This window comes from Amia ocellicauda, chromosome 14 (genome assembly GCF_036373705.1).
Source record: "Amia ocellicauda isolate fAmiCal2 chromosome 14, fAmiCal2.hap1, whole genome shotgun sequence".
NCBI lineage: Eukaryota > Metazoa > Chordata > Actinopteri > Amiiformes > Amiidae > Amia > Amia ocellicauda.
The window spans coordinates 18,597,952-18,658,899 of record NC_089863.1 but is presented as its reverse complement, the minus strand read 5'-3'; the positions used below and the strand labels follow the sequence as shown (position 1 = coordinate 18,658,899).

The window sequence follows — 60,948 nt, the reverse complement described above, 5'->3', positions numbered from 1 at the left end:
ACTCCCCTCTCCAAGTTTCCTGCTCACGAGCCGCTGGAAGAACTGGAGGGCTTTAGGGGCCGGGTCAAAAAGTCACTTACTCCCAACACTTCCCCCTGACACTCCCTCCCTCCCTTTCTCTCTCTCTCTCTCTCTCTCTCTCTCTCTCTCACACACACACTATCTCTCTCTCATGCAAAGAGAGGGTATGAAAATTGTTATAAAACCCTGAGCACAATAAAACAGAAATAAGAGCAGGTAATGCCAATGCAGGGCTGTTTATTAGATCAGTGGCGGCTGAGGGAGGGCTATCACTGAGAGACTGGGATCAGGGGACAACAGTGTAAGCGGTGCAGGGCTCTGGTTAATGGTTACAGGAGCTCTGCAGTGTATACAACAGCCCTGATGCCAGTCTTCCTGTGCACATGTGCAGTGGGCCGACAGGGCAGTCCAGTGAAGAATAGTCCCAGTGCTATATAGTCCAGTACAGTGTTATCTAGTACAGTGCAATATAATCAGTACAGACTAGCTCAGTCCAGTGCAAAGCAGTTAGTTATCAAATTATAGGAATTGAAGTTTCAAATGTAGATGTCATAATGGAAACTAGTCTCTCAATCCGGGCATTTTGGGAATTGTAGTTTTGAATGTAGAGGTCATAATGGAAACTAGTCTCTCAATCAGGGAATTATGAGAATTGTAGTTTCGAATGTAAGGGTCACAATGGGAACTGTAGTCTCTCAATTGGGGAATTATGGGAATTGTAGACTCACAGTTGAGGGTCTACTTGGGAACTAATCTTCATTGAATCACAGGAAATGTAGTCTCAAATTAAAGTTGTGTTGTGTTGTGAGAGCTGCGCTGGAGTCCCACTGGATAGCAAGGTGTATGTATTGAAGGGCCTCTCGGGGTCTGTAGTGTCTGGAGCTGCGGTGCCTTGTGGGAGGTGTAGTTTCTTCTATGAGGACTCTGGTCTTATCCCTGTGAGTGGCTTCCCCTCCAATAGGAAGACTCTGCTCCCCGATGATGCTGCGATAAGCCCCGCCCTTTCCCCTACGGGACACACACAGCAACTGAACACTGCCGATGGCAACCCGACCAACCGAGAGACGGACTGAGTGAGAGAGAGGGAGAGGGAGAGAGAGAGGGAGATGAATGAAGATAGAGGGAGGTGAAGAGGGGGGAGACAGATAAAGATATGGAGGGAGAAAGAGGGTTAATACAGTCACACTCACTTAATGGACATTTAAATATATTAACACTGCAATCAAGATATTGCAGTGACACAGAGAGAAATGGAAACACTTGTCCATCTCCTACAAAAGCCTGCCCCTCCACCTAAACTGACCAATAGGGTCCTCCGATCGATCACTCTCAGCATGTTTGATTGGCTGCCTCCGGCCATGATGTGATCCGGTCCCAGCCAGTGACAGCTGTAGATCTGTGTGAACACCAGACACTATTCAGCACAGAAGAAGATGCACAGAGACACAGAGACATACAGAGAGAGACACACAGAGACACACAGAGACACAGAGACACAAATACATACAGAGAGACACACACAGACACACAGAGAGAGACACACAGAGACACAGAGAGAGACACACAGACACACACAGAGACACAAATACATACAGAGAGACACACAGAGAGAGACACACAGAGACACACAGAGAGACACACAGAGACACAGACACACACACAGAGACACAAATACACACAGAGAGACACACACAGAGAGACACACAGACACACACAGAGAGACACACAGAGACACAGAGAGACACACACAGACACACAGAGAGAGACACACAGAGACACAGACACACAGAGAGAGACACACAGAGACACAGACACACACAGAGACACAGAGACACACAGACACACAGAGACACAAATACATACAGAGAGACACACAGAGACACACAGAGAGAGACACACAGAGAGACACACAGAGACACACAGAGAGAGACACAGAGAGACACACACAGAGACACAAATACACACAGAGAGAGACACACAGAGACACAGACACACAGAGAGACACACAAAGACAGACACACACAGAGACACAGACACACACAGACACAGAAACAGAGAGACACACAGAGACACACAGAGACACAGACACACACATACACAGACACACAGAGACACAGACACACACACACACAGACACACAGAGAGACACACAAAGACACAGACACACACAGAGACACAGACACACACAGACACAGAAACAGAGAGACACACAGAGACACAGACACACACATACACAGACACACAGAGACACAGACACACACACACACAGACACACAGAGAGACACACAAAGACACAGACACACACAGAGACACAGACACACACAGACACAGAAACAGAGAAACACACAGAGACAGACACAGACACACAGACACACACAGCGACACACAGAGAGACAGACACAGACACACATACACAGAGACACACACACAGATGCAGAGACCAGAGGAGAGACACACACGGATACTGACTCTGCTTTTTCCCCGAGGGTCTTCAGGAATGTCAGCAATTTTCCCCCCAGAACCGTAATCCCAGATCTGAGAGAGGTAGGGAGGGAGCGAGAGAGATGTCTAAATTACACTACCTATTTCTCAGTCTATCTGTCTGTCATGATTTGACCTGCGGCTACCCTAACCTCTAGAGCACTCTCCTTCCTCCAGGAGCCAGAGAGGATCTGATTGCCAGAGGGGTCGATCTGGAGAGCTTCGCCACAGACATGAGGGCCTGAGAGCATCCTGATAGAGAGGGGGCGGTTAATACTATACAGACACTCTGACTGGACACTCTGTAGTACACTGACACTGAGAGAGAGAGAGAGAGAGAGAGAGAGAGAGAGAGAGAGAGAGAGAGAAGAGAGAGACAGAGTCATACCTGACTGCGTGTGGGAGCCTGGAGTCCCAGAACTGTAGGAGAGAGACACAGTCAAAGACAGTGTGACAGTGTGTGTCTACAGGTGTCTGTACAGTGGGTATCTACAGGAACCCACACAGTCTGTGTCTATAGGTACCTGTACAGTGTTGTCCCAGCCTCCGGAGATGAACTCAGTCTCTTTCTCGGGGTGAAAGGTCACGGCGAAAACCCTAGAAAGGTGCCCGTCCATCACTGACATTGCGGAGCTGACAGACAGAGAGACAGACACACAGATCAGTGGCGTCATGCCATTGGGGCACGGGCACATACTTTTTATGTCAAACCTGTGTAGAAACATTTCAGTTAATATGATTTCTCTTAGATGATCCCTCGCTACTTCAGCTACAGTATTAAATTTAGGGACAGCCCCTTAATAAGCGCATGCGCGTCACCGACTGTGTACCTGGTGCCGCCGGTGTTTCTGTTGTATGTTGTGTATGGCAGCAAGGTCCATTATATCATGATCAGTGAACAACACTGATTATTACAACAAGCCCTTCAAAATCACTTTGTTAAGGCATTTTAGTTTATCACATTTATTTGGAGGCAGTTTGAAGCATATATATTGTGCCGTCTGTTTTGTTAATATTAAGTAGCCTACAGGCCTAATATGGTTTTTAACCCAAAATGTATTTATTTGGTAATGTTCTGTTTTGAATCAGTATACAATCTCTTTAAAACAATACTTAAGCAAACACAAAATATCAGCGTTGTTTTATCTCTCATACCATTGTTATATAAGGTGTGTCTATGAACGTGTTTTAAAAAAATAGTCAAGTTATTCAAAGTTTTTGCGTAACTGGGATGTACAGCACACAATCATTTTGTGACTTTTTGTTACATTGACTCTAAATACATACATCTAGAGGGCACTGTTGTACATTTACAATTGGTAAAATGTGATCTGCTACTCTGTGGAGATGCAGAAGTATATGTAGATGTGACTAAACTTTATTATTATTATTATGGTTTGTTTTAGATAATTTCCTATTAAAAAAAAAGAAAATACAAAATAATATGTTGAGCAAGGATGCAGAGCAGCATATTACATTTTGTTTTTAAGGCCCCTGTATCTGAAGTCTCCCTTGAAGCCAGCTGTACTGTCAGTAGGAGCAGCACCAGTGAGGTTCAGACAGGCAGGAGGTGGTGATTATTGTTTAGAGTGACACAGAGCAATACTATTGAATAAATATTAGAGCAGCACATTAAAGTACACTTACATTTAAAATGCAGATAATTGCATAAACAGACACATCAAGACGCTACACATGCAGACACACAATGATGGCCACACAGAGCGACACAGTATACTGCTATTCTGTCTGTGTAAGTCTGCCTGTCTATCTGAACTGCTGTGTCTGTCTGTCTGACTATGTGTGACAGCAGACAAGACCAGCATGCATGGGTGGCACCTCCTAATTTCCAGGACTGAACATATTTGGTATAACTTTCACAATACTGTCAATACATACTGCATCTTAAATAATGCTCTTAGTAGTAGCGGACATGCATTGTTTTTCCTGTAAAACAGAACTAGAACATTATGAAATCTAATTGGTCACTAAAAGGAAAACAGTACATAGTATTTTGGCTGGAGTTTAATTACTCTGAGGTGCAGGCCTTTTTCAAAGGTATGGTCTTTTCTGCGTTTAAACATAAGGTGCTTTCTTTCCAGGTTTTGCAGTCACATGACCCAAGGAGTCGTGTCCATTATTTAAACGGTCTAGTAACTTTACCGCGAAGCTGTCAACGCTACTAAGTTCAGTGCAAACATGAATTTAAAATAATCGAAATAAACAAGGCAAGTTTAGTACAAGTATGACGTCTCGGGAAACAATTGTACAAACCTAACATACCAGGCACTTTATGGAACTGATCCTTAAACAGTGGAAAATGCTGAAAAACTACCAAGTTTACAGTTTGGTGACATATGTACTTTGTTTTCATCACCCCATCGAGTCCGTTTGGACATTAAAGAAGCCTATTGCAGGAACACAAATAATAATAATTTAAAAATCCATCATACAAGATTTGCACACAAAAAAAAATCAAAAGGTATCTCTCCTGATTCCACTAGTAACAAAAGTTTTTAGTTTTTAGACACAACTGAATAATGTAAAAAATTAAAAGTAGTCAGTTATCATATTTAATAGATACAACTCTCAGTCCCCCGGCAGAAAAATACAACTGGTTTCAGTCATAACAACTAGCCTAACTTACAGGTTTTGTTACATTATTTATGCTCTTCCAGAACAAGCATGCACTTCTTTAACCCTAAAGATAAACATTTGTTTTAGGGGGAAATACTTAACAAAATAAACAATGTGAACAATAAATGTTGGATTTGAATTGTACAGAAAAAAGCATTTCCTGCTAGTAATCTTCTGCAGCCTGCCTGCTTCTGCCACCGGACAATACACAATTCCTGGGGAAAACAGTGAGCCTACGAAATTATATTTCCAGTAGATGCTTTTAAATAGGACATTCATTAGCACTAGCACTGCCATAGCCGCTTTTTGGCTGGCTGGTGTAGTGTTTATTAGACTGCTGTTGGCACTACAATTCAGTGTCTATACAGGACTGTAGGTGCCCCTGACCCTTCAGCCAGCTGCCCATGGGCACACGGAAGAAAGACACTGCCACGTTGCTAAATGCAACACAAACAGACCTGTTGATGTCTGTGAAAAGGCAGTCTGTGGAAATGCACTGTAGTGTTGAAAAGTGCATTTTCTGCATTGATATATGCAGATGTAATAGATAGATAGCCATTTCAAAGCGCTTCCTCATTGCATAAGATGTAATATTTTAGTTTTATTCCATTTTTATAACTGGTTATTTATGTTTTATAATTGTATAAATTTGCTAAGATATGCATACCGATTTCTACACCAGTTTACACAGTTTATTATTAGTTTTTCATGCTTATGTATATTAGCTCATTTTGTAAGTAACAAAAATACTTTAATATGCAATGTAAATGCATTGTTTCTGCTGATAAAAAAGATAAAAAACAGAAATTAAGTTCTGAAGCTTTAGTTATGAATCAATTGCCAACGAAAATCAAACGTTACAAATGATTTTAAAAATCGAGGTTTATCTGGGCTACAAGACTGAACATTGATCTGTTCTAGTTAATTGCCAAATGTTGTATTAAACATATTTTTTGTATAATTTCTTTCTTATTTGTATAACCACTGCTTGAAGTGAAAGTGATGGCTTTCTGTCATGAGAAGTGCATTTGACTGAGTAAACACTTGTACACTTTGTGGTCTTGAGGCTTCAGGAGTGAATAATGACGCCTTCCCTTTCCACAGAGGCTTGTGCGATCTTCAGAACATGCTGGTGGAGTCAGATGTTCTAGAAGGCTATTTGAGGGCATTCCGCTGACAGAAGACAAGTGTTGAAAAACATGAAAAATGGATTACCCATGTAGCAATTCAAGCCCTGACAAAAATCTCACAGGGATGCTTCCAAGGCATGCTGGGATGTGTAGTTCATTTCTCCCCTCACAGCTGACACCCATGAGCAAGTTGTAAGGGGAGAAATTAACTACACATCCCAGCATGCCCTGGTGGCAGCCCTGTTATCACCCTGGGCTGCGGTGAGCCGGGGATTGCGGGAGGTGGCGTTTACCTGGCGGTGCAGGTCTGTACCCTCTGGTGGGTCTGCAGGTCGTACAGGTGCAGCCGGCAGTCTGTCCCTGCCGTGACGACTCGCTCGCTCGAGGGGCTGAGGGAGAGAGAGAGGGTCTGCCGCCTCGGACTTTCGTCCTCGCCCCACCCCTCCTCCTTCACCAACCACAGACACTGGCCCCCTGACACATACCAGCTCCGCACAACACCACTGGCATCTACAGAGGGGGAGAGAGAGTGTGGGAGGACGAGGAGGAGGAAGAGGGAGGGGTGTGGTAGAGAGGGAGGGAGGGAGAGAGGTGGAGGAGAGAAAGACAGGGAGAGAGAGAGAGAGAGGGGAGAGGGGTGGATGGTTAGAGAATTATTGCAAACACATAGCTGATGTAGTGACTGGACACAAGACAGAGAGAGAGAGAAGGAGAGAGGGAGTGGGAGAGAGGGGAGTGGGGAGTTCAGCGGAGACACTGAGTGGGGGAAGGGATTAGTACATAATAACAGACTGACTGGACACGAGTACATTTAAAACTGTCCTGAGGGAGAGGGACAGAGAGGGACAAGACAGACAGACAGAAAAGAAGAGCGAGAAACAGACAGAGAGATGCAGAGAATCACAGATCGAGAGAGCTACAGAAGTACAGTCAGAGAGAAAGAGCTGACAGGGACATACAGAGGAACAGAGATGGGGAGAGAGACAGCGAGCAGCCGCGTAGGGGTGTGTTACCCACAGGTGGCCAGCAGGAGGCAGTGTGAGGAGGAGTGTGTGAAGCGCAGGGCAGTGACGGGCAGAGCAGACTGCACACTGAGACTGTCTCTCAGAGTGTAGACCGGACTGGCATCGCCCACCTTGTACACCTGACAGAGAGAAAGAGGGGGGGGAGGGGGTTAATACAGTACAGACACACTGACTGACTGACTGGATGCATCTGCACACTGACACTGTGCTGAGAGAGGGAGCACTTACCTGGATGGTACCATTGATCAGACCGACAGCCAATAGAGTTCCCTCACTGTTGAACTGACAGGCCATGACCACAGATCCACATTCACTGAGAGAGAAAGAGAGACAGACAGAGACAGAGAGAGGGGGTGAGGCTTAATACAGTACAGACACACTGAATGACTGACTGACTGACTGCAAACTGCATGGAGAGAGAGAAAGAGAGAGAAAGAGAGAGAGAGCAGACTTACAGCACAGTGCTAATGCCCAGGTCCCCATCAGTGCTCGGGTGGGTGTTGGGGGGCTCTGCTGACAGGTCTTGGTCAGATTCTGTCAAAACCGGGCGAACCATGGACCAGAGCCTGTGGGGGGCAGAGAACACACCCACTGACATCTGAGAGAGTTAGAGAGAGAGAGAGAGAGAGAGAGAGGGGTTAATACAGTAGAGACTATTGAATGACACTACACTGAGACACACAGACACACACACACAGAGTGATGTAATGTTCAACTGCTTTGGCAACACTGCGAATATTGTTAGTCATGCCAATAAAGCTCCTTAAATTTAAAATTTAAACTGATTTGAGAGAGAGGGTTAAATAATACTATATACCAAATTGTGATGGCTAGACGACTGGGTCAGAGCATCTCCAAAACTGCAGCTCTTGTGGGGTGTTCCCGGTCTGCAGTGGTCAGTACCTATCAAAAGTGGTCCAAGGATGGAAAAGCGGTGAACCGGCGACAGGGTCATGGGCGGCCAAGGCTCACTGATGCACGTGGGGAGCGAAGGCTGGCCCGTGTGGTCCGATCCAACAGACGAGCTACTGTAGCTCAAATTGCTGAAAAAGTTAACGCTGGTTCTGATAGAAAGGTGTCAGAACACACAGTGCGTCGCAGTTTGTTGCGTATGGGGCTGCGTAGCCACAGACCAGTCAGGGTGCCCATGCTGACCCCTGTCCACTGCCGAAAGCGCCTACAATGGGCACGTGAGCATCAGAACTGGACCACGGAGCAATGGAAGAAGGTGGCCTGGTCTGATGAATCACGAGTTCAAGGTGTTGACTTGGCCTCCAAATTCCCCAGATCTCAATCCAATCGAGCATCTGTGGGATGTGCTGGACAAACAAGTCCGATCCATGGAGGCCCCACCTCGCAACTTACAGGACTTAAAGGATCTGCTGCTAATGTCTTGGTGCCAGATACCACAGCACACCTTCAGAGGTCTAGTGGAGTCCATGCCTCGACAGGTCAGGGCTGTTTTGGTGGCTAAAGGGGGACCTACACAATATTAGGCAGGCGGTCATAATGTTATGGCTGATCGGTGTATTTGGACGTTGCAATACAAGCTTTCCTCCACCAGGCGGCCCCCTTATAAAACAGGTGGCATTGCACTGTGTTTCAGTCGGGTTTAAAAATCACAAAACACTTCTTCACATGGGTAGTGGTGTCCTCTCCTCCCACTCATCCCTGGGAGGATAATCCCTTCTGCATAATCATACTTCTGAGTAACACTTATTACACAGAAACGCATCGTGCTTCAGTACAGTCCTGCTCATTTCAATGATGCGTCTTAACAGCGATTTGGGATGTGAGAGAAACACCATACTTTCTTCACAAACAACCAACTCTCTTCACTCATTAGTGTTACATTTATTACTCAAGGCGTCTTACACACATTGTGGTGCACACATACACAAATGCAATAACAATAACAATAATACAATAATAAACAGTGTAAAATATCGGCAACGGAAAAACAAACCCTGAAACAATCCCATAAAACTAAATACAGTATTACAAACCAGCTGCCCGAAAGTCCGCAATAACTTACCTTTTATACGTGTTTTTCTCTCTCTTTCAGGGCAGAAAAAGTTGGTGTTTTTCACTTCCTTACTGTCCACAAACCGCAGCTCCCGCCGTCTCCTAGCAACTCGGAGTCCTCCACCGCAGAGGGCACTGGGCGCCATGTTGGTGAGGTCAAAGCAAACAGCAGCGCAGTGCTCTGTATTGGTATTACGTTGTTATTGGTCATTTACCCTTTTTAATGCAATAAGATAGGTGTTGGCTTTACAGTCCATAATGTTAGTGGTCCACGATACTTATACCACAGGGAAAAAGTTGGGGACTGCTAGAGAGAGAGAGAGAGAGAGAGAGGCAGGTCTACACTGTACTGTATGGATAAGAATCAGGTCTATACTATACTATACCATACTATAGAGCCAGGTCTACACTATACTGTACTAAAGACATGTCTAAACCTAACTGTATCAATAGAGTTAGGTCTATACTTACTGTATCTATAGAGACAGATCTACACTCACCTAAAGGATTATTAGGAACACCTGTTCAATTTCTTATTAATGCAATTATCTAACCAACCAATCACATGGCAGTTGCTTCAATGCATTTAGGGGTGTGGTCCTGGTCAAGACAATCTCCTGAACTCCAAACTGAATGTCTGAATGGGAAAGAAAGGTGATTTAAGCAATTTTGAGCGTGGCATGGTTGTTGGTGCCAGACGGGCCGGTCTGAGTATTTCACAATCTGCTCAGTTACTGGGATTTTCAGGCACAACCATTTCTAGAGTTTACAAAGAATGGTGTGAAAAGGGAAAAACATCCAGTATGCGGCAGTCCTGTGGGCGAAAATGCCTTGTTGATGCTAGAGGTCAGAGGAGAATGGGCCGACTGATTCAAGCTGATAGAAGAGCAACTTTGACTGAAATAACCACTCGTTACAACCGAGGTATGCAGCAAAGCATTTGTGAAGCCACAACACGTACAGCCTTGAGGCGGATGGGCTACAACAGCAGAAGACCCCACCGGGTACCACTCATCTCCACTACAAATAGGAAAAAGAGGCTACAATTTGCACAAGCTCACCAAAATTGGACAGTTGAAGACTGGAAAAATGTTGCCTGGTCTGATGAGTCTCGATTTCTGTTGAGACATTCAGATGGTAGAGTCAGAATTTGGCGTAAACAGAATGAGAACATGGATCCATCATGCCTTGTTACCACTGTGCAGGCTGGTGGTGGTGGTGTAATGGTGTGGGGGATGTTTTCTTGGCACACTTTAGGCCCCTTAGTGCCAATTGGGCATCGTTTAAATGCCACGGCCTACCTGAGCATTGTTTCTGACCATGTCCATCCCTTTATGACCACCATGTACCCATCCTCTGATGGCTACTTCCAGCAGGATAATGCACCATGTCACAAAGGTCGAATCATTTCAAATTGGTTTCTTGAACATGACAATGAGTTCACTGTACTAAACTGGCCCCCACAGTCACCAGATCTCAACCCAATAGAGCATCTTTGGGATGTGGTGGAACGGGAGCTTCGTGCCCTGGATGCGCATCCCACAAATCTCCATCAACTGCAAGATGCTATCCTATCAATATGGGCCAACATTTCTAAAGAATGCTTTCAGCACCTTGTTGAATCAATGCCACGTAGAATTAAGGCAGTTCTGAAGGCGAAAGGGGGTCAAACACAGTATTAGTATGGTGTTCCTAATAATCCTTTAGGTGAGTGTATACTATACTATACTATACTATACTATACTATACTATACTATACTGTATCAATAGAGACAGGTCTATACTATACTATACTATACTATACTATACTATACTATACTATACTATACTGTATCAATAGAGACAGGACTATACTATACTATAATATACTATACTACAGTATATTATACTATACTGTATCAATAGAGACAGGACTATACTATACTATACTATACTATACTATACTATACTATACTGTATCAATAGAGACAGGTCTATACTATACTATACTGTATCAATAGAAACAGGTATACACTATATTGCCAGATGGCACTATACCACTAATAATAAAGCACGCACACACACACACATGATTAGAATGATCACAATCTGTAGCATTCAAAATGTTTATTGTAAGTTTGTTTGTAAACAGCCAACAGAACCAAATTTGAACAGGAAATGACACAAGATCCCCAGCACAGGCCCAGCACAGCCACTGCCACAGTCAGCAGGCATTACCGGCCTCTACTCCTCAATTAATCAATTCAGCATCAATTAGTCAAGTATGCCAAGCGATCCATTAAGAATGCCATAGAAGTGCATATTCACACAGCCCATCATGCGAGGCTCTTGTACAAAGCATAGAAACATATAATATTATTATTATTATTATTATTATTATTGTTATTATTTTTATTATTATGATCATTATTATTACTGGCCGGAACAAAATGTACAAAGTGCCTTTCACAGTCTTTTATTATTTTTATCTCCCACTGCTATTTTAATTTTTTCACCCCTCTTTCATCTCATAGTTTTCTCTTATTCTGTTTCTTCTGTGTTTTCAGTTTTCATTACTTTTTCTTCTTGCTTTTTCTTTTTCTTTCTTTCTTGCATTATTCCCTTCTCCTCACCTTTCCTTCCTGGGATCCATCACATTTTTGTACCATTCATTTTTATTTATTTATTTAATTAATTCACTCATCTTAGTTGAGTATTAAGAAGTCCTAGAAAAGACTCAATAATAATAATAATAATAATAATAATAATAATAATAATAATAATAATAATAATAATAATAATAATAGTTCAGGAGTTGGGACAACCCCAATAGACAAGTTTATCTTGGGCAGAGACTCGCTGGACTAAGGGAACGATGACCCTTAGTCGATGACGATGACCCCCCAAACTAGATGGAGCCAAGGAGCTGCTGCAGGGGCGGGGTTTGAGGTGGAGAAAGGAGGGAGAGCAGGGAATGCTGGGAAGGTGGCAGTCAGGCATGAGATTGGGGTTGTCCCACCCGACTTCAGTTTAAAACTCCATTAAGACATTAGTAAAGAATTATAAATATAAATATATGTCCATATAAATATATAATCAACACAACACCCACAGGATGCAGCACTTCACTGAATAGAAAAAAGGGAGAGAGGGAGGGAGAGAGAGGGAGGGAGAATCTGAAAAGATGGCGGGAGATAGAGAGACGGAAATAGAGAGAAGAGGGGGGAGGAGAGGGGGAGAGAGGATTAGAAAAGAGAGAGGGAGTAGAGAGAGAGGTAAGGAGGGAGGGAGCAGAGAGGGAATGAGGGGGAGTATGCAGGAGTAGGGAGAGAAGGAGAGAGGGAGGAGGGAGGCAGTTCTTGGGAAGATATTTGCAGCATTAGCAGTACATGCAGAATTATTCAGATTTCACACAAAACATCAACATTGGAAGAACCAACTGTTTTTTTACATTATTATAATTATTATTATTTGCTTATTTGTATTATTATTACTACTAGTAGCAGTAGTAGCAGTTGTTGTATAGTGACACTAAGATAACATTCCACATTATCTTAGTTTTAATAATAATAATAGTTATCAATTTAAGACCACTTTTAACAGTTTTTTCGGAAGCATACTTTTTGAGTCATCATTGCGTCCTGTATTGAGACAGAGAGAGAAAGAGGGATGGGAAAGAGAAAGTGACAATGATATATATATAGAGAGAGACATAAGAAATGTCAAAAGTTTGAAAGAGAGATGGACAGAGAGAGAGAGAGGGAGGAAGAGGCGGAGAGAGACAGATTGAGATGGAAAGACAGAGAGACAGAGCGAGAAAGAGAGAGAGACAGAGACAGTGAGACAAAACCAGAGAAAGAGAGACAGATGGAGACAGGGAGAGATCCACTGCACAATGCAGTCTCTCTCAGTTTACAATCCTCCACTCCCAGTCGCTCTGGGAAAGAGACCCGCCCACGTCATCGTGGCGATCCGCATGCCGTGAAAGGACCACCCCCTGGCTGGCGCAGGCAAACCAATAGCAGAGAAGAGAGGGTGAGGCCCCTCAGTCGTTGTAGGTGGATCCCGGCAGCTCATTGGTCAGCGTGTGCCACCGTTCCACCCTCTTCCCTTTGTCTTTCAGGCAGTCGAACCAATGCCTGAGGCAGTCCCCCTTGGCGTGACAGCTCAGAGAGATCCCGCCTACAACACAGACATGTGTGCACACTCAGTACACGCCTACTGATTATAATAATAATTATTATTATTATTATGATTACTATACTGCAGACTTTGTACACAGTGCCTTTTCACTCACTCTTTCTTTCAAACTTCTCCCTGCTTTTCTCTCCTCCTTTTTTCATCCCACTTTCATCTCATCAGTTGCATGTATTCTGTTTTTTCCATTCAACTGTTTTATTATTATTATTATTATTATTATTATTATTATTATTATTAAAAGTGTTATTATTATTCTCACCAATGAAGTCGTTGGACTTGCCCAGGTCATAGTCCCACACTGTCACCTCTAAGACTTTACTGGACAGCTCAGAGAGGGAGATCTCATAAAAGAACTCCTGACAGACAGCGAGAGAGAGAGAGAGAAAGGGAGGAGGGTTAATAGAGTACAGACACACTAACACTGAGAGAGAGAGAGAGAGAGAGAGAGAGAGAGAGAGAGAGAGAGAGAGGAAGGCCACAGAGATATACTCACACACAGACACAAATACTGATACACAAACACTAAGACACACACCTCGTTGAATTCAGGGTTTAGGGTTTTCTTTATGACTGCAGTCTTGTGTTTTGATTTCTTGTGAACATCTGGTTTCAGGTACCTGAGAGAGAGAGAGAGAGAGAGAGAGAGAGAGAGAGAGAGAGAGAGAGAGAGAGAGAGAAACCTTACATTTTAAAGTGCTCGAGGAAACCCGATAATTTTGCCTTGTCATTAAAGCCCTTAAGAACTTGACATTGATTTTGAACTGAGAGTGAGAGCAACATTACACTGACACACACCCCCCTCCCCCACACACACACTAAAACTGACACACACACATACCACACACACACACACTAGCACTGACACCAACCACAGACACACACTGAAACACTCACACACTGACACATGCACTGACTCAGACACAGACTAATACACTGGCACAAGGAGAAGCACGCACATACCCTTCCACACACAGACACGGACAGAGACACACACACATAGCACACACACCGACACACATAAACTCCAAAAGATGGACTGTACAGGGTCTGGGAGGGAGAGAGAGAGAGGGGAACAGAGGGAGAGGAGGGGAGAGGGAGAGAGCGCTGTCTGTTTATTTACTGTCAGTGTGTCTGCCTTGGGCACTATAGCTGGTGCCTAGCACTTGTGTTAAAAATGTCAAGAGAGAGAGGGGGAGGGAGAGGGTGAGAGAGGGAGGTTGGGGAGAGAGAGATTGCACTATGTCATATTGCCAAAGTGTCTTGGTGAAAGAGAGACAGAGATTATGATCAGAGGGGATACTGGCTGTCTGGTTCGCTTTGCTGTGTTCTGTCAGTCGGTGTGGGTGTGCGTGTCACTCTCTCTCTCTCTCTCTCTCTCTCTCTCTCTCTCCCTCCGTGACTCGCCACCCTCCTCTCTCTTTCTCTCTCTTGACATTTTTAACACAAGTGCTGGGTCCTCTCTCTCACAATCTCATTTTATATCTTTGTTCTTTCTTTTTCAATCGAGTCTCTACACCTGTTTTATGGTGGTGGGGTGGGGGGTGTTGTGTTTTATTGATGTTTTAACATTGTTTGTTTTATAACTTGTCCTTTTGTAATGGGGGAAGGGGTAGGGAGGGTCCTGTCTCTGTGTTGTTTTTATCGCTGTGTGATTTTGAACAGTCTCTCGCTCTCTCTCCCTCTATCTCTCAGTCAGTCAAAGCATCTATACTGTAATCATCCTTTCTCTCCCTCTCCCCTCCCCTTCCTCTCCCTTTCTCTCTCCCCCCCTCTTCCACTCCTCCCTTTTTCCCCCCGAACCCCACCTTCCCATCCCTCCCTCCCTCCCCTCTATCTTGCTCCCTCTCTCTCTCACGTTTTGACGTAGGGATCGGAGAAGCCGTTGACATCCATGGCGGCCAGGTGAGCACAGCGCACGACCCCAACGATGAGCCCCCCCCGCTGGGTACAGAACTGCAAGGACAGCAGCAAACGGCCCCTCTCTTCCAGCTCCGCCCGCTCCTCGCACTGCCACTGAGAGGAAGAGAGAGAGAGACATCTAATCCAGGAAGGGGTCACAGTCTGTGGTAAGACCCTGACAGATGCAGCCCTGAAGACCCCAGACGTTGGATTTATTAGATATTCTAGTTAGATGTGACGGTACCATGCTCACACACTGCCCCCCAGTGTACAGGGAGGTAATAGCCCCCTCAATTTAACTCTGCACAGTCCGGGGATGCAGGGGTGATTATAGTGTGGTCCAGAGAGGAGCTGGTCAACTACATCAGCTCAGTTAAACAGGGTGAAGCAACCACACAGCTTCAAATTAACAAGGGAATATCCCACTGTGAAAACCATATAAACCCCTCTATACCTCACCCCCCGCCACAATCCAAAGGAACACCCCTGACTGTGCTGTGAACAAGGATGGGAGAGAGTTAGAGCATCTCTGTCACTCAGTCTTGAACAGCAGGATCAGAGGGGACTCTTTAAGGAGGTTCAAGTACTGCTGAGCTCATGGGACTGTCTGGATCCCTTCTCTCTAAAGCCCCATTCACACTGAAACAAATGCTGGCTTTTTGGTGGCATTTTGTTGCTGGCAAGGCCTGTGTGAATGGGTTTATGCCTGCATTTCAACAACAGCAATTATCCACCTTGGGACCTAGTCTTAAGGCCAATTTTCCGGCAACAGGTCTGTGTGAATGGAGCAGGAAAACAAATGTGGGCAAATGACGCGTCATGTCCTTGCGTTGTCGAAGCAGTGTGTCAGCTGACTGGCGTAACCAACCAATCATGTTTTCGTATTTTGACCACAACACAACTACATTGAGTCACCATTGATCAATTAATTGTGACTGTACCGAAAAATGGACCGAGGTTGGAAATAATGTAGTTGCAGCAATTCTGAATGTTATTGCTGAACCAACAGGTAGGTGATGTATGTAATGCTAACTATTGTCACATATATGTCAGAAGGTATATACCAATAAGAGCCTTCACTGTCAGCCAACAAACCCCTCTGTCAGACCACAGCCACATCACTGTGTTCCTGAAGGAAACAGGTCAGGCCAGCCACACACGATCACAGCCCAGTGAGCTGCACTGCCTTCATCAAACATGCAGATGGGCTCATAACAGCACTGAGGAATTTAACGAAGTAATCAGTTCTACTGAAATGACTGACCTCTTTAACACTTTCCTCAACTCACAGTACCAGTCTAATGAGACAAGTCCAAATCTGTCCATTAATGACATTAATCAAATATTCGAAAACGCACCGTAATGGCAAATCTTAAAAAAAAAAAAAAAAAGATAAACCAGACCACAAAACACACACAGACATGGTTTGATGATGAATGTAAATCAATATGAACTAATTTAATTGAACTAATTTAATCTAATCAAAAACTCCATCAACCACAAGACAAAGATTTATGTCGGTGGCATTGTGAGACCCTAAAAGACTACAAACACACCCTCACGCAGAATAAACAGAAACTCTCAGACAAAACTCTCACAGACACAGAGAAATCTGTCCCACCAAAACCAGTTCTGAGAACTTGTGGAAAAATATAAACTCCACAAATAAGAATTGTCAAAACAAAATGGAACAATTTGGGAAAAAATATTTTGAAAACCTCTTGTGGCAGGTCAGCCCTGTCACGGCACTATTGGTGGGTTGTCTCTCAGCAACAGCTGAGTTGTCAACAGCTGCGTCTCTTTCAGGTGCTTGGCTCCAGGTATTTAGATGCAGCTGATGTAGACAGAAATCAGTGCCTCACCACAGCTGTGCCTCCCCTTATTTAACCTCCCTGTCCTCTCTCCCAGAGAGAAATCCCACACCACCTCAGCCAGTGATCTGCCTTGGAGCGTGACAGAGACATCCCCAGTGCCAGCTTGGTTCCTTTGCTAGTTTGTTGTGTGTTTATTTTTTTTGTGACCTCTCCTGGGAGTTCGAAGGCTGCTCCTCGAGGAGGATACCATTCATTTCCTTTCGCTTGTGTATATGTGCTGCATAAAAAATAGGCTAATACTGAATACCCTCTGTGTCCTCCACTCCCTGTTACACCTATAATGATATTCAACAAAAAGATCCAGCAGACGAATACATTGAAATGAGACATTACTTGTCTGGGAAATGACTTGAACAATCAATTACAGATAACCAGAACACAACTGATGCTCCAGTCACCCTACAGGAATAGACTAGGAAGTTCCAGACACTTAAACCCAGAAAAGCCTGCGGCCCAGACAGCATCAGTACTGAGACGCTCAGACACAGCAGCCCTGAATTACAAGAGGAAATACTTAAATTGTTCAACATGTACTCAGAAGAATTTTACAAGAATGGAGACAAATTCGACCTCAACAACTACCATCTGTGTGAGCAGTAACCGGGGGCAGGTGTTCTGCAGTATCGTCAACGCCTGGATACTGGCCTTCCTTACCGAGTACAGTGTCCCAAGAAAGAGTCAGATTGGCTTCCTCCCAAAACACTGCACTACAGATCATATTTGCACCTCAATAGACAAACACATCCACCAAAAAAGTAAAGGCAAAATCTTTGCCTGTTTCATTGACTTTAAAAAAGCATTTGATTCTATTTGGCATGAGGGTTTTTTATTATTGAATTTGTCAAAGCGGTGTAAGGGGTAGAGTCTGGGATATTATAAAATCAATGTACACAGGAAACAAATGTGCATTAAAAATTGGCAATAAAAGAGTTTTTTGCTCATGGGCGGGGAGTGAAACAGGGCTGCAGTCTGAGGCCAACACTGTTCAATATTGATACAATGAGTTGGCTATGGTGTTGGAGTGGTCTGCAGCCCCGGGCTTCAATCTACATGACACTGTATGTTTTTTATTTACTGGACTAGTGTTTGTTTGATCATTTGTTTTGTAGAAAATATTTCAAAGAAATGAAAAGCCAGTGCACTCTATTCAAATTGAACTACATTGAATTGAATTGATAGAGAGAGGGGGTTAATACAATACAGTATGGACTGACTGACTGTTTCAAGGCCACTGCTGGCTCTCTCTCCTCAATAACACATCTGTTACAATAACAATATGCATCCCCCCCCTCTCTCTCTCTCTCTCTGTACTCTGATGTTTTTTCTCTTCCCACATTTTATCCCTCTCCCCCTCCCTACCACTCTCTCCCTCGCCCTGAAAGAAAATATGTTCCTATTCACTTCTACACAAAAACATTGATACTGATCTTGTATAAATGCCGTCTGAATACTGATCTCTCTCTCTCTTCCCCTTCCCCTCTGACTTTCATGCTCCATTCCTCTCAGTGTCCTTTATAACCCACTCTCCCCTCTCTCCCTGCATCCTCCTCTCCCCCACTCTCTCCATCTCTCCCTCCCTCCCTCTTTCTCCCTGGCCCTCCGTGCCCACTTCCCTTTCTCCCGCCTCCTGTAGCTCTGTTTGTTCCCTCTCTCTCTACCCCCTCCTCTCCCCCCGCTCTCTCTTCCTTGCCCTCTTGAACATTACACTGATACTGATCTTATTCTGACTAAACTGCATGAATACTAATCTCTCTCTGTCTCTCTCCATCGTATCACACCTCTCTGTCTTTCTCTCTCCCCATCTCTCTCCATGCCATGTCTCTGTCCTCCTCTCTCTTCCTCTCTATCTTTCTCTGTCTCCCCTCTCAGAGTTGTCAATCTCAGTTCAGTTTTGCCTGTCAGTCGCAATACAACCACACTGTCAGGGGCTCAGTATCTCAACAGTTAAGTACTGCATAGTCAACTCAGCACTGTGTCAGTCAGTCAGTCAATCAGTTTATCAATCAGTCAGTCAATCAGTTGATCAATCACTCAGTTAGCATGTCACTCAGTGTGTCAGTGTGTCAGTGTGTTGGTGGCTCAGTGTGTCAGTATATCGGTGTGTCGGTGAATCAGTACCTCTCTCAGGTAGCAGGATATTCCTCTGAGAGCCGCACTCATCGCTGAGGGAGATGGCAACTGAGAGAGAGATGGAGTGAGGGGTTAATGCAGTATAGACACATTAGACCCATAAACATTCACCCCTTCCTCCCCCTCTCCTCCTCTCTACCCCTCCCTCTCTCTCTCTCACAGGTGGGGGGTGCTCCAGGCAGATGTTGTAGTGAGCACGCAGTCCAGGCTTTAGTCTGCGCAGGGCCACGCGAGACTCCCCAATGAACTCGTTGTGGGTCAGCTTGTCCTCATCACACACTGACACCCTAAGAGAGGGAGAGAGAGAGAGATTGCGGTCTGCCTTTATTGTTCCCATTACTCTGTTCTTGAGCACTGGAACTGTGCATTGGCAGCACTGGTGTCAATCGGTCATGCCAATAAAGTTTTATTGAATTGAATTAAGTTGAGAGAGGGGTTAATACAGTATAGACACACTGCCCTGAGAGAGAGGGGGATTGAAAGAGGGGAGGGGGGGCTCAGCGGGGACGCCTGTGGGCTGTAATTGAATTAGTGGAGATATCACAGCTCGTTAGCGCACAAACGAGGGGATTCACAGTAATTCATATTCATCACGACCCTCTCAGTATCCATTACACTATGACACTGCAGTGTGAAGAGAGAGAGAGAGAGAGAGAGAGAGAGAGGGAGAGGGAGTGGGAGTGGGAGAGGGAGGAGAGAGTGAGAGGTAAAAGAAGAGAGGGAGAGGGAGAGGGACTGGGGGGAGAGAGTGAGAGAGGGAGCGGGAGAGACAGGGTAGAGGGTAAATACATGATCTTATTATTAATTTAACATCAGCAGACTCACAGCACCAGCCAGCACTCAAGTGTGGTGTGATACAGTACAATATAAAATAGTATAGTATAGTACAGTACAGTTAAGTATAGTATTTATTCAAATAGTTCTGTATAGTGTAGTGCAGTACAGAATAGTAAAGTGTAGTGTAGTATAGTGGAGGACATTACAGCACAATACAGAACAGTATATTACAGTAGGGTGTAGTACAAGACAGTTTAGCATTGTATAGTGCTATACAGTTTAGTACAGTGTAGTAAAGTACAGGACAGTTTAGTACAGTCTAGTGTGGTACAGTGAAGTATAGTACAGTCTAGTCTGAATATATTTCCTGTGAGAGGTGCAGAGAGTTAGGGAGGGAGTCATGGAGACATAGAAAGAGAGAGTTGTGGGAGAAAACAACTGAGTAGGAGATGGAGAAAGAAAGAGAGATGGAGAGTGCGATGGAGACTGGGTGAGGGAGAGAGCTGGGGAGAGAGAGGGAGAGAGGCAGGCACACAGATGCAAAAACACACTTTCAACCCCCCCCCAGGGCAACAGGCCTCAGCACAGCCCCCGGACTTGACTGTAACCTCAATCTGTCACTCATTGAGAGGGAGGGAGGGAGGGAGAGAGAGGAAGAGAGGGAGAGAGAGAGAAGAAGAGTCACATGTGTGTCAGTGTATGAGTGTAACTGAGTATGTGTATTAGTGCCACAGTGTGTCAGTGTGCCAGGACCTCAGTGCGTCTGGCAGCTTGTGAGTGACAGTGTGTCAGTGTCTGTGTGTCGGTACCTCAGTGTGCGGCGGCTCATGTCCTCATCCGTGATGCCGCAGTAGGTCAGCGTCTCGTTCCACACGGGGTTCAGAGAGTTCCGCACCGTCCGCGTCTTCAGCTTGTTGGCCTGGACACAATCACCATGGACACCACCCACATCAGCACGGTCATCAGGGTCACCAAGGCCATCACGTTCTGAGTCACACGCTGCTGGTACTGCTAGTACTACTTACACTACTGCTACTGATACTGGCACAGAAACTATCACTACTGCTAATATTACCACTTTTACTGTTATTAATACTACTTTTGTTGTAATTAATAGTAATTTTACTGTAATTACTACTGTTGTCATATTTAATACTACTGCTGCTGTAATTAATACTACTGTTACTGTAATTAATACTACTGCTGCTGTAATTAATACCACTTTTACTGTTATTAATACTACTTTTGTTGTAATTCATACTAATGCTACTATAATTAATACTGCTGTTGTTGTATTTAATACTACTGCTGCTGTAATTAATACCACTTTTACTGTTATTAATACTACTTTTGTTGTAATTCATACTAATGCTACTATAATTAATACTGCTGTTGTTGTATTTAATACTACTGCTGCTGTAATTAATACCACTTTTACTGTTATTAATACTACTTTTGTTGTAATTCATACTAATGCTACTATAATTAATACTGCTGTTGTTGTATTTAATACTACTGCTGCTGTAATTAATACCACTTTTACTGTTATTAATACTACTTTTGTTGTAATTCATACTAATGCTACTATAATTAATACTGCTGTTGTTGTATTTAATACTACTGCTGCTGTAATTAATACTAATGTTACTGTAATTAATACTAATGTTGTTGTAATTCATACTGCTACTGTAATTATTACTATTGTTGTTGTAATTAATACTGCTGCTGTAATTGATACTACTGTTATTAATACCGCTGCTACTGTAATTAATACTACTGCTGCTGTAATTAATACTAATGTTGTTGTAATTATAACTTCTGCTTCTGTAATTAATATGAGTGTTGTTGTAATTGATACTACTGCTGCTATAATTAATACTACTGTTGATGTAATTAAAACTACTGTTACTGAAATTAGTACTGCTGTTGCTGTTATTAATTCTACTGTTGTTGTAATTAGAACTAGTGCTACTGTAAATAATACTACTGTTACTGTAATTGATACTACTGCTGCTGTAATTAATTCCACTGTTGCTACAGCTTCTGCTACTAATCCTAATGTTACTGTCATTATAACTATTGAAATTAATACTACTGGGGGTATTGCCATTGCTATTGTTACTGTGACTGCACAGTTCTACTGCTACTGCTACAGCATTTGCTACTGCATTAATAAGCCAATGAGGATTAGAGCACCCCCTCAATGTGAACAGGAAAAGCCTACTACTATTACTAGTCCTACTAACAATAATAATAGCAATAACCACAGGAAAACAGGAACAGTGCTGTTACCTTGCAGGCCCCCGGCAGCAGGTGCAGTTTGACATAGGGGTCAGCCAGACCATTGAAATCCATCGGCTTTAATCCCTGAGAGAGAGAGAGAGACAGACAGAAAGGTTAATACAGTACAGACACAATGTCATTTTCTTGTATTGGACTACAAATTATAGTTATTTATAAACTCCATATGAGCAATATTGCGGTAGCCATTTGAGTGTATTTCTGTCACCTCAGAAGCGGAATGTCAGTTTTGTTCCCCTCGCTCTTTTCTTCTGGAAATGTACTCCTTTGTGTTTCATATTCGGAATATCCTGATAATGGGTACACTGGGTATTGGGTATTGTATTCATATTCATGATGTTTTTACAGTGCATGAATGTAAATTGCCAGGATTTCTGGCACACCTGTTGTCTGGTGAGGAAGCAGCATTTAGCAGGAATCTCAATATTTAATATCACAGAAATCCAAGTGTTTTCCACCTGTGTAGAGCTGGTGGGTGGTGTCAAACAGCAGCAAAATATTGTGCTGAGATTATTACTTGCCCAGTTAGAATGCTAATTGGCATTTTAATAACTTTATGAAATATCAAACCTCCATAAAATGACCAGGACTTCAATACAGGACTAAGAATTCAACATCTCTTCTCAGATTGTCCAGTAGTGTACAGGTATAATTACAGTAAACATTTTATTACAGTACTTTCCAGACACTAAAATGTCACTGTAAGAAGTACAGTATCTCATTGGCAACTCTTTTAATACAGTGTGGAGTAGCAGTTAGGGCTCTGGACTCTGGAGTGGATGGTCGTGGGTCAAATCCCAGCTGGGGGACACTGCTGTTGTACCCTTGAGCAAAGCACTATACCTAGATTTCTCCAGTAAAAACACAGCTGTATAAATGGGTAATTGAATGTGAATATAATTTGATATAGTGTAACAATTGTAAGTCACCCTGGATGAGGGTGTCTGCTAAGAAATGTAATAATAATGATTAATGAGATCCATATATTCACAGATGCCAAGAGCATGGCAAGAGGGGGGAGCGAAAGAGAGAGAAAGAGAAGTGTGTACAGACCTTGGCCCTCAGCACAGTGCAGTGTAGGGAGCTGGTGTCTCTCTCGTACAGCAGGTCGAATTCCAGAGTCCCCAGAGAGGCTGAAACATAGGGAGACGATAACTGTGAGTCCGGAGAAACAGCGCCCCCTCTCCACACACGGGCATGAGAGAGAGGCACTGCAGCCCACCTGTGCGCAACGCTGGGGGGATCGCTGGAGTGGCAGCAGGCACACACACAGTGTGACTCAAGACAACCAGCTAAGATCTATTGTCTCTCCCTGCACGTCTATCTTAGTCCAATTCGCTTCCTGTCCTTTCTCTCCTTCTATCTGCTGTCTGTCATCTCTCCCTCCCATTCCACTCTCTCTCTACCCTGTATCTCCCCCTCTTCTCCCACTCCCTCCTTCCTCTCTCATGCCCCTTTCCCCACCCTCCTCCAACCCAACCCTCTCTCACTCCTTCCCTCGCACCCCTTTCTTTAGCCCTCCTTCCCACTCTTCCTTTCCCTCCTTTCCCAGAGCTCTTTCACACTATCCATCCTACCCCATGTTTTCCTTCCCTCTCTTTCTCTCCCTCTCTCTCTCTCTCTCTCTCTCAATTTTACACTGGGTCAGGCCAAATTTGCCATTTACAAAACAAGGAAAACTAAAGTAAACACCAGCGAGGAACAGAATGCATTGTTGCTGCTTAAAGCACTTAAACAGGCCAGAATCTAAATGGATTATAGGTTGTATTGACTCAATAAGGACCTGGATTATTTCCAGGCACTGTGGTATATTGATGAAGTCTCTCCATCTCAGGGATGGCGAGCTCTTGTCTCTGTGATGGTTTTCTAATTTCCTTTCCTTTTTTTCTGCGTAAAGTGTATGTGAGTTGACTTTGAGTATGATTCTTGATTTCAAGGTTTTGTATTTCATTCAATATAGTGTTTTGTAAAGCAAAAACTCTCTCTCTCCAAATCTCTCTCTCTCTCTCTCTTGCTCTCACTTGTGTCGTCGCTGTCGTAGCTGTCGATCTCCACCGAGGTGTCCAAGCTTCCCAGCATGCTCTGCCTGTCCGCTAATGACGTGGCCCCCGGAGACAGCAACAAGCCCCCTGGTGAAGAGGGCCCCGGCGAGAGGCCTCCGCCCCCAGCGACAGCACCCCCATATAGAGGGGCAGGGACAGGGGGTGGGATGAGGGGCGGGGCTTCCGGGGAGAGCCGGGGGAAGTAGGCAGAGATTTGGCGGATGGGGCGTATAGGACCAGGACACACATCAATGGCCATGTGTTCCTGTATTGAGATGGTCAGCTTCTTACCCCTGCGGACAGTCATAGGGCTGAGGGAGAGAGAGAGAGGGGCGGAGTTAATACAGTACAGAAACAATGACTGACTGACTGGTCACTGCAGTATACTGACTGCACTGAGAGAGAGAGAGAGAGAGAGAGAGAGAGAGAGAGAGAGAGAGAGAGAGAGAGAGAGAGATTATTAGTAATGCTTTGGCAATACTTGTTCTGGTCATGCCAATTAAGCAATCTGTATTGAATTTGAATTTGAGAGAGGGGAAGTAGGGAAAAGAGGGAAGGGGGGTGTACAGGCAACTATAGACATAGTATATTACTTTTGACCCTTTCTGTATCATTTTGATCAACTGTGGGAAAGATAGAGTGATGGGGGAAGGGGGAAAGGAGTTCTATTTAATATAATACAATTTTCTAACCATTTAACTGCAACCCTCCCCCTGCCTCTCGCTCTCCCTCTTTCACTGCAAATTAAATCTCTTTCTCACGCATCACTGTTCCCTCTCTCCTTCTTTCTATTCCTTTCAATCATTGTTTCTCTCTCTCTCTCTCTCTCTCTCAGCCCTTCTTTCTCATCCCTCCTACTCTCCAGCTCTCTGTACATTTGTCTCTCTCCATCTGCTTTTCTATTGCTCCCTCTCTCTCTCTCTTTCACCCAAAATAAATCCTATTTTATGGTTTGTCATTTTCTTGAGCAATATTTTCCTGCTCTCTCTCCCCCTCTATCTCTGTCTTGCTCTCTCCTCATAAATTATATTCTATTAGATTAGATCAGATTTTACAGCAATGTGCAAATGTATGAGACACCACAGACTTTGCTTTAGCTTGGTTTGCACACACAAACAGAAACACACACACATACAATCATCTACTAACAGACACATACACACAAACACACACACACACACACACACACACACATACACACAGACACAAACAGACACACTGAGACAGACACACACACAAACACATACGCATACTCACACACACAAACACATACGCATACTCACACACACAAACAGACACTTACAAATAGTCAAACACACATACACCTACACACATAAACAAACATACTATCACACACACACACACACACACACACACACACTCACACACATATAAACAGACACCCAGACTAACTAGACATGCACACACACAGGACAAAAAATATATACACACACACACAACAGACACATTCAAACAGCCACATCTAGGCACACAACTACACACACACACTATGAACACCAGTCACTGCACAAACTAGTGACAGTGATACATTAACTCAACCCTTCTTTAAACACAAGGATACTGACAGTTGTCTACACTGATGGATTCACACATATAGAAAGACATTTGTCACTGTGTCAGTATGTCACTGAGTGCGCAGAGTGCGAGTGTCTCTGTGTGTCAGTGTGTCAGTGTGTCTCTCTGTATCAGTGTGTCAGTGTGTCTCTGTGTATCAGTGTGTCAGTGTCTCTCAGTGTATCAGTATGTCCATGAATGTGTCAGTGTGTCTCACAGTGTGTCTCGCAGTGTGTCAGTGCGTCTCTCACTGTGCCAGTCTCTCTCAGTGTGTCACTCAGTTGCCAGTGTCTCGCTCTGTGTCAGTTTGTCTCTCAGAGTGCCAGTGTCTCTCAGTGTGTCAGTATGTCTCTGAATGTGTCAGTCTGTCTCAGTATGTTAGTAGGTCTCTCAGAGTGTCAATGTGTCTCTCTGTCAGTGTGTCTGTGAGTCAGTATTTTAGTTTGTCTGTGTGTGTCTGTATGTCAGATTGTAGCAGTGTGTCAGTGTATCAGTTTATATCAGTGTATCAGTTTATCAGTGTATGTCAGTGTATCAGTAAGTCTGTCAGTGTGTGTCAGTATCTCAATTTGTTTCAGTATCAGCATATCAGTTTGTATCAGAGTTTCGGATTTTCAGGGTGTCAGTATTTTCAGTTTTAGGAAAATCTTTGCTCAGAAAAATGGACAGATAACCAGAGAGACAGAGACAGAGATAGAGGCAGAGACAGAGACAAAGAGAGAAACATGGACAGAGGCAGAGACAAGGAGAGAGACAGAAACAGGGACAGTTGCAGAGACAGGGACAAAGAGAGAGAGAGGTACAGAGACAGAGAGAGACAGAGACAAAGAGACAGATGTGGACAGAGACAGAGAGAAAGAGTGAAATATGGACAGAGAGAGCGACAAAGAGAAAGACAGAGAAAGACACAGACAGAGACAGAGACAGAGGCAGAGACAAAGAGAGAGACAGAAACAGGGACAGATGAAGAGACAGAGACAAAGAGAGAGAGAGGTACGGAGACAGAGAGAGACAGAGACAAAGAGACACTGACATGGACAGAGACAAAGAAACAGACGTGGACAGAGACAAAGACAAAGAGAGAGATATGGACAGAGACAGAGACAGAGACAAAGAGAGAGACAAGTATGGAGACATAGCCAAAGAAAGAGACAGAGAGAGATGGACAGACACACTGACAGAGTAAGACAGAAATACATTTAGGGAACACTAGACTGAAACTGGAAACAAGAAACAGAGAGAGATGTAGGGCGAGAGAGGCACAGACATCTAAAAATGTTTAATTAGTGCGTATTTATCTCTGATTGTCTGAGTCTGAGTGTGTGTGTGTGTGTGTGTGTGTGTGTGTGTGTGTGTAGTCTCTCTTTATCTGCAGTGACTGTGGGCTATCGAGGAATATAGAATTGCATTGAATTGAACTCACACACACAGACAGACACAGAGAGATGAGGGAGAGGGGAGAGAGATAGAGATAGAGGGAGAGATACACAGATGGAGAGATAGAGAGGGGAGCAATCCTGTCGTCCTTACCTCTGTGATGGCGTGAGTGTGAGATTTCCTTCATAAACGAGTAGATCCCAGCGCTGGGTCTTTTTTTTGGACTAACAGGTGGTGAAAGAGAGAGAGAGGAAGAGAGAGAGAGATAGAGAGGGAGGGGGGTTGAGAGCGAGAGAGAGAGAGAGTGATCAGTGATGTATTGAGAGTGTGCCAGGAACATCGACTGCAGAGAGAGAGAGAGATGAAAGTTGAAGAAAATGCGGGAAGAGGAAAGAGGGAAGAGGGAGAAGAAGACTGGAGAGGAGCCAGATGGGCAAAATCTCACCGAAAATGCTGAGTGAGAGAGGGAGAAAGAGAGAGGGAGAGAGGAATAGAGAGAAATAAATGTCACATTCCTTGAGAGTCCCTCCCACCCCTCTCTCTTTCCTTCCTCTGTGTTCCTCTATCTCTTTCCCTTCTTCTAACTCTCTTCTCTACCTCTCTCTCTTCCTCTCTCCCTCTTATGCCCACTGCTTTTTACCTCTGTCCTGCTAGTCTTATCTCCCTTTCTCTTTAACACACACACACGCTTTAGTGTTAATATACTGTAGTATCCAGTCAGTCAGTGTGTCATCTTTAACCCTCCTCTCTCTCTCTCTCTCTCTCTCTCTCTCTCTCTCCCAGGTTCTGCACTGCATTAATGAACTGTAACTATATTAACCTCCCCCAACACACACTCCCCCCTCTCTCTATCTCTCCAAGTATAATTAGACTCTAATGACACCTCAGTCTGTGATAGACAGTGCAAAATATACCCTTTCTCTCTTTGCTCTTCTCATTTGGGAAATAATTACGCTATCTCTTCTATTTCTCCAGATTCTCTGTCTCTGTGAGAGTCAGTCAGTCAGTGTGTCAGTCAGTCAGTGTGTCAGTCAGTCACTCAGCCTGTCATATACATTCCCAGCAAGAAGATGGTTTCATATTATTGTTCAAATCTCTCATTCACTGTCCTGTCTCACTCCTCCTCCTACACATCCTCTCTCTCTCTGAGGTTTTTGCCAAAGGGATTTTTCACAGTTCATCCTCCCCCATTTTCTCTCTCTCCCTCTCTCTCTCTGATCTTTTTTCTTCCAGGGGTGTTTGTTGTTGTTGTGACTCTCCTCTCTCTCTCTCTCACTCTCCCAGAAAACAAGTCAAGTCAAAGAAACAGTGCGTAAGAAGGAGATACAGAGATAGGGCTTAATGCATGACTGACAGACATACTGACTGACTGACTGACTGACTGGCCACTACAATACACTGACACTGCACTGAGAGAAGGGGTGTGGGCCAGTATGTCACAGTAGATCAGTGTTCTACTGACACGAACACACAGAGACACAGATACGGTGACATCACTCCTAGCACTGACCCTGCCGTCGCTATGGAGACAGGTGCCCCCAAAACTCGGCTATCACTGTCTGTCCGTGTCAGTTTGTCATTGTGTCTGTGTGTGAATCAGTGTCTCTCTGTCTGTCTGGTTTTTCGTGTCTGTCTGTCGTTGTGTCTGTGTCTGGGTGTCCGTTGGCGTGTCATTGCGCCTGTCTGTCTGGGTCAGCGTGTCAGTGTCTCGGTGTGTTCGACTGTCTGTGTCAGAGTAACTGTGTGTGTGTGCGTGTATGTGTGTGCGACTGTGTGAATCTATGGGTGTGTGTGTGTGTTTCTGCATGAGTATGTGTGTTTTTGCGTGTCTGTGTGAGTTTGTGCGTCAGTCCGTACTCTCACCACCAATTCAGACTCTCTCTCTCTCTCTCTCTCTCTCTCTCATTCTCCTCTCCTCACTTCCTCTCTTCCGCACACCTCTTTTCTTTTCTGGCTCTCGCCCCCTCTCTCTCTCTCTCTCTTGATGTAAAATTAGTTTTCAATAGTGTGTAATGGGATCCAGGAAATTCATTTGTCAACAATTCCAGCAACATATCAGCCTGGGCCCTCATGGAATACATTTTAAATTATTTGGTAGAAATGTGTGGTTTAGATATTTTTCATATGCCAAAATGGGGCCGTTGGGTTGTATATTTGAATTCTATTTTAGTCGATAATCCATATACTTATTTTAGAGGTTGAAAATATAGGGTGAGGTTAATGTCTGTACAATACATGAATGGATTACAGACTAAAATATATTTTCAATTCCTTCTATATATTTGAAAAGGTATTGACCTGTGAAAAATAATTGGATCACACATTTTTGGTCCATGATAACTTTGCTTTATTATTTTTATGGGTAGGTGTAAGGGAGAGAAAAGGAGAGAGGGAGAGAGAGAGAGAGAGAGAGGGAGAGAGAGAGGGAGAGAGAGTGAGTTGAGAGTGAGAGAGATAGAGTGAGAGAGAGGGAGTGGAGAGTGAGAGTGAGAGAGAGGGGAAGAGAGAAGTTTAATATAGTACAGGCAGTGTGACACTGGGCACTGCAGTACATTCAATAAATGAGCTGCACAGAGAGAGAGAGGGAGAGAGAGTATTTATGTGATTCAAATTGGAAGTAAATTGAAGTAGACTCGATTAATTAGGAGCAATCAGGGATAATGGATGACAACCTCATTACAGCAATGGGGGCATTGAGGGGAGGGGGGATTGGTATTCAATAACAGACTGACTGACTGGACACAACAGGACATTAACACAGCCCTGAGAGAGTGGGGAGGAGAGGGCCAGCAAAGGGCCAGAGGAGGGGGCTGTAGTAACAGTGCAGTAGCATAGTGCTGTTCCAATAGGGGGCTGTAGTAACAGTGCAGTAGAATAGTGCTGTTCCAATAGGGGGCTGTAGTAACAGTGCAGTAGAATAGTGCTGTTCCAATAGGGGGCTGCAGTAACGGTGCAGTAGAATAGTGCTGTTCCAATAGGGGGCTGTAGTAACGGTGCAGTAGAATAGTGCTGTTCCAATAGGGGGCTGTAGTAACGGTGCAGTAGAATAGCGCTGTTCCAATAGGGGGCTGTAGTAACGGTGCAGTAGAATAGCGCTGTTCCAATAGGGGGCTGTAGTAACGGTGCAGTAGAATAGCGCTGTTCCAATAGGGGGCTGTAGTAACGGTGCAGTAGAATAGCGCTGTTCCAATAGGGGGCTGTAGTAACGGTGCAGTAGAATAGTGCTGTTCCAATAGGGGGCTGTAGTAACGGTGCAGTAGAATAGTGCTGTTCCAATAGGGGGCTGTAGTAACGGTGCAGTAGAATAGTGCTGTTCCAATAGGGGGCTGTAGTAACAGTGTAGTAGAATAGTGCTGTTCCAATAGGGGGCTGTAGTAACAGTGCAGTAGAATAGCGCTGTTCCAATAGGGGGCTGTAGTAACAGTGCAGTAGAATAGCGCTGTTCCAATAGGGGGCTGTAGTAACAGTGTAGTAGAATAGCGCTGTTCCAATAGGGGGCTGTAGTAATGGTGCAGTAGAATAGTGCTGTTCCAATAGGGGGCTGTAGTAACAGTGCAGTAGAATAGTGCTGTTCCAATAGGGGGCTGTAGTAACAGTGTAGTAGAATAGCGCTGTTCCAATAGGGGGCTGTAGTAATGGTGCAGTAGAATAGTGCTGTTCCAACAGGGGCCTGTGGCACCAAGACAAATATATTTTGACAGAGATGCATAAACAGACACACAGACAGACACGCACACCCACACACTCACTGGACTGCAGTATCACAGACACGATCAGATTGTTGGGTGATTTCCTTTCGGAATTCTCACAGTGGGTTGCTAGGCAACAAGGGGAACTTCTCTGGAATTGTAAATATGTCTGCAGGAGAGAGGGGGGGAGGGAGAGGAAGAAAGAGACAGATTTTACAAAGGAGATAAGAAAGTGTGGGAGAGAGACTTTAGTTGTCACTTTAGACAAGTAGTTGCCACCTGTTGAGCTATTGAAACTGAGTGTCAATTTTTCAGTACTAATAATGCCCCCTCTCAGTGCAGTGTCAGTGTACTATCAGTCAGTGTGTCTGTAGTGTATTAACCCCCCCACCACACACCCTCTCCCTCTCTCAATAGTTAATACAATCAGTCTCAAAATTAGCTCTACTTGCTGTTTGACAACGAAGCAGTGGGCGCACACGATAGAGAGAGAGAACAGGAGAGAGAGAGAGAGAGAGAGAGAGGCGAGGAGAGGGCGAGAAGGAGGGAGAGGGGAAATAATCTATTTAAACAGATAATCTTGTGTTGTGTTACTGTGCACGCTTGAGCGAGAGAGTGACAGTGTGGGGGAGAGAAATGGAGAGAGGGAGGGGGAGCGCTGGATTTAAAATGATTAATGTTCCTGTTGTGGCTCTGTGTGAGGCAGTGAGCGAGAGGGAGAGCAAGAGAGTGAGAGAGAGGGGGGGTTTAATAGACAATCAAAATACTTTAGATCAAACTTATTGACATACTGACTGAGGGGCAGGATGACTGCTCTTTAAGATACATCTAGCTCCAGTCTGGTCCCTATACTATACTATACTTCCATACTATAGTCCACACAGCGCTGGCTCCAGTCTGGCCCATATAGTATACTATACTGTACTATACTATAGTCCACACAGCACTGGCTCCAGTCTGGCCCGTATAGTATACTATACTGTACTATACTATAGTCCACACAGCACTGGCTCCAGTCTGGCCCGTATAGTATACTATACTGTACTATACTATAGTCCACACAGCACTGGCTCCAGTCTGGCCCGTATAGTATACTATACTGTACTATACTATAGTCCACACAGTACTGGCTCCAGTCTGGGCCCTATACTATACTTGCAAAATACAAGTAGAAGAAAAAAAGCATGCAATTATAACGAATTAAAAAAAAACATTACCAGTTGTATGTTGTGTCTCATTAAGACATCTGAGTTACTTAAGGTTAATTAGAGGTTTTCCTTTTAAATATTACCTACACATAATAATGACTCCATCGTCTGCACACAAATCACTTGAGACTGGAGGCAGACTGGAAATGCAATTGTAACGGTAGTGCTCCCACCTTGTGGTCTATTTTCAGAACAGCATGCGACCACTTCTCTGCACTGCTGTCAGATACCCAATTTTAAGAATTATTGCAGTCATTGTCAGTGCTCTGGCCTCCTCAGGTGGTTGTTCCTGGGGAGTGCAGGAGAGGCGACGTTTTCCATTCTTCACAGACCGCGAGCTCCCAATTGCGGCAGAGCGGTTTTGATATTAACGATCATCTGATAGGTCTCATGGAAATTCAGCTAAAACAATTTACATAATGGAGTCGCTCAGATGCAGCGTTTGTGGTTTACTTCTGCTTACTTACACATTGTTGGAACTTCGGTTGTACAGTGATTTCTCCTATGACCCCTTCCTCTAGCACATACCTAACAACTTAACTATTACAACTGCACAAGTTACCCCCTTGAACTAGGAGATATGCTTATTGTGATTTTGGATTGATTTTACCATTGTAAATATGTACACTATTGTGTAAATCAGTCATTAAGGTAGATCACTAACACAGAGCAGTATTGGAGACCCTGTACTGTACCAGACTTCAGCTCTCCAGGAGCAGGGCTGGAGATGCCCCCACCACCCACCCACAGTTGAGGTTTGTGGTCAGAGACAACAATCCAAGGGTTCTGAAGATTTTTATTTTATGGAGAAATTAAAAAAATAAAATACATGGTTACAGGTTGTTACTGAAGTTTAAAATCCCCCTGAAAGTCAGAGAACATTAAAAAAAAAAAAAAAAAAAAAAAAAGTCTAAAGTCTAGACCTCCGACTAGCTCAGTTACATCAGCTACACACACGTGAGAGGGGAGTACAGTTTCCAATCAACTCAAATACAAAACCGTCCTACACTGAAGGCACCTGCAACAACCATCAGTAAACCCCACTGAAGTAGATTACATACAGAATAGATTTTAAAACTGGAAACTAAATATTAAAACTGATATTTAATATAGACCTTCCCTCCTTCCTTTACATCTCTTCATCCCCTCCTTTCCCACTCTTCCATTCCTGCTGCAGGATGAGTCCCTCACTCCCTCCCACACCTAGTCTTGCTCATTCAGTCTGGATGGGGTCTCTTGTGCAGTCTCGGCAGACTGGACTCCCCCGCTCCCCTTATCAGTCAGTCCATCTGTCCATCCACCCGTCCGTGGTTCTGTCGTTTCCTGGCTCAATCACTCAGGCTGCTGTGGTCCATTGCCGGGATGGGCTGTCCGGGAGACACTGGAGGGGGAGGAGAGGTGGCGGTTAATGGAGCACTAGTCTCTAATCCGTCTCATCCCTTGCACTTCCCATTAGACACCCATTCCCTCACTCCCCATCTCTCTGCTGTTGCCCACCCAATCTCTCCAACTCTCACCCGTGCCAGGGTCTCACACACACTCACCTGTGTCAGTGGCTCTCAGCGGCTCACTCCCGGGCCCTGCGTTGACTGTTCTGCAGTTTCTCCACGATTTTGCGCTCGTGCCCGGCGGGGATGGGTCTGTTGGTGTTACAGCTGGCCTCCCGCTTGGAGCGCCCCTTCCTGCTGGAGCTCACTGCAGGGGAACAACCACACCATTACCCCACTGTAGACACTTTGGGTTGGCACAGGACACAGCCTTTACACACTGCGTACTGCAGGCAGCCCACACTGTTCAGTATCAGGTCAACAGTATTGTACCCAGTCCTGTATGACCCCACTCTGATACTGGATAAATACTGTACACATCTCCGTTTTAACACCACAGTACAATGCACACAATGCACCACTGTACTGAACCCTGCATTAATACAGCAGTAGTCCCCTCCACGCTATAGTAAGCTTCATACTGTACAGCACTGCAATAGTTACACTCCAGTAGTATCAGCAGAGTACAGCACAGTATTCGCGCTCCCACAGTACATAACCAAACAAATAACACTGCATTTACTGTACAATATTAAAGTAATTGCCACAGCACACTATAATAATCACAATCTTACCGCAGTATTTGTCCGTCAGGTTGTAGTAGTCGTATTGGTCATAATAAACGCCCTCAAACTCGGTGGGCTCCAAGTTCTTCACGTCTACGAAACTGGACATTTTTGGTTTTATGTACCGGACAATAAAACGACGCTTAGCGGTCACTTTTGAAATCGGAACAAGAATTAAAATACGATTTCTTACAAAATTATGTGGCGGCGGTTTCGATCGGAAACGTATGCAAAAGGAAAATACGGTTTTATCGTTTGCGGCCAAAAAGTCGGTTTCTCTCTCACGCTGGCTTTGTTTTTGTTTTTCCTCTCCTCCTTCCCTTTTTATAGCTGCTGTCTTCCCCTCCCTCCTCCGCTGTCTCCTCCCTCCTCCCTCCCTCTTTTCACTGGCTTATTCAATGTTACATCAGCTGTTTCAATATTTTATTTCCAGATGTGGTCTCCTACTTGCCTTCGTTTCTTCCTTCTTTTTTTTTTTAAGTTTTTCATCCCCCTATCCCTCCCTCTGTCTGTGAGTCATGTGAATCGGAGACTAAAGTCAATATTTGCCACTGAGGTTTATCACCAGGATGTAAAGGCAATAATCTGTCTTTGTTTCTTTCTTTGTTTCTCTGTTTCTAAATGTGTGTCTATCTCTTTCTCTTCTGATAGCCTGAACAAACAGCAACATCCTGTGTATTATCGTTATTATTGGTATATCATGTTTTCTTATTTTAATTATCTTTCTCATCCATTTTATTGGAAATCCCTCAGTCAACACTGTTTTTCGCTCTTGATTAGGGATGAAGGACACCTATTTTTGCTGTATTTTTGTTTGTTTATTATTCTGTAAGTCTCCCCATCCTCCATTCTCAATGTCAAGTGTATGTTGATTAGATTAGCTAAGTCAATATTTTTCGCTGTGTTTAATCAGTCCTGGCAGTCATTGGCGGTGACCGCTCAGTTATTATTATTGTTATGATTGAGATAGTTCACTTATCTGACTGATAACTTTATCTAAGGTGACTTATCCAGTCAGCATTGACTTACAGAAGCCCTGAATAAAACGACAGTACAAAGAACTCCCCTCTCACTCACAGAGTTTAGATTAGTAGAGTCAATATTTGTTAGAACGATGTGACCTAGACATAATGTCCCGAGTCATCTGACATAGTGCACACACCCTGAGTACACACACACACACACACACACACACACACACTGCACACACATTGTACACACACTCACACAGACTGTACACTCACTAGCGTGTGAGTACAGTGTGTGTATATATAGTGTGTGAGTACAGTGTGTGTCAGCAGTTACACTAAACAGAGAATCATGCATTAAAAACTTCCAGGAAAATTCCAGAATGTCCCAGGCAGGATTCCAGAACTACAAGGCATACTGTTTATGTGGAGAGGGAAGGACACCCTGTGATTAACTGCCCTGAACACAAACGCCTCTCTGTGCTCACTCCCTTGCCCCCCCTTCTCACTCTCTGTCTTTCTCTTTCTTCATTCTTGCTTACTTGCTTCTCTGTCATTATCACTCTTCCTTTATTTATTTTTTCTCATTCTTTCTTTCTTTATGTTTTCTTTCTGCCCTTCTCCGCCTCCGTCCAATTCTAATTCTGCATGACCATGGAAGCAGTCTGTTTTCTCTCTGGTGGCTCCATCGTTCATTCCTCTCCCTCCTTCTTTCCCCACCCACCACACAGTACAGTTGAGTAGTGCTGTTCCAATAGGGGGCTGTAGTAACAGTGCAGTAGAATAGTGCTGTTCCAATAGGGGGCTGTAGTAACAGTGCAGTAGAATAGTGCTGTTCCAATAGGGGGCTGTAGTAACAGTGCAGTAGAATAGCGCTGTTCCAATAGGGGGCTGTAGTAACAGTGCAGTAGAATAGTGCTGTTCCAATAGGGGGCTGTAGTAACGGTGCAGTAGAATAGCGCTGTTCCAATAGGGGGCTGTAGTAATAGAAGAAGACATGAATAAGTTCAAACACTGTGGCTAGCATACACAGATTCACACAAGGGAGGAAGGAAAGTAAAAGACAGAATAATACTAGAATGGTGGAAAGACTGGTAATAAAATAGTCAGTCATTTTTATTTTTCCTTCTTTCCTTCTTTCTCTTTGTTATGGTGTTGTTTTGAAGCTCAGAGACCAGCCCATCTGTCCTGAATGACATCTCGACCCTCCTCCAATCCCTCCCTCTCCTTATCTCTCTCTCTCGCTCTCACTCTGTTCAAAACAGTAAAATTGCTGACTGCACACTACACACGTACCACACGACACAGGAGAGGGGGAAGAGGGAGGGAGTAAGTGGGGTGAGATAGAGATAGAGAAGGGGAGGGAGAGAGGGAGGGTTGTGAAGTATAGAGGAGGGGCAGAGAAGAGAGAGGGAGAAGGGTAGTCTGTAAAACTGACAAATCTGCTGTGGCTTTGGCAAGCTACGCATGCAGTGTTTGATTTTAAATTTGAATCTGAGAGAGAGAGGAAGGCGATGAGATGCAGAGAGAGGTGTTTACAATCCCAACGCTCCCTGCAGCAGCACTGAACACAGCTGGTCACAAGCAGTGCCCAGTAGTATGGCAGACGTTCAGCCTTACAGTGTTTTCTTCAGTTTTCATAATCACAGCTGTGCCATGGGCAAGAGGGAAGAGATAGAGGGGGTATAATACAGCACAGACACTGCCTTTCTGACTGCAGAGAGAGAGAGAGAGAGAGAGAGAGAGAGTATGCATAGTCAAATTGAATGGAGTTTAGACTTTAAAACTAAAGTATAATACTTGACATTACTATAATACCAACAACAATAACAAAATAGTGGCAGTGACTGTAATCTAGCCTGGGTATTTAGGAAAACAATAAATACATTTTGAAAATCTTCTGAAATGCGTGTTTTGTACACTGTTTTTGCAGTGTGTTGTTTGTTTACGTTTGCGCTCTCCGTGTGCCTTTCAAAGAGCGCAAACACACGGCGCTCTTTTTGTCCCTCGCCGCGCTCCGTACCCGTAGCCCCAGCGCTTCGATGTAAACACACTACGGGAAGGCCGCTCGTCTCCCCGCCGCTGTTCAGCGATTAAACCCCGCCGGGAGCGCCCGGGAAGCAGCGGCACCTGAGACCCGGTACAGCGGCACTGTAGTCTGAAACGCTCGGGTTTATCTGTCGATTTATGTGCAGCTTCAGCCGACACAGTACGACCCCGGGAGCCCATCTTTCCTCGGCAGCTCCGTTACAACAATAGCGCAGGTACCGCGGTGGAGTTTGCACACGCACGCTTTTAAATAACACTAGCCCAGTACTAGTAGCACTTATATTTATATAATACGAAGCACCTTGTTGAACAGTAACACTATAAATCACGTAACTTTAGTAGTAGTAATATTTCACAGTGTGCACTAGGAGTAGTAACAATGTAACATTTGTAACATACATACACAGTAAACAATGTAGCCAGCTGTAGTGTGTGGGGGGAGCCAGGCAGGCAGACGCAAGTGAAAGTGGAAAGCACTATTTAAATAGCATCTGATTGCTTGGAAATCATCGCAATTGCTGTTCTTACTGATCACTGTGCCTTTGTTTCTGTGTGTGTGCATTTCAGTGACCATGGCTCTGGTGTCAGCTGACTCCAAAATCTCTGAACTTCTTACTGAACTGCACCAGCTCATCAAGCAGACACAGGTGAGGGAAAGGAAAAAGAGTAGGAAAGTGTGTGTCAGTGGGAATAGTCTGTTTAGATGAGATTAATAGTTGTCCCCTGTTAGGATCTGTGGTCGGTTCAGTGTGAGACCTGTATGTCTCTCTGGGTGCCTCCTTCTCCCCCCACCCACTGTCTCTGTTGTCTCTGCGTGCGTCTCCGAGAGCATCAGTCGGTCTTTCTGTCTGTGTGTGTGACTTAAATCAAACCACCGACTCACTCTGACTCTGACTCTGTCTCTGTCTCTGTCTCTGTGCAGGAGGAGCGCTCTCGCAGTGAACACAATCTTCTCAACATCCAGAAAACACACGAGAGGATGCAGACAGAGAACAAGAGTGAGTCATTGTCCTACTGCAGACAGGCAGTGTATCAGGGAATTAGGCAGTCAGTGTTTCTATCAGTGAATTAGGTAGTCAGGCAGTCAGTGAATTAGGCAGTCAGTGTATCAGTGTATCAGTCAGTCAGTGTGTCAGTAAATTAGGCAGTGTATCGGTCAGTTTATAAGCAAGTCAGTGTGTCATGCCTGTACTAACCCCTCTTCTCACTCTCTCCCACTCTCTCTTTCTCTCAGCCTCTCCATATTACAGGACGAAGCTCAGGGGCCTGTACACCACAGCCAAGGCCGATGCTGAGGCAGAGTGCAGGTGAGCCGCTGTCACTGTCAGCCAGTCAGTGGCTGCTAAAGAGCTTTAAGAAGCAGCAAAGGGAGGTTTTATTAGGCCTACAAGAGTGCTCCTGGAGAGAGGACTCTTCTCACAACACCAAGTCATCTCTAAAGCCTCCAGTGGCACACAGGCAGCACTAACACACTGGATACCCCATAATTGGCAAACTCCGAAATATAAAGTTGTTTTACAAGGAAGTAACAAACAGAGCTACAAGGCAAATCGGTTTCAAATGATGATTTTTTCCTGGCCCAGGTCACAAGGGTCAGTCCCTAGTTGACACTTACATAAATACATAGATTCCCCCAGAGTCAGCCTTTTAGTTACTACTACTATTATTAATAGGAATACAATTAATACCCCTCTCTCTCTCTCTCTCTCTCTCTCTCTCTCTCTCTCTCAGTATTCTTCGTCATGCTCTTGACAAAATCGCTGAGATCAAATCACTACTGGAGGAGAGACGCATTGGTAAGTGTCTGTCTGTCTTTCTCTGCCTGCCTGTCAGTCATTGTCTTCTCTGTCCTACAGTCTTCCTCTCTCTCAGTGTCAATGTCCAGTCAGTCAGTGTGTCTGTACTCTATTAACCCCTCTCTCTCGCTCTCTCTCTGTGTGTCAGCGGCGAAGATGGCGGGGGTGTACAGTGACAGTGACCCCCCCAGGAAGACGATGCGCAGGGGGGTGCTGATGACCCTTCTTCAGCAGTCGGCCATGACCCTGCCGCTGTGGATTGGCAAGCCAGGGGAGAGGTCAGAAGTTAACCTGTGTGTGTCTCGCAGTCTCCAGTCAGTCAATGTGTCTGTACTATAGTCACCCCACCCTTGTCTCTTAGTGCAGTGTGTGTATGCAGTCAGTCAGTGTTTCTATAGTGTTTTAACCCTGTCCCCCGTGTCCCTCAGCCCTCCACCCCTGTGCGGGGCCATACCAGCCAGCAGTGACTACGTGGCGAAGCCGGGTGACAAGGTGGCGGCGCGGGTGAAGGCCGTGGACGGGGACGAGCAGTGGATCCTCGCCGAGGTCGTCAGCTACAGCCACTCCGCGAACAAGTAAGCAACTACGTTCCCTCGTTAACTCACTTGGCACCTTAACGAGCTGCTGGACTCGCTATGTCACTAATCTCCCCACTCTGACCTTGGTACCCTACTCTCGGCCTCAGTCCCTGCAGGGCCTTGCAGTGGCCCCTGATCTAAACTCCTGCTGCAGCTCTCTCAGGGAATCCATGAACCTGCTGTGTTTTAATCAGTCACACACATGGAATATTATTTTAAGGTCGAAAACCTATCTGAAATGGTTTTGGTATTTGAACATTGTTTTGATTTGAGATACAGTTGCCTGACACCTCATTTGCCGCCTGTAGAGAAGCATTCAACTCACTAGTGCCTCGGTTCCACTGACTTAAGCGTCGTGTCGTGCCATGCCATGCTGGACAAGTCCGTCCTCGGACGCGTCCCAGAGCTTTTTTTGCAAAACCAGGCCGCTGTGAATCCGTCCCTCTGATGGAGGAGCAGCGACTGTGGGTTTGGTTTGTGTTCGTGTTAAAAACAGAGACAGGAAACACTACAAGCGATACAGCCTGACTTGGAGAGGACTTGTGTGTCTGTTTTATTCTTTGTGCTTTACATGATTGTAAACAGCGAATAAATACACGTTTCTGTTCAGAGATATTAGGAAGAGCTAAACGTGTAGAGACAACATTATATTCAGACAAGCATGTTCACATAAGAATACGTTTCCATGCGCAACAATAATACTAAATAGCGAATATGTATTGATATTATTATCGTCATCATTTGTGCTGGTATATATGTATTTTAAACGGCACAGCGACTCCCTTCACTTATTACTCTTACTACAGATTTGTAACTGCAAACCATACTATTTGCCGTATTATTTATAATGTACTTATCAGACGTCCTTAACCCGGGCAAGTTACAGTTGAAACACAATACACACGTTTCACGATTAATCATCCAGCTACAATATAGCAGGTTATAATTTAACTAAAGTGTGCGCGTCTCAGTCATGGCGTTTATTGATGCATTTATTTTACCAGTCCTTAATGTTTTAGAGGGAAACCCACATCTGCTGTATTAATTTATTCATTAATTTAACTTGTAAATGGACACGTTAACTGAATCGTGTTCGCCTTCACACTGTCTCTGCGGATTGTACTGCACATCATTCACACAACACAGCCTGAACACCGGACAGTTATTCATAAAATATTAAGAATATCGGCTGCTACCGCTCCGATTATTATCCTTCAGTTTATTGTAACTAGTCAGCGCTGCACCGGTCCTGTGAAATCACAGTGTTTAATGCACTAAGATATTAACTGTATCAGTCATTGTTTCTGTACGTGGATTTCATTCCATGCTGCTAATAAAACTGTAATTTGTTTGTGATCGCACACGGCACTTGAGATTATATCTTCCGATACAATGTATCTGATCTCTTCCCTGTGTCTCAAGTCAAACGCACACCTCCACCGCTGAAAGTGAATCATGTCCTCAGTGAGACGGACGCTTATGGACGCGTCCAGCACCACAAAACACAGATGCGTCCGTACGCTCAGCATGTGGAAACACCCGTTTAAGCGTCCGGGGAGTGGAAACGGGGCATAAGTTCATCAGCTCAATCAGAGGACTGGGACTGGAGACACTGCTGCCCTCTGGGGACTGAACATAAATATTACACCTGCTTTAACCCTTTACATTCCACTCTATTTTTCCTGTTATTTTCCTGCTTGTTTGTGTGTAGCTCCTTGATCGTTTGTGCCATATGCATCTATCTAATATCAAACGAAAGAAACAATTGTGGCCTGTTGTATTAGAAAGGGTTAATTGGCTGGCCAAGAAAAAAAAAAACTTGAGCATAAAATGGTCCTGCACACTCTGAGAAAAGGCTGATTTTGCAAGCCTGTAGCTCAGGCTAGGAAGACCCTAAAGATGTCATATTGAAAGCTGGTGGCCTCTAGTTTCAAACAAGCCGTGTCTGTGTATTTTGTAGTTTTGATAAAAATACAATTTATTTCTCGGATCATTGACCATAATGGGACGGATTGTAAAGGGTTAAATATTAACTCTCTGACTTACCAGGTCATTGCACTATATCATTAACTCATTAACTTTCCAATCATAACACCACCAAAGTTATTACATCATTCTCGCCAGTCGTTAGACTAAATCTCGTAAACTCACCAGTCATCAACACTAAAACCTTCAACTCACTAATTCACCTGTCATTGCATACCTCAGCAGAGCAGACTAACCATCTCATTAACTCACCAAGAAATAACACTGACCTCTCTTTTACACACTATCTCGCTACCCTAACAAGCTTCTGGATGACTGAACTCCACCTTCTAACGAGGTCCAGAACTACTCAACTCAGCCCACTCACCAGCTTATCTCACTTACCCAACACCTATACTCCTCACCTGGCTTACGCGGCCCACTAATGAGCTTCTGACCTCATTAATAAATGACTTTGAGTGTGCATCTGTGTGTGAAACCTTCACTCAAACTAATAATTTGCTTAATTTGTCTTTTAAAATCGTTTAATTTACAAAAAGATGAAGAATTCTATAGAATTTTATATTTAACTTGAAACCCCCAAAGGTTTAAAAATATTAGTAAGCCATTAAGCCACTGAGAGCTCAGCTGGAAGAACAGCTAGCAGGACAGTGGGCCTCTATGGATATATATAGATATGTGTCTCTCAGTGCAGTGTCCAGTCAGTCAGCCAGTGTCTATATTGTATTAATCTTCTCTCTCTCTCTCTCTCTCAGGTATGAAGTGGACGATATTGATGAAGAGGGGAAGGAGTGAGTATTGAGAACAATGTGTCTGCCTGTTAATGTACTGTAGCATCCAGTCAGTCAGTGTGCCAGTACTGTAGATTCTCTGTCTGTACCCTTTTGCAGTCTATTTGTTTTGTACATTAAGTTAACCTCCCCCCCCCCTCTCTCTCTCAGGAGACACACTCTGTCTCGCCGGCGGATCATCCCTCTCCCCCAGTGGAAGGCAAACCCGGAGACGGACCCGGAGGCTCTGTTCAGTAAAGACCAACTGGTGCTCGCCCTGTACCCCCAGACCACGTGCTTCTACAGGGCGCTGATCCACACCCCCCCACACCGGGTAACCTCGTACACACTGCACTATACTATATACACACTTTACAGTACTGTAAACACACTGCACTGTGCGTTATTACCTAAACCACCGCAGTTCTGGGCAAGCTACACCCACACAAGCCCACACAGGCCGGAAGCGCGGCTATTGGTCAGCGGTCTCTGGTCTGTGCTCTCTGTGTACGAGAGAAGCGCTCGATTTCAAGTATAAGTATTGATACTTTAAGTACACTACTTTTTCACAAGAGGTGTTAACCATCACGTGGTTTTGTTTGTCCTAAATAGCCTTGCCTACAGCGAACTTCAATTTGCTTTTTAAAAACATTAATGTGGCGAGAGTAACATCCAACAGGGAATAAAATTAACACCCGCCACCTGCCAACTGTGGATAGATTTAGCCAGTGGCGGGTAAATCTGTCAATTTTACCAGCCACTTTGGTGGGTAGCCAACAAGTGTACGGGAACTCAACTTTTAGTTGGATTTGTCAGTATGTTTCAACATATGAATTAATTTGTTGACGTGTTAGTGTTGGTATGTTAGTTGATTTGGCAAACCGCAATATCATGTTTTTTGAAAATACATGGCATCTGGACAGTCTTCGGTCCAGGAGGACGTATTTCATGGAGAGCAATTAAGCAGAAGTAAAGTGGTTAAGGATGTGGAAAAATAATGAGTTTTAATTACTTTTCATAGTCATAATAACTGTCTTTTTAATTACCTGGATCAAAGTGTTTCAGAATTATAATATGAAAGAAATGGAAAAAGGAGCAACAAACGCATGAATACACACACAGCCAGCTATTGCTGTTTATTTTGTATTCACTGGAACTCGAACACACAGTTATGTTTCCAAATGCAGAGCGACAGTCTGAGTGTGGTGTGGATAGGAAAAGTCAATCATTTAGCCAAGTAGACTGTATAAATTAGCTAGATAGGTCTTACACATTTTGTATTTTGTACTGTTGTGACCGGAAAACATTGCCACATAGTAACACCACCAAAAAGCATGGACATGCAAAGTGATTGGCTGCATAAAGTATGAGTGACAGTAACTCAATGACCAGCGCAGCGCAGCGCTTCGAATACTAATACTGTACCTTCCTGCTCAACACATGATGCACAGTGTAATATCAGTGCACTGGAGTCCAGTCCAGTCGTTCTGTATAAACCTCTCCCTCTGTCAGTGTACTGCAGTGTCTGGTCAGTGAGTCTGTACTGTATTAACCCCCCACCTCTCTCTCTCTCTCTCTCTCAGCCTCAGGATGATTACTCGGTACTTTTCGAGGACACCTCCTACGCTGACGGCTACTCCCCCCCCCTCAACGTGGCGCAGAGATACGTCGTGGCATGCAAGGAGAACAAGAAGAAGTGAATGTGACCAGAGTGAGAGAGTGTGTGTGTGTGCACAGTGTGTGTATAGAGTGAGAGAGTGTGTGTGCACAGTGTGTGTGTGTATAGAGAGAGTGTGAGTGTGTGCACAGTGTGTGTATAGAGTGAGAGAGTGTGTATGCAGTGTGTGTGTATAGAGTGAGAGAGTGTGTGTGTGCACAGAGTGTGTGTATAGAGTGAGAGTGTGTGTGTGCACAGTGTATGTGTGTATAGAGAGAGTGTGAGTGTGTGCACAGTGTGTGTATAGAGTGAGAGAGTGTGTGTGCACAGTGTGTGTATAGAGTGAGAGAGTGTATGTGCAGTGTGTGTGTATAGAGTGAGAGAGTGTGTGTGCACAGTGTATGTGTGTATAGAGTGAGAGTGTGTGTGTGCACAGTGTGTGTATAGAGTGAGAGAGTGTGTGTGTGTGCACAGTGTGTGTATAGAGTGAGAGAGTGTGTGTGTGCACAGTGTGTGTATAGAGTGAGAGAGTGTGTGTGTGTGTGCACAGTGTGTGTATGGAGTGAGAGAGTGTGTGTGCACAGTGTGTGTATAGAGTGAGAGAGTGTGTGTGTGTGTGCACAGTGTGTGTATAGAGTGTGTGTGTACACAGTGTGTGTATAGAGTGAGAGAGTGTGTGTGTGCACAGTGTGTGTATAGAGTGAGAGAGACAGAGTGTGCGCACAGAGAGAGAGTGTGGTTGTCTGTTTTTCTATCTGTCACTCCCTGCCTGTATCGTGCGTGTCTCCCCCGTTGGCTTTGTATTTGTTTCATTGTCAGTCTGGAATAGGTCTGTGAAGCGGCTGAGGATTGATATGATTGTTTGAACAAATAAAACCTTTTTTCTACAATTTTGGTCCCAATGCTTTTGTGCCTCAGAAACAGAGGTGTGTGTGGGGGGATTAGTATATTAATAATGGCAGATGCAGGGAAATCTATAAATATGGGAATATCAATTATAAGTAAGAAAATACATAAGATTAATAAAAAAAAACATTCCATATAGTGATTCACATAATCTAGATTAAGAAACCACATGTATAGACCTCACCTACAATAATATAAATCCACCAGACTATTACGCAACTGTATAATGTCGGCCTATTCAGATTCTAGTAACAACGTAAAATATAATCTGTAACCAAAGATTAACATGAATCTTGAAAGACGATATTTGTTTTTGGCACTGAATTAAATAAGTGAAGAATGAACGGGGAGGGGAGAGACTGAAGGTCATGTGATGAGCGGAGACGCTGAATCGGCGGATCAGTAAACGGGCACAAAGAGGCGAAGGGCCGAAGCCGCGGAGTGGATTTCAGTCGCCGTCCGAAGCGAGATCCAGCGGCCCGGGAGAGCAGCCTCACGATGGACAGGTGAGCGCAGAGGGACAGCAGTGTGTTATAGGACAAACAACCGCCATGCATTTACACCTGCAACCGCAATAACCCGGGCTGGACGGACTGTTTCTCTCCTTTCTCTACTAAGACAACTTTTCTGTAACTTTACCAGCGCACGGCTGCGGGTTACGCAGTTTCAGGGCTTTATTTCATTTTTATTTTGTTGCTGTTTGATTTCAATGTATCCTCATGCAATGTGTACATTGTCTCTGTGCGTCGCTGCGAGGAAAGTCCGCTCCTGTGATGCACCGTTTTCATAAATAATTAAACTTGCCGCACAGGATAAAGTTAAGATAATTATTAATTTGCTGTTAAACAATCCCACGGCATCTCCTTATAAATCACCGGCAGTCTGTCTGGTTTGCTGACCCCCAAATTGAGTTATATATTATAAATCCGAACTGGATTCAGTTAAAAACAATGTATTTATTTTTTCCTGCCCAATGCAACACTTGCAGAGTCGAAAGATACTCTAAGATTTTATATAATGAATGTGTCTTTATTAGGGCTGCGACCTCTGACTTACAAGAAAAACTCAATTTTATGTATAAAAGTTAATGTGTAAAACATAGTTTCAAATGTTATATTTTAATCTTGTGTGCTTCTCCAAATTTAACCAATAATGTAGCCTTCTTTCCCCCACTTTTCTATTTATAAATTAAACTTAAATAAATGTAACATCCCAGTTAAAATAAATAAATGTATAACTAAAACCTAAATCTTAGGTTTGTGAAAATAAATATTTAGCTTTGAAGTAAATATTTAAATCTAAATCTGGGTTGACTAATGTACAAATGCCCAGTTTTTTTTGTCATCTCCCAGCAACCCTGTAAACACTCCCTTTAAAGAATAGTCCGGCAATCCCAGGACAGGTGGCATATGTAATATATATATAGTGTGTGTGTTGTGTATATTTTAGAAAATTGTTGCAATGTACAGTTGTCACAAAACATTGCACATTTTACTAAACATTACAGATTTATGTTGTGTGAAAATCCATACTGTGTAAAACCTAATTACAGTGGAGTAAAGTGAGAACAGCTGACAGCGCAGGACTCTGAAGGGGCAGTTCAGTTAACAGTGAGAAGTAGCTGATAGTGACTCAGTGCTGTGTACAGATGACAGCTTGACACATAGAGACAGACAAGCTGATATCTATCATATTATGTTTCCTTTGTTTTTAGTCTTTTTGTTGTGTATTAGCTGTCGCTCTCTCAGGGCAGTGTCATTGTACTGCAGCATCCACACATTGTATAATAAAGTCTGCACTACTCCTTCTCCGGCTATTGGTAATAGTGATAAAATAATCCTTTCTCCTACAGCCCCCCCACTCTGGATCACTACAAGGCTGCCATGTTGCTCAGTGCAGCTGGCGATGCCCTGGGTTACCGTAACCAGCTGTGGGAGTACAATGAATCGGGGCCGGCCATCCACCAGGAGCTGCAGGAGCTGGGCGGGCTTCGGGGCATCGTGGTGCAGCTCCCTGACTGGCCGATCAGCGACGACACCGTGCTGCACCTGGCAACGGCAGAGGGCCTGGTCACCGGTGAGCCGATCGTGAGCGCACACATTGTTTTCCTTATCCGCCAGCACATTATGTTTCCTATGGCGCTTGACTCGGGTCGACCCATGTTTTAGCCAAGTCTGCACACTGACGCCCATCAGAACCCCCGGGCCTGAAAAGTGAGTCTGAACCTGGGTTGATGTGCTGGTGTGAAAGGGATCCAAATAAAGACCTTTACTCTCTGGCACGTGTTGATGTGGCGGAAATAATAGCATGAAGAAAAAAAAAAAAAATGATATATATCTTCTACAGGTGTGTTCAAATTGTCTTGTTAGAGGACATCCCAGTCGGATGTGTGGAATAAGGCTTTATTGTCATAATTAAAGTGGGACAGGAAATCAACCTGGGAAGTTTCGTACACTGGGCACTATTGTGATTCTCTAGGAGTGTTTGTTGCACATCTGGCATCCAATCGAAGTGAGTCATTCTCCCTGTTCTGCCATGCCTATCTACCCCCCAGGAAAGGAAGGGGAGGAGCTCCTGCAGGAAGTGGCGTTCCGCTACGTAGAGGGCATGAAGGACATGGAGGGCAGGAAGCCGGGGCCCTCGAGCATTCTGGGTAACGTCTATGTGTTTCTCACTGTGTGCGTCCCAGTGTGTACTCCTACCTTGTGTTCAGTGCGCTGCGGAGTCCATTCAGTCAGTCAGTCAGTGTGTCTATACTGTACTGTCCCCTTGTCTCTCTTTCTCTCTGTGTACTGCAGTGTCCATCCAGCAATGTGTCTATGTTTATTGGCAGCAGACACCCTGGTGTGTCATTTCTCTTCCTCCTCCTGTACTTCTGTCTTCCTTTTTTTGTCTTCTGCTTTATTCAGTGGTAACTTTACAGGTTTCATCTCAACCAATCATATTAGAATACCTCTGTACCACGAGTTCCATATTCTGTACTTCAGACCACATTAGAGTGTGAAATGGTTAACCTGCAGGCTATGTGGAGACAGAGGCTCCCATGGAGAAATATGCTTTACCCTAGAATATCTCAGTTTGCTAACCACCCCCTCTCTCTCAGGAGTCTCTCAGCTCCGCCCAGGGACACCAGGAGGATACCGGATCCCCTACAACCCCGAGGGGACGGGCTGTGGGGCGGCCATGCGCTCCATGTGTATAGGACTGAGGTGAGAGGGGGTGGGTTCTAGTAGAGATGCACTGGCTGGGTGACTGGGCAATGTAGGACTCATGGTGTAGGACAGGACGAGAGAGAGAGAGAGAGAGAGAGAGAGGGAGTGAGATTGAATTGCATCATTTGTGTATATATTCTTCCCTGTTCCTGAGCACTGAACCCATCTCTCTGTGCTTTGGCATTACTGCGTCATAATCTTGTACTTCGAATACATAAATAGAGGATAGTTAAAGTAACAGTGCAGTCAGTCACTATATCTATATTAAACTGCCTTTCCCTGCCTCGCTCTGTCTGCAGATTCCCTCGCCCCGAGCAGCTCCCCTCTCTGATCTCCGTCTCCATAGAAACCGGGAGGATGACCCACCCTCACCCCACGGGTTTCCTGGGTGCCATGGCAGCGGCCCTGTTCACCTCCTACGCTGCCCAGCGACGGCCGATGGAGAGCTGGGGGGCGGGGCTGCTGGCGGAGGCGATGCCGGCGGCGAAGGCCTTCGTCCAATCGGCCGGCTACGCTGTGGAGGAGAGCCTGAGAGACTGGGGCTACTTCAGTGAGAAGTGGAGCTGGTGAGAGAGGGTGGGACGGAGAGGGAACGAGGGGGTGAGAGAGAGAGAGAGAGAGAGAGAGAGAGAGAGAGAGGGGATGTTCAGTGTATTCACTGTATTATCCCCTCCCCTTCTCTCTCTCTCTCTCAGGTATCTCTCAGAGCGTGGTCTCTCCTCAGGGGTGGGACCTGTGTGCTGGCCCACCCCGTATGGGCCGGCCGAGAGGGACCTGGCCTATCGGAGCTTCAGCCTATCCGGGTGGGCGGGGCGCAGCGGACACGACGCACCAATGATTGCGCTGGATGCTCTGCTGGGGTCGGGGCCAGACTGGGAGGAGCTGATGAGTCGGGCAGCCTTTCATGGAGGTAGAGCTTGGGGGGTGATAGAGAGATGGTGGTTGTTGTTGTTGTTGTTATAATAATCAATCTTAATCTGCTTTATTGCATTCCTCTCCTCATTCTTTCAACTTCCCTCTCCCTCTCTTTCTCTCTTCTCTCTCCCTCTCTGTGCAGGAGACAGTGACTCTACCGCAGTGGTGGCCGGGTGCTGCTGGGGGCTGCTGCACGGCCTGGAGGGGGTGCCCCCGGGGAACTACTGCCATCTAGAGTACAGAGATAGAATAGAGCAGGCAGCCACACTGCTGTACGCACTGTCACACTGAGAGAGGGAGAGCGGGGGTTAAAACACTGAGACAGGTTTGAGAGGTGGATCTTCCTTTGTTTGCACTGAATAAAGTATCTGGAGCTGATCATCAACCTGCATCCTGTGTCTCTTTGGATGACGGAGAAGAAATCCACTACACAATAACACTGCAATTGTCGAGCTCAGGGACGGCACTGTTTCAAACTGTATGGGTTCAGGTGTCCCTGGCTGACACTAGCGCTGTTGAAGAGGGTTCTTCTATGGCCACTTACTGAGTTCATATGACTGATGCGGCTATAACGACTGCTATTGATATAATTTCTGGTATGTCTGCTTCTACCACGACTACAGATATTTTTGTAGCTGCTACAACTTTATCTACTGCTGCTCCAACCCTGCAGAGGAAGAAATGTGACTCTATGACTCATGTTCAGTGGGTCAACAGTGGCTTTATTTAGGCAGGAAGTGTAGAAGTTAATATAGCAGAGACGTTAATATCAGAAACGCAAATCCCAGCAGCAGACTCGACCTGTTCATTACTCCCTTGAAACAAATTAACCACTAACCACTAATTTACTTTTAAACCCCAATAACCAATAAAACACAAACAATTAAAACCCAAATTAGATCCCAAAAAGCAAATAAATTCCCCATAACACACATCACTCTACAAAATAATTTACGTCCCCAACCCAATTTAGCAGATTACATAATATACTCCCATAAGCAATTCAGCTCATTAACCCCCCATCACTCAATTAACCCTAAAACGAACGAAACCTCCAAAAGAATCCCCCCATGATATAGCCACAAATATAACCGCCTTTGTGTTGCCCCTCAGCAGTCCCAGGGCGGGGTGCGGGCAACGTCACTGTAGCCACTATTGAGGAAGAACCGGGCCTGCACTCCCCAGGCCAGGTTTTCTCCATCGCAGCCATCCACCCTGACCTGGTAGCCCTCCAGGTCCTTCTCCCAGGATAATTTTTTCACAGAGTGGTAGTCACGGTAATTTTTGGATGGGTCGCCCTCAGAGGAGTAGTAGCCCACCCAGGCGTCGGAGAACACTGACACCCAGTCGCTCATGCTGCTGTCGATATACAGCCTGGTGCACACTCTGCCATCCTTGGTGTAGAGCTGCAGGAACACCTTGTATTGCTGGATCCGCACAGGGGCCGCCCCACATGCTTCATCCAGCTCAGGACCCCTGAACACCGAGGGCCCTGAATAGACGCACCTGCAGCCCTGGGTTCATCCATTGTAGAGTCCAATCCTCTGCATGCCTCTTCCCGTTAGTCCACTCATATGTCAAATGATCCTTGTCGTCTTTGCTGCCAGCTGCGTACAGGCCCACCCAGCCGTCTGGGTCGCTGTAGGGCACACTGTCCCAGTGGACAATGACGTAGCCGTTGGTGGTGGTGGTCACCCAGAGTTTGGTGTCTTGGGAGAAGAACGGGTTGCAGCTGCCAGAGTTCCATTTTGACCGTCTCTGTATTGTCAAATCAGAGCACCAGCTGCTGTAAGAGACATATCCAGTCAGATGAAGGAACTCCTTCGGGCTCAGATTCTTGATCCGCCTGACCAGCTGGGGTGTGATACTGTAGGTTGCATCATGGGTGTAGTGGTCAGTCAGGTAAAGGTGGGAGATATTGAAGGTGTTGTGGTGGAAGCGGACAACCAGCCGATCACGGTTGATGTCCTGGATGGTAAGCCAATGGGACAGGTCCTCCAGCTCCCTGTTGTCCTTGTACTTTGTGATGTTGCTTGGCAGGGCGGTGGCACCGGGGGCATCAAGGTCACCCAGTGAGTGATAGGAGCTGAACTGGTCTAAAATGGTGGGGAGCAGATGGCGCTGGTGCTTGTAGTCATAGTGGTTCTGGAACCTTTGGAACCCGTAGGTCCGCAACCGAGGGTCAAATTTCAGCCACATGTTGTCATAGTCGTCAATGTCCAGGACCTTGTTACAGAACCACGACAGCAGGGGCAGCCCGTGCTGGGGGAAGAAGTGGCTGATGCTACTGTTCTGCAGGTCTTCCAGTGTGCTTAGGGTGGGGATTTCATCCTCAGCACAAGTGACCCAGGGCCCTGACAGAGACAGGAGGAGCATGGGGAGAAGCACACAGCGCAGGAGCACAGTGCCACAGCCTGGGAGAGGACACAGGGACAGCACCCTCATTAAGATATCATGACTTTGCAGCCAAACAAAGGCAGTGACGACATGACTGCATCTTATTATCTACCTAATGTCGTTAACAGCATATTGTCATAAAATATAAGGGAAAGCAGGAATTGAATATAACGTATTTTGTGTTTCAAATTGTTTGTAAAAAAATATTTTGATTGATTTGTGAAGACCATGATTATCTAACATCTTTAAGGGCAAAAGGTCTGCTGTGGTATTAAGGTTGTAGTAATGGATTTTGGGGACAGACGTTAAATGTAAAAGTGTCCAGAGAAAGAAAACACTAAACAGCTTCATTAATAAGGATAGGTTAGTGATGAGTGGTGGAAAACTAAAGAGAAGGTGATTAGTTTGCAAAGAAAAAATATGTAAAATGTGTCTTTTTCAACAAATTGAGTATCTCTGCAAAGAGCTCGCAACTCGTGTTGCTGAAATTCTGAGCCGACTGTTAAGCAGATCATTTTCTGTATATGTTGAGGCCAGAGACTTGTTTGCAAACAAGATGTGTGTTTGTGTGTTCGTTTCTATGTGTAAAAGTGCTGTATTAAGGGATCTCTTCTAGAGATATATGGAGAACTTGAAAGTATTGTATATTGATTTTGTGTTTCCCATAACATTTAAAATGTTACTATTGAGCCTGTTTCTCTTTTTAGAAAAAACATTACAGATTCTTACAAAATCCTAACCATGTTTACAGAATTGTTTCTTTTATCCCAGGTTAACGGTCACAACACACTGGAACCCACTAACGAGGGATGTCGACAGATCACCATGAATAGAATTAGGGTAACATATTATACTAATTATAAATATAGTGTTAACACTTTCACTGAAAAATAACAAATGTAATAGTTGAATACTGTGGATTGTTACACAGTATTGATTTATGAAATGCAAGATTTAATACATGATCATATGATCTGTCTTACTTCCTCTAATAGACCACCTGCTGTGACAGGAGCCAGGTGAAGAAGTAAGTGGGGTTTAATAGGCAAGTATCTGGATTCTTTGGTATAGGAAATTAAATTTATAGTTCATACCAAATTGATCAAAAGGCTGAAAATGCTGATTGGCTAACTGAACTAATGAGTAAAGGATTAGTGGAACTGGCAAAAGGGGAGAAAAGCAGCTCACTGACACAGACACCCATACAGACATATACTGACACACACTGTGGACTTCACAAGTGCCAGGGTACATAAAAGGGTTCTGTTCTACTCACAGGCAGCCATGCTGGGCCAGTGTGGGGGGGCAGACAGGTCACTGGAGTCTCTGAGGTCCAGACACAGGCACCTAGACACGGGACACAGACAGGACACTGCAGTGTGGACTCCAAATAATTGAACACTGTAGACAAGAAGCCAGTTGTCTGTAGTTATTTGTTTGTTTATTTATGTATTTAAGATATGTATAAGATCTATATAATTGTTTAATTTAAGATGTATATAATTTATTTATTTAAGAGCTGTATAATCTCAGTTTGTGCTGCATGCCTGAGATGCTGCCTGTCACAGATGTGGACTTGAAACTTGGGACTTGGATTCCAGTCATTCATCACAGACTTTTACAGAGTTTCTGTCTAGTTGCTCGTTCTGCAGGCAGCGTGGGGTGATTTGTTAGGCAAGCATCAAATGTATGTGGGAAGAAATCACACCATTCTTTGATATCAATGAAAACAACTCATATGCCACTGTGTGCTAAGTTAGATCCACACAACATCATGTCTGGACCAGTTCCAAAAGTAATTGCATTTAATTTTGTTTGAAAAACTGTAAAACCTGCACAGCCAATTTGAATTTAACACCATGAGTATTCATTTTACCACAGCACTGTGGAGTAGTGGAATGGGCTCTGGACTCATAAGGTTGTGGGTTTGACTCCTGGGTAGTGCAGTGCTGTTGTACCCTAGAGCAGGTACTTCACTTAGATTGCTTCAGTAAAATGCCCAGCTGCATAAATGGGTACAAATGTAAGTTGCCCTAGATAAGAACATCTGCTAAATGACAAGTAATGTAATATAAAATAAGTAACTAACTTTTTATCACTTACACAATTTAAAGCATCAAATGTAATCAAATTACTTAAATTAAGGGTTCAATTAAGTAATTGAGAGCTCATTTGAAACAATAAACAGAGTAAGACAGGTTTGAGAACCACTCCATTAAACTAATCTATACCATCAACATAAAAAACAAACAAAACAAATAAAACACCAGGTTACAAAGAAGAGCAGACATCAAATCTATAGGCCAGCATGCAGATATCAAAGCATAGTTACAAGAAACAATGGAGTTAATGTCTCCTTTTGAATTAGCTTTTAGTTTGTTGACAACGTCTTTAGTCTAATCTATTAATTGCACAAAAATGTAACATTGACTGTAACTTTTGATTTTGTAACCTTCACTCTTTCTATAATAGAGCCAGAGCACTGAAGATGCTACCTCCTCTGAAAGGAGCACCTCTAATGGACTTACCCAATGAAGACTTGTGTTCCTTAGAAGTTCTCAATCAAAAATGATATCTGACACCCAGATTAAGCTTTAATGCAGGGCTCCCCATTTCCACCCCCTGTCCTTTGCCCTATAGACACTGGGCAATCAGCATTATTTTTAGTCCTTAAATGGCTTTGAACAGGCTTGTGCTATATGCAAACATCAAGTGTACAGCATTTATTGATTAAATACTGTAATTATTAACCCCCCTCATCGCCTTACAAATATTAGCTTACCAAAATTCTCACTCAGGCAGCAGAGTAGGGTTGGCAGTGCACTGGATTTGTGACAGATTTTATTTCTAAAATTGTCAAACAAAACAGTTTAATGCAGCACTCACTCAAAATACTAAATTATATTACACATTCTAAAGTTTATGAATCACAGATTAACATTTCTAATTGATTTCTCAAATGTCATGAATCACAAACTCCAAACTGTTAAACTTATCTGAACTTCGTCGCAGAGAGGCCTCTCTGCCTTCGGGCTCAGATAACAGCACACGGCACGAGGTCCGTGTGGTTTGGATCAAAGGCAGTCCGGTTCGGCTTTGTCCAAGAACTTCCACTCAGTCGATGCACCTGGAAGTTGGGGTTTCGCGAATGTAGAGTCTTTTCCAAACAGATTTTCCACTGGTTTGAAGGCTCCAAGGTTGTGCACAAAATCTTCTTTGTAAGCAGGGTTTCCACCGTAGTTACTTGAAGACAAAGTATTTGAGGAAAGCAGGGCCCTGTTTGTTCCAAGGGTCGAGTTTCTTAAGACTCAATAGTTATTTAAATGACTGAAACTTTCGTATACAGTCGACTTAGTCAATTGTCCAGCTGTAAAACTCCACTGATCAGGTGGGCACAGGCGGGCAGCGCAGTCTGTAAAGTTCTTTATTTAATAAAGTCCTTTAAAAGAATTCTTCGTACGGCTCAATCTCCTTCTCCCAGTTTAACTCTTCTGTTGCCGGCAAAGACTTGGTTGGTTTCTGGTTCCGGTTCTGGCAACAGAGCTAAGTTGAGTTGAGGCAGCGAGTTACCGGTTTAGGTGAGAGAGATAGAAAAAGGTGCTGTGCATTACTTTCAAATCATAGGCGATTGGTTCTTGAGTTTGCGAGGTTGGATTTGTGCCATCCACCCAGTCTAATATTGGAGGAGGCTCAATTCATGCCTGATGCCAATCCATGACATCTTTTGGAAATGCCGGTTGGCCTGGTTAGCTCTGTTTCGGGTTTTCGGCTCTCGCCCCCTTCAAAGGGTTTTATTACCTCCAGGCCCTATTCCCCAGACATTTTCACAGCAGGGATTCCAAGCCATTTGCCCCATTCTAGGTGAGCCGACTCCCTAAACTGTCATTTTGACAAAGAACAGTTCATGGGCCGATGAGCTCAGGAATTCTGCAGGAGAATAAGGCTAAAGCAATATGGGCTTCTGGAGATGCCGAGCCAGAGGGTTAAAACATGCAGTGTGCGGCCCCTGGGAGCTGAGAGAAATAAGGCTGGCAGGTGTATTGCGGCTTCTGGAGGTGGCACCTAGCTTCCACAAAGCGCATGAACCTGTCCTCATTCTATTACGATGTCTTAAATACACTACATATACATACATAAATAAATACACAACTTAATAAATAAAGGCTCCTTCAAGACATCACATGTTTAAAATGTAGCCTATCCATTTGGCTCTCCATGGGATCAAATGAAAGGTGACAAATGGAGAGCTGTAACACACAGAACTGAAACAATAAGGATAAAACAAGTGAATTGCGGCCTCTGTGGCCGGGGAGTCCGTGGGCTAAAGCATGCCATGTGCGGCACCTGGGAGCTGCGAGATGTAAGGCTGAAACAAGTGTATTGCGGCTTCTCAGGGGCCAGGAAAACATAGGCTTAAACAGCATTTAAACAGCCCAATTGTTTTCTGTAACTTGGCATTGAGGTCAACCGTAGTCCTCAATAATGGGGGAAAATGTGGCACTGGTTCTAGTGGTCAAAACAGTTTTGGAAGAGATGGAATCCATAGCAATGGAGCTGAGGGTGTGACTCTAGCCCTTTGTTGACTCCAGCCCCACAGGCAGCACTGTGGAGTAGTGGTTAGTGGTTCCATAACTGGAAGGTTGTGGGTTCAAATCCTGGTGGGGGCACCCTTGAGCTTAGAGCTTTATCAATGGGTACAAATGTAAGTCACCCTGGATAAGAGTGTCTGCTAAATGACAAATAATGTAATGTTGTCCATGTACAGGACCTAACAGAACCACTGAAGTAGTGGCTGGTGCTGCAGGTCTTCCAGCATGGTCAGGGTGGGGATGTCAACCTGGGACTCCAGTGCCCAGAGCAAGGAGGAGTGTGGGGAGCCACAGCCTGGGAGCACACAATGACAGTAACCTTATAGAAAGCCCAGCTTTGTAGGATTCAGAGAGATTATCTAGGGATTGGTAGACAATAATATAATATGATACTGTTATCTACCTTTATTGCGTATATGTGTCATCACCAAACAATCTTGATTGGCCTCCTCTTGTTTCTTAACTTTCTTATGTTCATCAGCAATGACAACTTGGTGCCCTCAACATCCACTGCTGGATGAATGCCTCCCCAAGATATTTCCATTAGTTTTGATCAACAATGTCCCTTTTCCATGCCAGCAAACCTTATTTAATCTTCCCATCATTTGTGTGTTTTTCTTCTTGGTCTTTTTTCTTCTCTCAGGATCCATTCTATATGTTCTATTTTTCCATCTTTGGGCTGTTCTTGCAGTGCGTCCAGTTTTTTGACATTTTAACATCTTTACTCTTTCAATGATCTCACACACTTTTGATTGTTCTCTCATCCATTTATTTGTTTATCTCTTGAGATTATTTCCAGCATACATCTTTGTGTTGTTTCCAGTTTCTGTAACTGTAATTTTAGTGACCAGGTTTCAAAGCCAAACAGTGGCTATAGGAAGTATTCACCCCCCTTGGACTTTTTCACATTTTGTTATGTTAAAATCTGAAATGTTTATGCATTTTAATTGGATTTGTTTCTCTTTGATTTACTTGGTACAACCACTCTTGGCAGCAATTACAACTTTTAGTTTTTTTGCGGTAAGTCTCTACCAGTTTTGCACATCTGGATTGTGCAATATTCACCCATTCTTCTTGGCAAGATGGGGATCATAAATGGACAGCAATCTTCATGTCTTGCCATAGATCTCAAAACTCATCATTTCATCCAAGACTACATCCCGCTCTTTGGATCCCCTCCCCACAGCCTGCCTCCCTTGTCTTTTTCGATATATCACACACATTGTCAACTTCTCCCTCCACCAAGGGAACTGTCCCCTCCAACTACAAAACAGCTGCACTATCCCCCATCTTAAAAAAGACTGAATAACACCATCATCAATAACTTCTATCCCATCTCCAACCTTCCTTTCCTTGCAAAGACTCTCGAATGGACTGTTTCCTCCAAACTCACCTGCTGAAAAACAACCTATTCAAGCCCTCTACCCTGACAAGCTTCCCAGTCCCTGCCAATACAAAGCATATCCATAAAATGGATGAAACTCAATGCTTCACAGTAGGGATTGTGTTACCTGGGTGATGTGCAATGAATGGTTTGAGACAGATATTATACTTTCGGCCAGATAGCTACATAGACCATAGACCTAGCCACATGTTTTTACAAATTCTAAGTTGGATATTGCATGGGATGTTTTCAGAAATTGTGTCCTTCTTGCCACTCTTCAATACAGACCAGATTTATGGAGGACCTGAGCTATTGTTGACACATGGACAGTTTCTCCCATCTCAGCCATGGAATGCAGTTGTCATTGGCTTCTTGGTGGCTTGTCTGACCATTTCCCTTCTTACCTGGATGCTCCTGGGAGGACAGCCTGCTCTAAACAGATTCTGGGTAGTGCTGTATATCTTTTCACATCTTAATGATCGACTTGACTGTGACAAAGGGTTTTCAATGCATTTGAAAACTTTGTATTTCCCTCCCCTGATCTGTGTCATTCCACACCTTTTCAAGTTGTTTTGAAAGCTCCTTTGTATTAATGGTAATATCTTTGCTTTCAATATGCTACCCTACTGTGGGACCCTCGCCGTGGACTGAGAACGTGAGAGTACGAAGTGCATATCCCTGCTCATAACTTTGGGGCAAATAGGGTTTGGGGGCAGGTATTTTATTGCTAATATGTGCAATGGCTAGTTTGTTTCAAATATATATTAATCAGAGTATTTATTCATCAATGTTCAATTTATTATTAGTAGGATTGTCTGCATCTACCTGGCACTCCAGAGCACATACAGTTACACACACATATATGTATCCAGGGGTGGAAAGTAATTAATTAAAACTACTCTCGTTCCTGTAATTGAGTAGCTTTGTCATCTACTTGTAATTTATGAGTATTTTTCAAACTTGGTAATTTTACTTTTACTTAAGTATGTTTTGAGGTAAATATTGTACTTCACTACTTTTAAAAATACATTTGTTACAGAGTACACATTTTATAAGCTGTCATGGAAAACAAATAGACAAATAGACCAATAAATGAAGGAGCAATGCATTCAAATGTCCAGCATCCCGCCCACAGCACTCAGCTGGCCAATCACAGTATGTGTGTGATGTTACGGTTGGTTAGTCCATTAATCAAAGATTTGAAGTCAGTCATTCAGTCCAGCAGCAGTAAGGTAATTTAACTAGCTATCTAGCCACAAGTATCAGTGAGTAGGGGTGAACATTTTTTAATCTAAATCGAAGATCGATTGAACTGAGCGCTTCATTTCGACCATCGAATTTAAAGACAGGGTCGTGATTTATTTATTTATTTATTTATCTGGCTTGCCAAACCAACATTAATTCAAGTAGGTTTATCAGAAAAAAAAAAACGACAGCAGACAGTAAATATCTCTGCGTATGTGCATTTCTCCCTCTTATCCATTCTTCTTTGTCATTAAATATTTACATTTAATACGTATATGGCGTTTCAGCTGTGAACTTCTCAAATGTAATAAGTTATAAACACTTTCTTCTCCAACCGCGGACCCTGCAGTTCAGGCTGTAGGATATACTGAATATAATATATCCGACAATTTGGACTTTATAATAAAAATTAGTCATTGTGAAAGAGTTAAAATCATGTTGATTCCTGAAACGTGATTTTCTACAAGTCATATGTTCATATACTATTGTCATTATTTATTTTATTAGCATATTTGCACATGCTATAGTGCTCGTCTGCCTGCCCTATGATCGGCTCAGTGAGTTTCTGTCTTTCCTGTGGAATTCAATTTTGATCATGTTGCAAACCCAGGTCTCTGGATCAATGCTTTGATCAGTCACCTGTTTGATGCTAATTATTTTATAGTATTGGGCACTTTAGTGTTGAAAAGTGTTCGGCTGGAGTGCTATATATATATATACTCACCTAAAGGATTATTAGGAACACCTGTTCAATTTCTCATTAATGCAATTATCTAATCAACCAATCACATGGCAGTTGCTTCAATGCATTTAGGGGTGTGGTCCTGGTCAAGACAATCTCCTGAACTCCAAACTGAATGTCTGAATGGGAAAGAAAGGTGATTTAAGCAATTTTGAGCGTGGCATGGTTGTTGGTGCCAGACGGGCCGGTCTGAGTATTTCACAATCTGCTCAGTTACTGGGATTTTCACGCACAACCATTTCTAGGGTTTACAAAGAATGGTGTGAAAAGGGAAAAACATCCAGTATGCGGCAGTCCTGTGGGCGAAAATGCCTTGTTGATGCTAGAGGTCAGAGGAGAATGGGCCGACTGATTCAAGCTGATAGAAGAGCAACTTTGACTGAAATAACCACTCGTTACAACCGAGGTATGCAGCAAAGCATTTGTGAAGCCACAACACGTACAACCTTGAGGCGGATGGGCTACAACAGCAGAAGACCCCACCGGGTACCACTCATCTCCACTACAAATAGGAAAAAGAGGCTACAATTTGCACAAGCTCACCAGAATTAGACAGTTGAAGACTGGAAAAATGTTGCCTGGTCTGATGAGTCTCAATTTCTGTTGAGACATTCAGATGGTAGAGTCAGAATTTGGCGTAAACAGAATGAGAACATGGATCCATCATGCCTTGTTACCACTGTGCAGGCTGGTGGTGGTGGTGTAATGGTGTGGGGGATGTTTTCTTGGCACACTTTAGGCCCCTTAGTGCCAATTGGGCATCGTTTAAATGCCACGGCCTACCTGAGCATTGTTTCTGATCATGTCCATCCCTTTATGACCACCATGTACCCATCCTCTGATGGCTACTTCCAGCAGGATAATGCACCATGTCACAAAGGTCGAATCATTTCAAATTGGTTTCTTGAACATGACAATGAGTTCACTGTACTAAACTGGCCCCCACAGTCACCAGATCTCAACCCAATAGAGCATCTTTGGGATGTGGTGGAACGGGAGCTTCGTGCCCTGGATGTGCATCCCACAAATCTCCATCAACTGCAAGATGCTATCCTATCAATATGGGCCAACATTTCTAAAGAATGCTTTCAGCACCAATCAATGCCACGTAGAATTAAGGCAGTTCTGAAGGCGAATGGGGGTCAAACACAGTATTAGTATGGTGTTCCTAATAATCCTTTAGGTGAGTGTATATGTATATATATATACACACATATATAGTGTTTGCTTGAGATCATGTGACAAGGCTGATAGGTGTATAAAATCAAGCA

At 44.2% G+C, this 60,948-nt stretch overlaps 5 protein-coding genes and 1 pseudogene across 7 annotated transcripts; 2 read left to right on the top strand and 4 right to left on the bottom strand.

Moving 5' to 3' along the window:
* Positions 1-241: 241 nt before the first annotated feature.
* LOC136767878 (WD repeat-containing protein 38) lies at positions 242-9,435 on the bottom strand. 3 transcript variants are annotated; one of them, XM_066721933.1, is made up of 11 exons: positions 9,330-9,434; positions 7,750-7,892; positions 7,523-7,607; positions 7,287-7,413; positions 6,563-6,779; positions 3,027-3,135; positions 2,891-2,922; positions 2,655-2,754; positions 2,491-2,556; positions 1,325-1,417; positions 242-1,090 (listed from the first exon to the last, which is right to left on the bottom strand). In XM_066721933.1, exons 2-11 carry the CDS (start codon positions 7,890-7,892, stop codon positions 935-937), a joined length of 1,128 nt encoding a protein of 375 aa, XP_066578030.1. In that variant the 5' UTR covers positions 9,330-9,434; the 3' UTR covers positions 242-934. The 3 variants fall into 3 exon arrangements, with proteins under 3 accessions (XP_066578030.1, XP_066578031.1, XP_066578032.1); XM_066721935.1 differs by lacking the exons at positions 2,491-2,556; positions 2,655-2,754 and having other exon boundaries at positions 952-1,090; positions 9,330-9,435; XM_066721934.1 differs by lacking the exons at positions 2,491-2,556; positions 2,655-2,754; positions 2,891-2,922.
* A 1,975-nt stretch (positions 9,436-11,410) lies between these two features.
* Positions 11,411-28,224, bottom strand: doc2a (double C2-like domains, alpha). The gene is made up of 11 exons (XM_066721913.1): positions 27,627-28,224; positions 24,501-24,832; positions 23,533-23,612; positions 22,471-22,545; positions 20,988-21,097; positions 19,562-19,688; positions 19,390-19,449; positions 15,354-15,511; positions 14,034-14,115; positions 13,758-13,854; positions 11,411-13,480 (listed from the first exon to the last, which is right to left on the bottom strand). The coding sequence occupies exons 2-11, from the start codon at positions 24,826-24,828 to the stop codon at positions 13,344-13,346; spliced, it is 1,254 nt and encodes a 417-aa protein (XP_066578010.1). The 5' UTR covers positions 24,829-24,832; positions 27,627-28,224; the 3' UTR covers positions 11,411-13,343.
* A 4,924-nt stretch (positions 28,225-33,148) lies between these two features.
* Positions 33,149-34,796, bottom strand: nupr1b (nuclear protein 1b). The gene is made up of 3 exons (XM_066722037.1): positions 34,493-34,796; positions 33,915-34,065; positions 33,149-33,751 (listed from the first exon to the last, which is right to left on the bottom strand). Exons 1-2 carry the CDS (start codon positions 34,590-34,592, stop codon positions 33,938-33,940), a joined length of 228 nt encoding a protein of 75 aa, XP_066578134.1. The 5' UTR covers positions 34,593-34,796; the 3' UTR covers positions 33,149-33,751; positions 33,915-33,937.
* Positions 34,797-36,874: 2,078 nt separating this feature from the next.
* sgf29 (SAGA complex associated factor 29) lies at positions 36,875-45,177 on the top strand. The gene is made up of 10 exons (XM_066721986.1): positions 36,875-37,715; positions 38,068-38,147; positions 38,423-38,498; positions 38,735-38,807; positions 39,232-39,296; positions 39,445-39,574; positions 39,725-39,871; positions 42,616-42,651; positions 42,802-42,964; positions 44,214-45,177. Exons 2-10 carry the CDS (start codon positions 38,073-38,075, stop codon positions 44,328-44,330), a joined length of 882 nt encoding a protein of 293 aa, XP_066578083.1. The 5' UTR covers positions 36,875-37,715; positions 38,068-38,072; the 3' UTR covers positions 44,331-45,177.
* Positions 45,178-45,409: 232 nt separating this feature from the next.
* adprh (ADP-ribosylarginine hydrolase) lies at positions 45,410-49,705 on the top strand. Its single transcript, XM_066721950.1, has 7 exons — positions 45,410-45,699; positions 47,046-47,269; positions 47,748-47,846; positions 48,297-48,402; positions 48,705-48,971; positions 49,101-49,315; positions 49,463-49,705. The coding sequence occupies exons 1-7, from the start codon at positions 45,692-45,694 to the stop codon at positions 49,609-49,611; spliced, it is 1,068 nt and encodes a 355-aa protein (XP_066578047.1). The 5' UTR covers positions 45,410-45,691; the 3' UTR covers positions 49,612-49,705.
* A 316-nt stretch (positions 49,706-50,021) lies between these two features.
* On the bottom strand, positions 50,022-54,371 carry LOC136767952 (uncharacterized; annotated as a pseudogene).
* Positions 54,372-60,948: the final 6,577 nt, after the last annotated feature.

Excerpts from the sequence above, each read along its gene's own strand:
- LOC136767878 (XM_066721933.1), bottom strand. The coding sequence starts at position 7,892 with ATGTCAGTGGGTGTGTTCTCTGCCCCCCACAGGCTCTGGTCCATGGTT. Across the intron at positions 7,608-7,749 it reads CTGGGCATTAGCACTGTGCT|TGAATGTGGATCTGTGGTCA; the intron begins GTAAGTCTGCTC and ends TTTCTCTCTCAG. Across the intron at positions 2,923-3,026 it reads GCTGGGACAACACTGTACAG|TTCTGGGACTCCAGGCTCCC; the intron begins GTACCTATAGAC and ends TCTCTCCTACAG.
- doc2a (XM_066721913.1), bottom strand. The coding sequence starts at position 24,828 with ATGACTGTCCGCAGGGGTAAGAAGCTGACCATCTCAATACAGGAACAC. Across the intron at positions 23,613-24,500 it reads CTACGACAGCGACGACACAA|CCTCTCTGGGGACTCTGGAA; the intron begins GTGAGAGCAAGA and ends CCTATGTTTCAG. Across the intron at positions 22,546-23,532 it reads GCACTGTGCTGAGGGCCAAG|GGATTAAAGCCGATGGATTT; the intron begins GTCTGTACACAC and ends TCTCTCTCTCAG.
- nupr1b (XM_066722037.1), bottom strand. The coding sequence starts at position 34,592 with ATGTCCAGTTTCGTAGACGTGAAGAACTTGGAGCCCACCGAGTTTGAG. Across the intron at positions 34,066-34,492 it reads CCTGACGGACAAATACTGCG|TGAGCTCCAGCAGGAAGGGG; the intron begins GTAAGATTGTGA and ends GTTCCCCTGCAG.
- sgf29 (XM_066721986.1), top strand. The coding sequence starts at position 38,073 with ATGGCTCTGGTGTCAGCTGACTCCAAAATCTCTGAACTTCTTACTGAA. Across the intron at positions 38,808-39,231 it reads GATGCTGAGGCAGAGTGCAG|TATTCTTCGTCATGCTCTTG; the intron begins GTGAGCCGCTGT and ends TCTCTCTCTCAG. Across the intron at positions 42,652-42,801 it reads ATTGATGAAGAGGGGAAGGA|GAGACACACTCTGTCTCGCC; the intron begins GTGAGTATTGAG and ends TCTCTCTCTCAG.
- adprh (XM_066721950.1), top strand. Across the intron at positions 47,270-47,747 it reads GGCAGAGGGCCTGGTCACCG|GAAAGGAAGGGGAGGAGCTC; the intron begins GTGAGCCGATCG and ends TCTACCCCCCAG. Across the intron at positions 48,403-48,704 it reads TCCATGTGTATAGGACTGAG|ATTCCCTCGCCCCGAGCAGC; the intron begins GTGAGAGGGGGT and ends CTCTGTCTGCAG.